Source organism: Capra hircus, chromosome 10 (assembly GCF_001704415.2).
Source record: "Capra hircus breed San Clemente chromosome 10, ASM170441v1, whole genome shotgun sequence".
In the NCBI taxonomy this organism is placed as follows: Eukaryota; Metazoa; Chordata; class Mammalia; order Artiodactyla; family Bovidae; genus Capra; species Capra hircus.
The window spans coordinates 5,662,029-5,734,117 of record NC_030817.1 but is presented as its reverse complement, the minus strand read 5'-3'; positions in this window follow the sequence as shown (position 1 = coordinate 5,734,117).

Genomic DNA, 72,089 nt, shown 5'->3' with positions numbered 1-72,089 from the left:
GGACTCCTAACCTAGGAGATCCCTGGCATCAGAAGACAAAGCACATGAGTGCGGGAAATGCAATGGAAAAATTAGACAGTGCTAAACATTTCACTAAAGAGCACCTACTTGTAAATGAACATTTTGATGACTTTTGACAAATGTATAACAATGTGGAAAACGTGGGTTCATTCCCTGGGTTGGGAAGACCCTCAGGAGAAGGAAATGGCAGCCCACTCTATTATTCTTGTCTGGAGAATTCCATGGACATAGGAGCCTGGTGAGCTACAGTCCATAAGGTCGCAGAGTCAGATACGACTGAGGGACTTCACTTTCAACAATTGTCCAAGCAAAACACAGAGCCTTACAGTCACCTCGAGGAGAAAACCCCTGTGCCTTCTCACAGTTTATTGCTTTTCTAGTTTCATTCCTGGCTCTAGGCCACCACCACCACTCACCATTCTCTGTCACTACAGTTTTTTACTTTTTCCCCAAATTTCACATAAACAAGGATGATAGAGTATGTGTTTTTGTATTTTGCTTCATTAATTCATTCAGCATTTTTTGAAATCTATACACACATGTTGATGAATTGATACTTTTTTCCCTTTTCATTTTGAGTGGTATTCTATGACATGGATAAATCATGATTTGTCCATTCATCTACTGCTGAGAATTTGAGTTTTTTCTTTTTCTTTTTTTTCAGTTTTGAGCTACTGTGAGTACAGCTGTTATAAACAATAAAACCCATGTGTAAACTTAAGTTTCCTTTTGCTGAGTTAATAACTAGGATAGCAATTTCTGAATTATATGCTACGTACATGTATTTAACTTTTAAGAAGTTGTGAAACTATTTTCTAAGTTGTTGTTGTTGTTGTTTAGTTTCTAAGTTGTGTCTGACTCTTTGTGGCCCCATGGACTGCAGCATTCCAGGCTTCCCTGTCCTTCACCATCTCCCAGAGTTAGCTCAAACTCATGCCCATTGAGCCGGTGATGTCCTCCAACCATCTTATTCTCTGTTGCCAAGCTGTACCATTTTGCAAAATGGTACAGCAAATGTCTGAGAGTTCTGCTTACTTGGTGTTGTGTTTGCAAAATTAGCTAATTTAGTAAATGTGCAGTGGCATTTCATGTAGGCTTATTTTCCATGTAGGTGTTATTGTTTTGATGTGATTTTGAGCATTTTTAATGTTTTTATTGCCATCAGTGAATTTTCTTTTGGGAGATGTTCAAACTTTTGCCTTGGGTTATCTTGTTATTGAGTTGGACACAACTTCCCTGATGGATTAGATGGTAAAGAATCCACCTGCAATGTGGGAGACTCAGGTTCGATCCCTGGGTTGGAAAGATTCATTGCAGAAAGGCATGGCAACCCACTACAGGATTCTTGCCTAGAGAATTCCAGGACAGAGGAGCCTAGTGGGCTACACAGTCTGGGGGTCACAAAGAGCCGGGCATGACTGAGTGACTAACACTTTCACTTTTCATCTTATTATTGAGTTGCAAGTTCTAGTATCCAGTTTATATTGGATACAAATCCTTTGTGAGACAGATGTATTGCAAACACTTTATTTTTCCAAGACTGTGGCTTGCCTTTTCATTTTTAAAATCCATATCTTACCTTCCCTCATAGCTCAGTGGGTAAAGAATCTGCCTGCAATGCAGGAGACCTGGGTTCAATCCCTGAATTGGGAAGATCCCCTAGAGAAGGAAATGGCAACTCACGCCAGTACTCTTGCCTGGAGAATACCCTGGACAGAGGAGCCTGGCAGGCTAAACTCTGTGGAGTCGCGAGTCAGACACAACTTAGTAACTAAACTACTATATCCTACAGAAAGAATATTTTAATTTTGTAGAGGCCAAATCATCACATTTTCTTTTCTGTTTCATGTTTTTGGGGTTCCAATTTAAGAAATTTATCCTAAAGTTATAAAAATGTTTTCTTATGATTTCTTCCAGAACTTTTGCAGTTTTACATTTTAGTTAGCTCTATGATCTGTTTCAAATTAATTTCTGTATATGTCAAGAGACAAAATCTTAGTTTTACTTTTTTTTTAAATTAATACCTATGTTGTTCCAAACACATTTGTTAAAAAAAAAAAAAAAAGCTGTCTTTTCCTCACCTGGGTACCACTGTTGTATAAAAATTGGCTATATATGAATGGGTTTATTTATGTACTGTCTGCCTATATACTTACCCTTACAAAGATATCAAAAGGTCTTCATTATGGTAGCAGTATGTAAGTCCTCCTATTTGCTCTGCTTTTTCAAAATTATTTGAGCATCCTAGGTCTTTTGCGTTTCCACATACACCTTAAACAAGATTTCTGTCTTTTCTAAAATATATATATATATATATATATATATATATATATATATTAGAATTTTCATTTGAATTGTGTTGAATGTGTAGATTAGCTTGGGGAGAATTAACATCTTACTAATATTGAACCTTCCAATTGATTGGCCTAGAATATTTCTTAACTGATTTTGATTCATTTAAAAATTTCCCCCACAGCCAATCTCTCCCATCCAGAAGCTTCCATAAGCCTCTTATCCTTATCCATCAGAGGGCAGACAGAATGAAAACCACAATCACAGGAAACTAACCAAACTGACCACAGGTATCACAGCCTCATCTAACTCAATGAAACTATGAGCCATGCCATGTAGGGCCACCCAAGAGGGACGGGTCATAGTGGAGAGTTCTGACAAAACATGGTCCACTGGAGAAGGGAATAGCAAACCACTTCAGTATTCTTGCCCTGAGAACCCAGGAACAGTATAAGAAGGCAAAAGGATATGTAACAGAAAGATGAACTCCCCAGGTCAGTAGGTGCCCAATATGCTACTGGAGAAGAGCAGAAAAATAGTTCCACAGAATGAATAGGCTGAGCCAAAGCAAAAATAATGCCCAGTTGTGGATGTGACAGGTGACGAAAGTAAAGTCCGATGCTGTGAAGAACAATATTCCATAGGAATTTGGAATGTTATGTCCATGAAGGTAAATTGGAAGTGGTCAAACGAGATGGCAAGAGTGAACATCGACATTTTACGAATCAGTGAATTAAAATGCACTGGAATAGGTGAATTTAACTCAGATGACCATTATATCTACTATTGTGGGCAAGAATCCCTTAGAAGAAATGGAGTAGCCCTCATAGTCAACAAAAGAGTCAAAAATGCAGTACTTGAGTGTAATCTTAAAAATGATAAAATAATCTCTGTTTGTCTCCAGGGCAAACCATTCAATATCATAGTAATCCAATTCTATGCCCCAACCACTAATGCTGAAGAAGCTGAAGTTGAATGGTTCTATGAAGACTTACAAGACCCTATAGAACTAACCCCAAATAAAGATGTCCTTTTCATGACAGGGGACGGGAATGCAAAAGTAGGAAGTCAAGAGATTCCTGGAGGAACAGGCAAGCTTGGGTTTGGAGTAAAAAATGAAGCAGGGCAAAGGCTAATAGAGTTTTGCCAAGAGAATGCACTGGTCACAGCAAATACCCACTTCCAGCAACAAAAAAGAAGACTCTACACATGGACATTACCAGATGGTCAATACCAAGATCAGACTGATTATATTATTTGCACCCGAAAATGGAGAAGCTCTATAGAGTCAGCAAAAACAAGACCAGGAGCTGATGTGGCTCATATTATGAATTTCTTATTGTAAATTCAGACTGAAATTGAAGAAAATAGGGAAAACCACTAGAGTATTCAGGTATGCCTTTTAAAAAATCCCTTATGATTATACAGTGGAAGTGACAAATAGATTCAAGGGATTATATCTGATAGACAGAGTGCCTAAAGAAATATGGACAGAGGTTTGTGACATTGTACAGAGGGCAGTGATCAAACCATCCTCAAGAAAAAACAAATGTAGAAAGGCAAAATGGTTGTCTGAGGAGGCATAGTTGAGAAAAGAAGAGAAACTAAAAGCAGAGGAGAAAAGGAAAGATATAAGCATCTGAATGCAGAGTTCCCAAGAAGAGCAAGGAGAGATAAGAAAGCCTTTCTCAGTGATCAATGCAAAGAAATAGAGGAAATCAATAGAATGGGAAAGGCTAGAGATTTCTTCAAGGAAATTAAAGATACCAAGGGAACATTTCATGCAAAGATGGGCACAATAAAGGACAGAAATGGTATGGACCTAACAGAAGCAGAAGATATTAAGAAGAGATCCACAGAAAATTCTGTGGTCCACAGAATCCACAGAAAAACTATACAAAAAAGATCTTCACGTCCCTCACCTAGAGCCAGACAGCCTGGAATGTGCAGTCAAGTGGGCCTTAGGAAGCATCACTACAAACAAAGCTAGTGGAGGTGACGGAATTCCAGTTGAGCTATTTCAAATCCTAAAAATGATTCTGTGAAAGGGCTGCACTTAATATGTCAGCAAATGTGGAAAACTCAGCAGTAGACACAGGACTGGAAAAGATCAGTTTTCATTCAAATCTCAAAGAAAGACAATGCCAAAGAATGCTCAAACTACCACTTTGCACTCATTTCACATGCTAGCAAAGTAATGCTCAAAATTCTCCAAGCTAGGCTTTAACAGTATTTGAACTGAGAACTTCCAGATATTCAAACTCAATTTAGAAAAGTCAGAGGAACCAGAGATCAAATTGCCAACATCTGTTGGATCATCGCAAAAGCAAGCAAGTTCCAGAAAAACGTCTACTTCTGCTTTATTGACTTTCCCAAGCCTTTGACTGTGTGGATCACAATAAATTGTGGAAAATTCTTAAAGAGATGAAAATACCAGACCACCTGACCTGCCTCCTGAGAAATCTGTATGCATTTCAGGTAGCAACAGTTAGAATGGGACATGGAACAAGGTACTGATTTCAATTTGGGAAAGGAGTACATCAAGGATGTATATTGTCACCCTGCTTATTTAACTTATATGCAGAATACATCATGCAAAGTGCTAGGTTGGATGAAGTACAAGCTGGAATCAAGATTGCCGGGAGAAATATCAATAATCTCAGATATGCAGATGACACCACTCTAATGGCAGCAAATGAAGAGGAGCTAAAGAACCTCTTGATGAATGTAAAAGAAGAGAGTGAAAAAGGTGGCTTAAAACTCAACAATTGAAAAACAAACAAACAAACAAACAAAGATTATGGCATCTGATCCCATCACTTCATGGCAAATAGATGGAGAAATAGTGGAAATAGTTAGAGACTTTTATTTCCTTGGGCTCCAAAATCACTGCAGATTTTTACAGTAGCCTTCAAATTAAAAGATGCTTCCTCCTTGGCAGAAAACCTATGACCAACCTAGACAGCATATTTAAAAGCAGAGACATTACTCTGCCAACAAAGGTCCATCTAGTCAAATCAATGCTTTTTCCAGTAGTCATGTATGGATGTGAGAGTTGGACCATAAAGAAAGCTGAGTGCCAGAGAACTGATGCTTTTGAAATGTGGTGGTGAAGACTCCTGAGAGTCTCTTGGAGTGCAAGGAGATCCAACCAGTCCATCCTAAAGGTGATCAGTCCTGAGTGTTCATTGGAAGGATTGATGCTGAAGCTGAAACTCCAATACTTGGCCACCTGATACAAAGAACAGAATCACTGGAAAAGAGCCAGATGCTGGGAAGATTGAAGGTGGGAGGAGAAGGGGATGACAGAGGATGAGATGGTTGGATGGCATCACTGACTCAATGGACATGAGTTTGAGCAAGCTCTGGGAGTTGGTGATGGACAGGGAACACTGGCATGGCTGCAGTCCATGGAGCTGCAAAGAATTTGTCATGACTGAGTGACTGAACTGAACTGAAATCTTTCTCCCTCCAATATTTTACAGTTTTAATTATAACACTTTATACATGTTTTATTAGATTTTATCCTAATAATTTTTTATTTTGAAATTATTATACATGCTAATAACTTTTAAAAGTTGATTTTTAATGTTTACTTGCTAGTTTACAGGAATACAGCTGATTTCTGGTACAGTGACCTTGCTTTCTGTCACCTCAGTAGTTCCAGTTGGAAACTCTTCATGTCGCTAATGTGTAGATAGACCACTCCTTCTTTCTCTCTAACCTCTATCATTTAGTTTTTCTTTTTCTTTTTTTAAAATCTCACTTCACTGGTAGGATCTCTGAATAGAGGTGGTCAGAACATTTGTTTCCTGTATAAAATATTAATAGTCTAATGAGATACCAAGGGAACATTTCATGCAAAGATGAGCTCAATAAAGGACAGAAATGGTATGGACCTAACAGAAGCAGAAGATATTAAGAAGAGGTGGCAAGAATACACAGAAGAACTGTACTAAAAAGATCTTCACTACCCAGATAATCATGATGGTGTGATCACTCATCTAGAGCCAGACATCCTGGAATGTGAAGTCAAGTGGGCCTTGGAAAGCATCGCTACGAACAAAGCTAGTGCAGGTGATGAAATTCCAGTTGAGCTGTTTCAAATCCTGAAAGATGATGCTGTGAAAGTGCTGCACTCAGTAGGCCAGCAAATTTGGAAAACTCAGCAGTGGCCACAGGACTGGAAAAGGTCAGTTTTCATTCCAATCCCAAAGAAAGGCAATGTCAAAGAATGCTCAAACTAACGCACAATTGCAGTCATCTCACATGCTAGTAAAGTAATGTTTAAAATTCCCCAAGCCAGGCTTCAGGAATACGTGAACTATGAACTTCCTGATGTTCAAGCTGGTTTTAGAAAAGGCAGAGGAACCAGAGATCAAGTTGCGAACATCTGTTGGATCATGAAAAAAGCAAGAGAGTCCCAGAAAGCATCTATATCTGCTTTATTGACTATGCCAAAGCCTTTGACTGTATGGATCACAATAAACTGTGGAAAATTCTGAAAGAGATGGGAATACCAGACCACCTGACCTGCCTCTTGAGAAATCTGTATGCAGGTCAGGAAGAAGCAGTTAGAACTGGACATGGAACAACAGACTGGTTCCAAATAGGAAAAGGAGTGCATCAAGGCTGTATATTGTCACCTTGCTTACTTAACTTATATGCAGAGTACATCATGAGAAATGCTGGGCTGGAAGAAACACAAGCTGGAATCAAGATTGCCAAGAGAAATATCAATAACCTCAGATATGCAGATGACACCACCCTTATGGCATAAAGTGAAGAGGAACTAAAAAGCCTCTTGATGAAAGTGAAAGAGGAGAGTGAAAAAGTTGGCTTAAAGCTCAACATTCAGAAAATGAAGATCATGGCATCTGGTCCCATCACTTCATGGGAAATACATGGGGAAACAGTGGAAACAGTGTCAGACTTTATTTTTTTGGGCTCCAAAATCACTGCGGATGGTGATTACAGCCATGAAATTAAAAGACGCTTACTCCTTGGAAGAAAAGTTATGACCAACCTAGATAGTATATTCAAAAGCAGAGACATTACTTTGCCAACTAAGATCTGTCTAGCCAAGGCTATGGTTTTTCCTGTGGTCATGTATGGATGTGAGAGTTGGACTGTGAAGAAGGCTGAGCGCTGTAGAATTGATGTTTGAACTGTGGTGTTAGAGAAGACTCTTGAGAATCCTTTGGACTGCAAGGAGATCCAACCAGTCCATTCTGAAGGAGATCAGCCCTGAGATTTCTTTGGAAGGAATGATGCTGAAGCTGAAGCTCCAGTACTTTGGCCACCTCATGCGAAGAGTTGACTCATTGGAAAAGACTCTGATGCTGGGAGGGCTTGGGGGCAGGAGGAGAAGGGGGCAACAGAGGATGAGATGGCTGAATGGCATCACTGACTCGATGGGCGTGAGTCTGAGTCAACTCCGGGAGTTGGTGATGGACAAGGAGGCCTGACATGCTGTGATTCATTGGATCGCAAAGAGTTGGACAGGACTGAACTGAACTGAGGATTGCCTTTAAAGGTTAAGGCCCTCTCCTTTTCTTCCTCATCATTGAATGTTATTATTATAAATTGATACTGAATTTTCTCAAATGTTTCTTTTGTATCCATTGAGTAATCATAGTGAATTTTATTTTTTATCAACTAATGTGTATTAAATGTATTCTTAAAAGAATCCATTAATTCTTAGGGTAAATCCCATTTGTGCATGATATATTATTCTTTTAAAATAATACTGCATTTAATTATTAATAGCCATTATCTTTTTAAAAATTTTGTTCATAAACTATGTTAATTTCTTATTTGCTTTTCCTGAAATAGTTTTATGATTTGATGCCAGGGTAATACTGGCAGTTCTGTTCAGTTCACTCACTCAGTCTTGTCCAACTCTTTGCAACCCCATGGATTGTAGCATGCTAGGCTTCCTTGTCCATCACCAACTCCTGGAGTTACTCAAACTCATGTCCATTGAGTCAGTGATGCCATCCAACCATCTCATCCCTTGTTCTCCCATTCTCCTCCTGCCTTCAATCTTTCCCAGCATCTGGGTCTTTTCCAATTAGTCTATTCTTCACATCAGGTGGCAACAAATATTGGCGTTTCAGCTTCAGCATCAGTCCTTCTAATGAATATTCAGAACTGATTTCCTTTAGGATTGACTGGGTTGATCTCCTTGCAGTCCAAGGGACTCTCAAGATTCTTTTCCAACACCACAGTTCAAAATCTTCAGTGCTCAGCTTTCTTTATGGTCCAACTCTCACATCCATATATGACTACTCGAAAACCATAGCTTTGACTAGACGGGTCTCTGTGGCAAAGTATTGTCTCTGCTTTTTAATATGCTGTCTAGGTTGGTCATAGCTTTTCTTCCAAGGAACAAGATTCTTTTAATTTTATGGCTGCAGTCATCATCTCCAGTGATTTTGGAGCCCAAGAAAATAAAATCTCCCACTGTTTCCATTGTTTTCCCATCTATTTGCCATGAAGTGATGGGACTAGATGCCATGGTCTTAGTTTTCTGAATTGCGGAGGTCCAGCCTCAACAGAGTCCAGGGATATCCTCAGGATGGACAACATCAGTGAATGAAGATAGAGAAAGAGATAAGAAAAAATGACACAGGGTGACCAAGCTTCAGTGAGCGAGGCCCACTTACTTTATTTTCAGAGAGAGCTTTTATACCCTGACTTGTACATACAGCAAGGTGAAAAATGCAGAGTCAACTCAACATTCATCAGTATTAGCTTTTATCGATATCAGGTTCTTTCCTGCAAGAGTCTTATTTTTTGTACATTATCTTCTGGCCTAGAGGCCTGTTGATATTTTATGACTTCTTTTTGATAAAGGTTGGTCAGCCAGAACAATAATTTTCCCTTAAAGTGTTTCTTCTTAAATTCCTAGCCTGCGTCACCTTTAAAGTACAGAGTTCCATTTTTATGGAGCAAAGATTCAGCGGGTTACAGCAAAGAAAGAATTAACTCAAAGTCTAATGTTGCTAATGCTAAAGCTGCAGCTTGTTATTTCTACATCCTGACTATATGTATTCCCAGGAATACAGTGGATAAGGGATGTGAGAACTTGGCAGCAAGCATTGGCTCAACAATGTTGCAAGAGTCTGGATAAACCTGCCAAGTAAGCTAGAATGCTAAGAGGGGGTTTGAAACACTCCTTTCATGCCCAGGAGATTTATCAACTAAAGCCCTAAGTTAACTCTTTCCAGAGAAAGATGGTGGGGGACAGCCCCCTGCTAATGTCAGAAGTGTTGGTGAAAGAGATAAAATAGTAAGACAGACAGATTCTGGTTTGCGGGTAGATGCTCAAGCAGGTCCAGGAAGTCCCTCGAGTCCTGATCTCTCCTTGCCCATCAGGCCTCTTCCTCATGACCTTTGCCACGGGCAGGATTCTCCACGCTGGCTCCCAGCACTGAATGTTAGAGTTTTTTTTTTTTTTTAATTTATTTATTTTAATTGGAGGCTAATCACTTTACAACATTGTATTGCTTTTACCATACATCAACATGAATCTGCCACGGGTGTACACGTGTTCCCAACCCTGAACCCCTCTCCCACCTCCTCTTTCACTTTCATCAAGAGGCTCTTTAGCTCTTCTTCACTTTCTGCCATAAGGGTGGTGTCATCTGCATATGTGAGGTTATTGATATTTCTTCTGGCAGTCTTGATTCCAGCTTGTACTTTATCAAGCCAGGCATTTCATTACTGGCAGTTAGGAGATTTCATAAAAGAATTGATGTAGGGATGGAAATTTTCTCTTTGTTAAATGTTTCATAGAATTGACAAGAGAGTTATCCAGTACTGGAGCTTATTGATATAGATAGCTGCCAAGTTGCTGCAAAAGGCCAGGGAGAGGATCCAGGCATTATTAATGTGGCCAGGGATGCAGAGGGTGATTTCATTTCTGTAACAAGGCAAGAGGCAGAGAAAATTAGCAACAATGACAAATATCACCCCCACAGGCAGTGCCTGTATGACACGTGGGAAATTCAGAGTAGTTACTTTTTATGGGTAGGATTATGTAGCCTGTAGAGAGGCTTGGGTCAATGTGTGTGTGTCAGTGGGGAGGATCTCCTGGGGGACATGCAACCCTGCAAATCTATAAAGGAGATGTTACGAATTCTTAGGGAGTTGGGAGTGAGATAGCCATCCACACCTCTGAATTTGAAGGCCCTAATTACGCTACATTCACTGTAGGAATGAAAACCATGAAACTCCAGTACACCTTCACCACCAGGTAGGGGGCACCGACATCCATGCTGAATCCAGCCGTGAGACAAGACATTAACGATGTTGTGTAGTCTAGTCTTGATCTGGGGGAAACTGACAAATCCCTGGACTGGTATAGGCTGTGGCAAAGACCTGAGACAGAGAAGCCCCCAAAGCCAGAAGACTATCCTTATTTGCTGTGAAGGGTCCAATAAATGTAATGCAGAGACAAAACTGCCTTAAACTCTTTCTTGCTGAGAGCCCCACCTGAAAAGATAGATTGACAAGAAGTGGTGTGTTGGTCACTTACTAAAAGCCTTAAAGCCTGAACCGCAGTTCAGTCTAATAACCACCTCACCATCCTTGATGTCCCACTGTTCCAGCAGAGGCCTCAGGGTAGTCCTGTTCTAGGTGGATATCTCCCATACCTTGGGGATTGGATGCAGGTCAAGACTGCCCCCAGATGGGAGTCAGTTTGGAGGCCATCTGAGGCCTTCTATTGAGCTCATAATTCACCACTTTCTCAAAAATAAGCAAAAGGTGGCAGCTTTGGTTAATACTGGAGTCAAATGTACTCTGTCTGGTACACTCTTAGAAGTATTTTGGCCCCTGTACCATCAGTGATTACAAAGAGCAAAAGATTGTGGTCAGGAAGGTCCCTTTAATACTGTAGACTGGCTCCTGGTGGATGAGTGTGGAATACCAAGAATAAAGCAAGGTAGTGCCTCCCTTCCTTGTGGCTGGACCCAGCATTGCCACCATTAGTTACCTCGGTCATGGTCCTAGGAGGGTACTGTGCTGTACTCCTTGGCAATCAGGAAGCTAATGCCCTAGGCCGGGAATGAGCCCAGCAACTGACTCTTAGCAGATAAAGCAGACTGACTGCATGAAAAGGGTGGCCACTATAGCACCCAAGTGGACTGACGTGTTGCCGAGGTTGCCAGATTGCCCTCAAAATATAGTGATTTGTTTAATGCAGTAACAGCATCTTATAAATTCTAAACAAGCCAACTACCAAAGGAGTCTGGAGCCATCCAGAGGAGTTTCCAACAGTAGTGGATGGGCAAATTGATTTTCTTGTCCTTCTCTCTCCAAGTGATGTTTTTTTTTTAAGATATAATACTGGTGTATACTTAATAGATTGCATTATAGTGTAAGCATAATGTTTTTACATGTACTGGGAAACCAGAAATTTATGTGACTTTCTTTATTTTGATATGTGCTTTATTGCAGCAATCTGCAACCAAATCCACAATATCTCCAGGGTATTCTTGCACTTTCTTCTGATGTTAGTCTAATGTCATTATAAGAATTACAGTTCTCGAGTTTGCACGCATTATTTTCTCTGTCCTTTTATTCTCTCTGTGTCATTATATTTAAAGTGGATTTCTCATAGGCAGCATACAGTTGGGTTGTGCATTACATACTATTCCAATCTTTGTATTTTGAGAATGTAGGACATTTATACTTAATATACTTATTGATAAGTTTTTATTTAAGAGTATCATGTTGCTAGTTGTTTTCCTTTTGCTCCATTCATCTTTAATTTTTTTTTCCATTTTCCTGTCTTCCTTTGGAATAGGTAAGTATATTTTGCTATTCAGTGTTATTTCCACTTTTTAATTCTTAGCACTATCTCTGTATTTTCTCATGATTGGTCTCGTTTATAATATTATAAATTACATTATTGCAGTCCATTGTATTTTATATCACAATTTCATATAACAAAAATGTCAAGCAGAATACTATAATATTCCCTCTCATTCTCTTTCATTGTCATAACTACAATTCTATGCATATGTGATAACCTCTAAATACATTATTGTTATTATTTTTGCTTTATACAATAAATTGTCTTTGCGAAAAAATTAAAATGAGAGAAAACTTTTCAGTTCTACCACATGCTTGCCATAATGCTCTTCTTCATCCCATTGTGTGCACAGATTCCACCTTGTGATGTTTACCAATCACCCACAGAGCCTCTTTCAAGTTTTTTGTACTGTCAGTCTTTTGGTGATAAATTCTCTGTCTTTGTTTCTCTGAAAAATCATCACATTTATCTTTGTGAATATTTTCACTTAGTAATTTCAGTTTCATAGTATTATATGCTTATCACTCTAAATTTTTCATAGTATTTATTCTAGTTTGCATTGTTTCTGATGAGAAATTTTTATTATTCTTATGTCTTTCTATATGAAGTTATCATTTCTCCTTATTGCCTAATGCTTTTTCAGTTCATTATATATTTTTTGTAATTTGATTTTGATGTACTTTGGAATGTGTTTAATTTGTGTCTGTACATATCTTGCTTTGGGTTCCTTGAGCTTTGATGCGTGAGTCTGTGTGTGTGTATGTTGAAAAATGTTTTTATTTCTTTAGCTTTATTGGGATATTTTGCTGTTATTTGTTTGTTATTGCCACTATTGTGGCTGGTTTTGCCCTTCATCTTTTTTTTTTTTTTTTTAAACTCAAATATACATACTTAGACTATATTTTTCCACTTATCTTTTAGGCTTGGTAAATTTTCTTTGCTTATTTTCCTTACTGTGCCTCATTATTAATCAATTCTATTGCTATATCTTTAATATCTGAAACTTTCCACAGGTATTCTCATCCAGTGAAATTTTAATCTCGAATTGTTTTCTTCCCACGGCTAGAAGTTCTGCCTGATTATTTTTTATATTTTCTACTTCTATCTTCAGTATGTTCATATTTTGCTTTTAATACTCAAATACAGTTAAAATAGCTGTTTTCACATTTTTGTTGGCTAATTCTCTCATCTGTCTCATTTCTGTGTTACCACCAATTTCTATGGTGATGCTCAGCTGTAATGCAGAAGTTGTGGGTTTGAAAGGTCCCCTGAGTAAGGAAATGGCAACCCACTCCAGTATTCTTGCCTGAGAAATCTCATGGACAGAGGATCCTGGAGGGCTACAGTCCGTGGGGGTCACAAGAGAGTTGCACACAACTTAGCAACTAAACAGCAATGATAAATCTAGAGATAGAAAAGGCAAACAAAATGAAAACCTCTGCTGTGGATGTTTCAGGGAAAGAAATTATTAAAAAACAAAAGTAGCTAAAGTCAAATTACAATGTTGAATATGGCTATCAGCTTTATTCTACATTTTGATTTTTAACATTAATCAGTCAGGTTCCACATTAATAAAAGTTAACTACAGTCATTCCCAAGTAAAAGGAAACTAACTTAAAAAGAAGCCCGACATATTTTTCCTGGTCATAGGTAGCATTTTCCTTTCTTTTTGAATGTCTACTAATTTTGGGGCACTTGCTAGACATTTTTGGCATTATGTTGTTGAGAGACTGGATTTTGTTTTCTTTCTTTAAAGATCGCTGAGTTTTGTTTTGGCGCACAGCTGTGTTATTAGCAGATGAGTTTGATCTCTTCAATCCTGTTTTGAAACTCTGCTAGGGCCTGACTAGAAGAGCTTTTTACCCAGAGAGAGACCCTTTTAGTTTTTCTACTCTGGCTTGAAGGAACTAAAATATTTTCCCTTCTGATGTGAGTTCAGGGACTTGCTCAGCTAATGACTCTCTGCTCCTTCTTTGCTTGCCTTTTGAAGTTTCACTTTGCACATCTGTGATCACTTTGTGATGTGCCAAGTTTTCTAGACTAAACAAGATTCCTCAGAATGTCTCAAGTTAGAACGAGCTACAAGGGAGACAGCAGCCATTTTTTGTAGTGTGCACACACCTCCCAGTTTATCAATCAAGTATTCATCTGGGTTTGGCTGTGAGGGACATTTTCTAATGGAATTAAAGTCATAGTCATCTAACTTCGAACTAATCAAAGTGGTTATCCTGAGTGGGCTTGATTTAAGTCGGGCTGTCTCCTTAAAAGGGAGCTGAGGTGCTCCCTGCGGACAGAGACTAAGCCGCAGAAAGACAGCCATGGCTGCCCCTTTCCTCTGGGTCTCCCTCCCTCACCACCTGCCTGTGGAGCCAAGCTTCAACTTCAGCTCAGAAGATTCCGGTCTATCCATGATCTTCTCTTCCTAACTGGTTGCCTTGCTTGAGGGTTAACTTTATCAGCCCTCTTAAATTTTATAAGCCAATTCCTTATAATAATTATGCATAATTTATACATAATAAATGCATGTATAATCTCTTTCTACTGATTCTGCTTCTCTAGTTTCATCCTGACCTAAATAAGGTCTACCGTATAATGTATATCAATACTAAATGCGATCTCCTTGAAAACTTCTTGAGCTTATTTCAAGTGTAGCTTCCTCTTTTCATGGAAGGCTGACACATTCATTTCACCTGCTTTATCATCCTTACCTTCTGACCTTGGTCTCCTGAACTCAGCAGAGCTACAGGAATCTGTCTGGACTCCTCCTTTCTGCTGATAATTGATTCCAGTCAAAACACCAAGACTGTTATAGGTTCACATCACTTTCCCCCTTTCATGAAGCATCATGTCCTGCATAGGTTTTTCTTTAGTGTCTGAAAAACACCTCTAGCGTTTTAATGTTGGAAGACAAATTTATAAATGATTACTGCAACATGACTGAGAAGAGAAATCCTTGGTCTAGACTTTCAAATTTAAAAAAAAAAAAAATTGTGGGGATTCCCTGGCAGTCCAGTGATTAGGACCCAGAACTTTCACTGCCATGGCCTAGGTTCAGTCCCTGGTTGTGGAACTAAGATCCTTCAAGCTTCAAGGCATAGCTAACTTTTCTTAAAAAAAAAAAAAAACTTTACTTTTAGAGCAGCTTTAGGTTTGCAGGAAAATTGAGAGAAATGTACAGAAATTCCCCATATAGTCATGATCCAACACATACATGGCCTTCTCCATCAACTTCCCCTACAAGAGTGGTATATTTATTTATGTGTTATATATATATATATATGTTTATGTCAAGAACAAATCTTGACATACCATTATCTGCCCAAGTTCAAATGTATTTTAGAGTTTTTTTCTTGGTGTTGTATGTTCCGTGGGTTTAGATGGTCTAGACTTTTTAATACCTGAAGCTATACTGTTCTTAGTTCAGTTCAGTTTAGTTCAGTCGCTCAGTCATGTCCGACTCTTTGCGACCCCATGAATCGCAGCACACCAGGCCTCCCTGTCCATCACCAACTCCCGGAGTTCACTCAGATTTGCGTCCATCGAGTCAGTGATACTATCCAGCCATCTCATCCTCTGTCGTCCACTTCTCCTCCTGCCCTCAATCCCTCCCAGCATCAAAATCTTTTCCAATGAGTCAACTCTTCGCATGAGGTGGCCAAAGTACTCTTAGACCTGACATTTACCGTAATCTTCCTTACTGTAACCCAGTGACAGAGTGGAAATATATTTCAGACTGCACTTGAACTCACTAGTGAGGAAATTAATATCTCCTGATTGTGCCTTTTCAAGTCCATCTGACAAATTTTCTAATTGTATATATCACTTGGTATATAATATACTCTGAAAAAATTTTGTTGGACTATTTGGATATATGGAATTGTGGCTCCACTATCTCTTTAACACCGAACTTGATAACATAATTAGTTTAAAGCAGCAGAGATAACTTCTTAGGACCTAGAAAAATGCTGGAATTCCACTTTTTCTTTTACTAATTATATACCTTAAATTCAAGCATATAAATTTCTAGTAGTCTGATTTTCTTCATCTGAAATAGGGGATAGTTATAATTCTAACTTAAGGGGTTTCTATGAGATTAAATAAAATAATATCTGCAAAATTTTTAACCACTGTTGTTGACACACTGTAAGCACTGGTTTATTTTTTGTAATTCTTGATATATATATATATATATATATATTTACTTTGATAAATGTTTAAGTAAAACTAATATGTTAAAAATCTTCTCTACTTTTGAAGACAGAGAGTAGGGGTCCCAAATTGTTTGGAGTTTAGATGAGATATTGTTAAGTCATTCATATGAACCCCTTGTCAGATGTTCAAAAGGAATTTAGCAGATATTTGAGCTCAAACTGAGTTATGCAATACAGATAACTTATCAATTCACATAACTTATACATCCAGAGGTAAACAGGTCTCAAGTGCATGATCAACTCCATTTCTAAGGATTCTCTAAAACCCACTCAACTCATGTTGGTTTCATCTTAGGCTTACCTCATTCAAGGTAACTAAATGGCCGCAGGCAGTCCTAAGCTTTCAATTAACTAAAATAGAGACTTTCTTGCCACTCAAATATGAAACAAATATTTTCTCCTTTCCTCAGATGGTACCACCAGAGATCACATGTCCACCCCTTGTGGACAAAGTAATGGCATATCCTGATAGACTCAGTTCAGTTCAGTTCACTAGCTCAGTTGTGTCTGACTCTGTGACCTCATGGACTGCAGCACGCCAGTCCTTCCTGTCCATCACCAACTCCTGGAGCTTGCTCAAACTCATGACCATTGAGTCAGTGATGCCATCCAACCATCTTATCCTCTGTTGTCCCCTTCCCCTCCTGCCCTCAATCTTTCCCAACATCAGGGTCTTTTCAAATGAGTCAGCTATTTGCATCAGGTGGCCAAAGTATTGGACTTTCAGCTTCAGTATCAGTCCTTCCAATGACTATTCAGGACTGATTTCCTTTAGGACTGACTGGTTGGATCTTTGACCTATTGGGAAACCTTGCACTAATTTGATCTATCTATCTACTCATTAATCTACCACCTATAAAATCTACCTCTTTTTCTAGGAATGCGATGTAGGGCGAAGTATAGTAACCATTCTCAAAAGTTTTTGTCTCTTATATTTAGTATGATGCATATGCACAACATACATTTATGTATTTTCAAGTCATTCACTTGTTTTTATTCACTAAAAGTTTACTATCATTTCATACCTCCTTAGACACTGGACTAGTTTCTTGGAATATAGAGATTTAAGACAATTTTCCTGCTCTTAAGGAGGACAAAGTGCTGCCTCTTAGACCGATTTTTTTTTTGAAATTGTGGATCATGATTCATCAATTAAATTTTTTAAAAAATAATGGAAAAAGTCAAGATCTTTATAAGTGGTAAATGTGTTATATATCTTATGTGTTTATGTGTAAGTATATTCTATGTGTACTGGTTTATGGTATAAACTATGGTTCTTATGTTTCTTATTTTGACCATGTAGGGCATGTTCCAAAATATTCTAGAATGACTGTACTAGAATTTAGTCAAATAAATGTTTACACCTATCCCAAACAGTTCAAAAGCAGTTCAGAAGCATTTGATATCACTTCAATAACTCTTGTTCTCTAACCTTATGAAAAATTTGTTTTGTCAATATTGAGGTAAAATGGCTTTAAATAGTATTGTTAAACCTTAAGCTAAGCAATAGCTTTACCATCGAACTTTATGCTTTGCGGTTATTGCACTTTATGGATTTATTCTCCTGGCTGTTAGCTTAAAAAAGACCAGCTGGGAAAGGCTACACTCACTGAAGACTGCAACATTTTGACCCATGCAGATGACCCAGCTTTATAGATTATGGGTTGGAAATTTCATGCGTGTGGAACAATTTCATTACAGTTCTCCTACTTCTTACCACCTCTTTCTCTTCACCTCTTGAGCTTATGGAGGCACATAAAGATATGGAATGACTTATAACATTTTCTTTGAACTAAAAGCATTCTCTGGCATGAAACGCTTTTAGGAAAATATGGGAAGAAATAATCAAAGCAAATTATTTGTTCTTTGTACATTTAAGGAAATGTGGTAGAACAGCCTTTATAGGAGGTTCAGGGCTTTTCCACAAAGAATGCCTGTGTAACTATTGTTTACCTACTCATTCTTAATATAGTTTTATTTTTTTAAAAAATCTTGTTGATAGTCATCTGGAAAAACAATTCTTTAAAGGTCTTATTCATCTTAGAGAACTCTCCTTAGCTTACTTACACTGGCTTAAAATGGGACTTTACAATTTATCTATCTATCTGTCTACTTGTTTGTCATTTATCTATCTATGTAATCCATTCATTCATTCACTGTTTTGAGCACAGCTAAAGAAAGAAGAAAATCCTAAGATTTTAAAAGATAGTAATAGCACTCCTCTATGCTTAATTAAATATTTGACAAAATATTCTGAGTAGATACTTATATAAGCATTTTTTCCTTGGGAATATTGCATAATTATAAACTGATACCAAAGACAAATCTGCACAAGCATCTTTTCAGGAGAACTATTAGAAATCACCTGAAAACATTAAAAGATAGCTCACAGTGTGGATGTCTTATTGTTATATTTTGAAATAACTTATTAATAAAATAAATTAAGTTAATATTGGAAAAATAATTTGGAAATTCATTACTTTAAGTAAATATTTCTAGGGTTTGGGGGAATTAATTTTGGTCATTAACATTTGTTTTTGATACGTGTATTTATAGTGAGGTATGTAAATGTATCTATAAATATTGCTTTAGATTAGAAGGAATATTCATACTTGTCTTTGTAATATTAGGTTTTGGGAGATTGTGTTCCACTTGTTGACATTATATATCAGGAGCCAAGTTAGACCCAAAGGTATTTAAGGAAATAACCTTCTTGAGCCTTACCTAGACAAACAGTGGAATGTTTTAAATGTGTTTTAGCTTTGGAAAGTATGAAACGCGTTTCAGTTTATGTCTACATTTATCCCAGAATCTGGGTTAGTGCAGCATACTTGCGAGTACTCTCACATGCAAGTTGAGGTTGGATAGTGTATCTAAATCCACTAATCCAGGGTGTTGAACTAAACCCACGGATTAATGCTTGAACCGTCAGGACTGCCACGTCTTTCTGAAGTGACCCTTTATGTATTAATCTAAACTCCACCTTGCTTGATCACAAGATTTTTAGTCTTTTGTCAGTCTTTTCTTGTTTTTTTTTTCTACTGCTCATGGATTTCTGGGTGATTCAGAATAATATTTATACGTTTCATAAATCCAACCTGGTTGTCATTTGTCCCAGTTTTTAATGCCTAAAGGACATGACATCCCTGAAGTAATTTTAGCTAACCATCTGTCTTCTTATGTCCTGGCCTTCCAGCCAAGATGTTGTAGGGACCACCTTATCTTCCATCAGTGGAGGTGCCTCTGAGCTTGCCTTTCCTACCCCAAATCTGTCCATCCTTCTCAATCTTCTTTGAAACCAAACAAGGGTAAGGAAAATGAAACATATCCATTCATCTCTTGCTCCTAATTGTCAGCTCATTTTTCATCAATAATAATAGTTAGCAAAGATATAGCATGATTCTTCATGAAGATATTTTGCATTTTTATTTTGTAAATAGTTAGCATACAATAGTTAGAGTTATGAGATTTAGCAAATTGAAGTGCTTAAATAAAAATAATTCCTTTTTGACCAGAAATTCAAATTTAGCAAGGCGTCCACTATTTTATCTGGCAACTCTAACTAACAGAGAGTCTTTCTGCTAATACAGGTTACTAAAAAAACAAAATAAAGCTATTTTTCATAAGCAAAAATAACCAAATTAAAAATAGACCTAGGAAAAAATAAAAAAAGGAAAAATCTAGCCTAAGGAATTTAAGCCTTTCCCTAAACAAACAGAGAAATTGTTTGACCCTTAAAAATAATGGCAGATTCAAGTCAATGTATGGCAAAACCAACACAATATTGTAAAGTAAAATAAATATAAAACTAAAAAAAAATGATAAATAGCAGCTTCCCATCCTCATTTAGGAATCAGTGATTCAAGGATATTGGAGTCAAGTTTCAAGGCATCCTGCAGACCCTGGTTTCTCTTTGCAACTCATTGTTGTGATGCTTTGTGAGAACACTTTCTTCATGGCAATGCTCTGACTTTGGGGATATTTTCTTCAAGGTTGCTTAACAGGATGACTTCCTCAGATTCTCATTTCCAGAAGTCCAAAGGAGAAAAAGAGGATAAACTCCTCCCCATGTTCCAGTTTTTGCCATTGCCAATCCAATGACTAAGAATATATAAAGTGTTCAGAAAGTTGCATTTGCAGTATCTTCAACACCATCCAAATGGGAGGAGAATGGGGTGGGGAAAATCAGGTTTGCCCCCATTTAAAACTGATTTCTGGTCTAATCTAAAAGAAGGAACTTCCCAAATACTGAAGCTTGTTGTGTGTCCATGCTCAGTCATGTCCAACTCTTTGTAACCCCATGGGCTATAGCCTGCCAAACTCCTCTGGCCTTGGGATTCTCCCAATAAGAATACTGGAGTGGGTTGTCGTTTCCTTCTCCAGGGGATTTTCCCCACCCAGGGATCGAATCCATGTCTCCGGCTTCTCCTGCATTGTCAGGCAGATGCTTTACCACTGAGCCGCCTGGGCATTGCATTGGTGATGCTGGGGAAGGGGAGGAAGGTCACTTTCTGAGGTTCAGCTATAAAATGTTCTGCCATGATTGTTCTTGATGTATTCAGATTAATTCCACATTGATACAACTGGAATTCTGCTCTGACATAGAAGGCAAAAATCTGCTGACTCAGTTAGTGTAACCTATTTATTGTCAGATTTCTATCAGAGTTGAAATGCTTTAGCAATCAAATTAATTCAAATCTGCCTTAGTATCTCTTTACCCCAAGATTAAAAATATTCACGATATGGTGTTACAGAATGTTTTTGCCTGTTTTCCTTACACTCAGCTTACCTAGTTTCAATTCTGTTAATACCACCTTTGATCAGCTAACAACTGAAACATTAGTTTCTGTTATCTGTTGCCTCAAAAACTGGTACCAGAATCTGAATCTTTCACCCCATCCTAGCAAAGTAGTAATTAATGTCAGGTACATTTTGATAACACTATTAAAATCGTTTTCAACACTTGAGCAGCTAATTAGAGAGAGTAGATTCCTGTATTACTTTACCAAGCCTTCTTCCAGGGTGAATATTATCTTTCTGATTAAACACAGTGAACTAGCTAACATTTTATGAAAATAATAAAATAAAGCATATTCTGATATAGAGCGTGTATACAGGGAACATACCTGACAAAACGGTAATTCCTCCTTGCCAGTCATTGAGCGGATGAAACGGTACTTTGACCCAGCACCTTCTTTACATGATGGTGGCACTGCTTGTGTTTTGAGAAGTTACGAAGCTCAGCTAAGGTCTTTGTTGGGTCTTGCAATCTTGTACAAGATTAATTTTTCCAATATATTTTGTGGGTGTAGAAAGAATCAGAGGAGGCTTGTAGGTCATGCTAGTGTCTGATGAAATTCTCCTTTGACACCTGCTGCCCATCCTACAATTTTTTATGAGTAAATGTTGCTTCAGCTTGATGAACCAGAAATATTGTGTCTGTTATTTACTCATGAATAAATAAATACCAGAAACTTCATTATTTCAGGTTTGGTAAATACTAAAGTAAGGATGAAAATTAAGACATATTTTGCTCTCAAAAAAATTTTTTTAAAACATTTTTGTTAATTAAAGTCTAAGATACATTTGGCAAAGCTACTAAATAATTCAAATCCAATACTTTAGACTGTCAACACTTGGTCAAAGTAATCTCTAGACTTAAATAAATCTCATGATTACTTCACACAGTATTATTGGATTTTCTGTCTTTAAAATGGGATGTGGCATGCAGAATTTCTTTTTCTCTCTTATAACTGCAAACAATAAATCAACAACTGAATGAGAAAAACAGGTTGATTTCAGTTTGAAATTTTCAAATGATCATTTTGAATATTTAAAAAAGTATCATGACATAAAATGAATAAGTATATTTTTGAATTTTAAATATTACTAAGGAGAAAGTTTGCAATTTTATGTTGGTAAAGGAATTGGTGATAATTGGCCTCTACTTAAAATTCCTATTGGTTCATCCATATTTCCAAGGTGTGTCGACGTTTTTAGAGTGGATAGATGCTGACATATGCTCTGCTCATCCGGTTCTGTCTTTAACTGTGTGACTCATCTCACCTAATAATTCTTCATATTCCTTATCTACTGCCCAAAGCCTACCACTTTCAGAGAAAAGCCTCTACTGTGAGGACAAGGCTCACCATTCAAACACCCATCAATCTCTCGTTTCTTTTTAACCAGATTCTTCCTAGTCAGTGAAACACTTATTCATTTTTTTCTCCATTATTTAATTATATTCCTTGCTACACTTTAGCATATATGTATCACCTGCAATTTACTAGACATAGTTATATGAATTGATCACTTACTACATGCCTCAGTCAGTTCAGTTTCATCACCCAGTTATGTCCAACTCTGTGATCCCATGGACCACAGCACACAAGCCTTCCCTGTCCATCACGGACTCTCGGAGCTTGCTCAACTCATGTCCATTGAGTCAGTGATGCCATCCAACCATTTCATCCCCTGTTGTCCCCTTCTCCTCCTGCCTTCAATCTTCCCCAGCATAAGGGCTTTTCCAATGAGTCAGTTCTTTGCATCAGGTAGCCAAAGGTTTGGAGTTTCAGCTTCAATAGAAGTCATTTCAGTGAATATTCAGGACTGATCTCCTTTAGGATGGACTGGTTGGATCTCCTCGCAGTCCAAGGGACTCTCAAGAGTCTTCTCCAACACCACAGTTCAAAAGCATCAATTCTTCAGTGCTCAGCTTTCTTTATACTCCAACTCTCACATCCATTCCTGACCACTGGAAAAACCATAGCTTTGACTAGACGGACCTTTGTTGGCAAAGTAATGTCTCTGCTTTTTAATATGTTGTCTAGGTTGGTCATAACTTTCTTTTAATTTCATGGCTGCAGTCACCATCTGCAGTGATTTTGGAACCCCCAAAATAATGTCTTTCACTGTTTCCATTGTTTCCCCATCTATTTGCCATGAAGTGATAGGACCAGATCCCAAGATCTTAGTTTTCTGGATGTTGAGTTTTAATCCAACTTTTCCACTCTCCTCTTTCACCTTCATCAAAAGGCTCTATGTGCCTGAAATGGATTAATTCATTTAATCTTAGGAAGAATCCAAGAAGATGAGGACTGCCATTTTCTCTCTTCCTTAGCAGGGGGATCTTAGCCTCAGAGATGATGAAATTTTTTCTAAAGGTAACAAGTTGTTCTACATTGAAACCAAACTCTTAATACTGTATATCATATGGCTTCATAGTAAAGGTCTAGTCAATACTCCAAAGTCATCAGTCAGTGTAGATTGAGATGAGGAGGGAAATGGTTCCAGAAGGTTTTTGATTTACCTAGGGGAAAGGAGCTTCAAAAACTAGAAAACTGCTCCTTCTGAAACCCACTCACATAGGGCAGCCAAGATGGAAACTGGTGGCATACACCCAGGCACACACATGCATTAGGTTCGCAGTTAGACTTGAGCAATGAGGGGTGGCCAAGCCCAAAAAGATTCAAGTTGATTTCTAAAACCCACTCCAGACACATCCCAGGGTGACCTTGGAGAGCTCACAGATATGCTATAGAATAACCACAGAGACTTTCCCGGCTCTGACACATGCACCCTCAATGAACAGCTGTGTCCTCATGTGACCTTATGCAGTCAGGAGCCTATTAAGGGTTCATAAATATTCTATACATACATACATCTGATTATGACAGACTGAATCATGGGAAAAAGATGCCCAGTATAGCCTGCTGTTATGTAACTTGCAGCTGTCTTATCAAGACTGACTGTCGGTCCACACCGGCCATTGAATAAGTAAAAGCCGTCTTAAAACCTCCCAACCTCATCATTCTGGCACCAGTGCTTCTCTTGGCTTGGCCCACTTCTCCCTGGAGATTTTCTTCTCCTCTCTCTTCAGGAAACTTGTTTTTGCCATGGGTAAGGCCTCAGATGCTTCTTTGTGTCCTTACCAAGAACTGAGGCCCATGAGGAAGGGTCTTCTTTGACTCTCCTTATCAGGTAACAACACACACACACACACACAGAGGCACAGAAACTGATGTTGGGTCCAGTAGAAGAAGAAGCACATTTAACCAATGCCTAATCTGTATACTGAGTGTAGACAGGAAAGCATCCAGATATTTCTGATAGGGCTTTCCGCTTCAGGTTCTAGGCAGTTAGGTTCCTTTCTCCTCTCTCTCCTGCAGAAGCTGAATTTGCTATTCATCATTTCATTTCTTTCAAATTTAAAAGACTCTTACTCCTTGGAAGGAAAGCTATGACCAAACTAGACAGCATATTAAAAAGCAGAGACATTACTTTGTCAACAAAGGTCCGTCTAGTCAAAGCTATGGGTTTTCCAGCAGTCATGAATGGATGTGAGAGTTGGACTATAAAGAAAGCTGAGCACTGAAGAATTGGTGCTTTTTAACTGTGGTGTTGCAGAAGATTCTTGAGCGTGCCTTGAAAAGCCAGGAGATCCAACCAGTCCATCCTAAAGGAAATCAGTCCTCAATATCCACTGGAAGGACTGATGCTGAAGCTGAAACTCCAATACTTTGGCCACCTGATGTGAAGAACTGACTCATTTGAAAAAAGACCCTGATGCTGGGAAAGATTGAAGGCAGGAGGAGAAGGGGACGACAGAGGATGAGATGATTGGATGGCATCACTGACCTTGGACATGAGTTTGAGTAAACTCCGGGTGTTGGTAATGGACAGGGAGGCCTTGTGTGCTGCAGTCCATGGGGTCACAAACAGTTGAACACAACTGAGTGACTGAACTGAACTAAATTTCATTTCTCTCAAGTTTGTTCTTGGATTTACTTATCATTAGCTTATTTATCCTCATATCTGCTAAAAGTGGTTTCTTTTTTTTAATGGACTTGAGGGCTTTTTCTTTTTTTTTAATGTGAGATCATATCTTGGTGAGGAATGAAGAGTTCTTTTCTGCTTTTACTATCTCAGTACTTTCAGCTTAAAAAGAGTCACACTTGCTCTTTCTCACATATTCTAAGGGGAAATCGTCCCCAGGAAATCTACACAGAACTCTTCCATGGAGTTGTAAATGCAGAGCTGGTGATGGCTGCCCCGCGATAAAGGTGAGCTTACGACTAAACTTTTTATCCTGCTCTCAGACTTCATAGTGCCCTGGAGAGGATTAAGACAGGAAGCCTGAGAAACTGCGTGGCCACAAAACAGTAAGGACCCAGATCTAGTCTGAAAACAGCCCTGTGGACTGCCCAGTTCTAAGTTTGCTACTAAGACCTCAGTGGCAGTGGATACTAAATCAGCTCAATTGCCTCTCTGCAAATTTTGAAAACCTTCCTAGAATAGTTAAGATTTCATCTCCATATTAACTCAGTGAAGGAGTTTAGAAAGCATTCTTGCTCCTTGCTAGTATCGCGGATTCACGGCTCCCTCCTGTGATGCTGCTGTAAGGAGACACTAGTTGCTGCCTGCAGAGCTTAAGCTCTGAGACTGCTCGTATGAAATCTAACCATGCACGCATGGTTAATGCACGCATGCTGATTTGCATTCGTCTCTTTGCGGCCCTATGGACTGTGGCTGCCAGGCTCCTCTGTCCAACGGGTTTTTCAGGCTAGAGTACTAGAGTGGGTGGCCATTTCCTCTTCCAGGGGATCTTCCTGACCCAGGGATGGAACCACGTCATCCTGTGTCTCCTGGATTAGCAGGCTGATTCCTTACCTCTGAGGCACCTGGGAAGCCCCACCCACGGTTAGTATCACTGAGCTATTTGGTACTTACATGCTGTAGTTGTTAGGAGTCTCCTGAGAAACAAAACCAGGAGGATATATGTATATTTAGAAAGATCCATTGTATGGAATTGGCTTCCACAGTTGCGGGATCTGGCAAGTTCAGAATCTATAGAGAAGGCTGGCAGTCTGGAAATTTACATGAGTTGACACTGTAGTTTTGAGTTTGAAGTCTACAGGCTGAAAACTCAAGTAAGATTCGTATGCTGTGGTCTTAATCCAGAGTTCCTTTTTACTTGGGAAACCTGTCTTTGTCTTAAGACCTTCAACTGATTCGATGAACCTCCCCTTCACCATTCTGAAAGGTAATTTTCTTTATTCAAATTCTACTGATAGGTCATGTGCAAAAAACATCTTTACAGTAATGTTTAAACAAATGTTAGAGCAAAAAACTGGGCATCATAGGCTAACCAACTTGACAAATAAAATTAACCATCATGTACATTTTGCATGTAGATTTATTTTTTTCCTAATTGTCTCAAATTTTTTGCATGTAGATTTGAATAATATAGAAATTTAAGCATAAAGATAGGAAATATAAACTGTCTAAGAAATGGGGTTAGGATATTTTTCCTGAATTTTTAAGGTTGCCTTTAATCAAAAATATATGAGAAATGAAAACGTTCCTATCCCCACTTAGTAACAGATAAAGTAAAAATGAAAGGATTCATGAATACTATACTGCTTAATTTGATTTATATAAACTAGAAATAAAATATAAGCTAGAGATAGTGGTTTTCAACATTCCTTTGTTTTGGAATAAATTTAAAGCAACCAAAGTACTTTGGTCATGCAAACTTATGATTCATCAACGTTTGTTGGATATCTACATGCCATGCACTTTTTAAAACTCTGGTGACTTAGCAAAGAGAAAAACACATTTTAAATGAACTTCACACTTCAGTAGGACTGTCTGATAATAAAGAAGCAAAGATGGCACATGTTAGAAATTTATAGGGTTGTTTTAGAGAAGTTTATTATGTGAAGTGTCTCTAAGGACACCTAATATCTCTAATATGTGGGCTGAGATCTGAATTAATAATGTGAATTTTGCAGTAAGTTCCCTACATCCAAATGGGTTCCATTTTAAGAGGTCATTTGTTAAGTCCAATTTTTTGTTAAGTCCAGAAATGTTACCCTATATACCCAACTAACACAAGCAGCTATATAGTACCGTACTGTAATAGGTTTATAATACTTTTTGCACAAACAATACATGAAAACAAACACAAAAATAAAGACAACATTTTAAATCTTACAGTACAGTACCTTGAAAGATACAGTAGTATAGTACCATAGCTGGCATACAGGGGCACATTCCATTTGCACGTTTGCAACTTGCAGTTCTGATGCAGGGGACTTACTGTACTGATATCTGGGAAAAGAGTGGGAATTAGGATATCCATGCCTCTGTGGGTCACGATAAGGGTTTTGATGATGAAGATTTCCACTAGGAGGCCAGGCAGTGGTATTTTAAATCAGTCAATGAACTAGGGTAGCAGCTGCAGAGAGAGTGAGAGGTGGTTGGAATGTGCATATATTCAGTTCAGTTTAGTCGCTGAGTCATGTCCAACTCTTTGTGACCCATGGACTGCAGCACCCCAGGCCTCCCTGTCCATCACCAACTCCCGGAGTTCACTCAAACTCATGTCCATTGTTTCGGTGATGCCATCCAACCATCTCATCCTCTGTCATCCCCTTCTCCTCATGCCTTCAATCTTTTCCAGCATCAGGGTCTTTTCCAGTGAGTCAGTTCTTTGCATCAGGTGGCCAGCGTATTGGAACTTGGCTTTAGCATCTGTCCTTCCAATGAATATTCAGGACTGATTTCCTTTAGGATTGACTGGTTTGATCTCCTTGCAGTCCAAGAGACTCTCAAGAGTGTTCTCCAATACCACATTATAAATATTTATCCAAATAGTTTGAATGGTGCAGTGTTACAATTTGTATAAGGATAACACCCAAAGGGCAAAAAGTGAACATAGAATCTCTGGCAAAATGCATTTTCTTTAGATAAATGTGTGAAACATCTGTTGGAGTTAGGAGGATATACAGGAGAGGGCTTGAGGTCTAGAGATGAGGTGAAATTGCATTGCTGTGGCTCTTACCAGGCAGATGCAACAAGGAATGAGATGCAGGGATCATCTTCCTGCCTTATCCTCCTGCTTAAGCAAAGAAAGAGAGAGAGAGGGAGATTAAGTGTGAGAGAGAGTGGGAGATGGGGCAGGAGGCCTGGCTCATCTGGACATCTCAAACACCATGTCCGCTCACAGGGCAAAGCCCTCTCGACTTCCCAAGTGGCTTTGGTGTTCACAGGTGGGGTTCTCATCTTTTTTCAACATTTTTGCCTCTGTGGCTCCTTCACTGCATCCACTTCCATCATTTTTCTCAGGAAAGGAAAGGAACCACAAACAGCTAGTCTGATTTGCAAAAGGAATGAAAAATCCAAGAGCAACTTACTTTCCACAAGAGTGTGCTAGGCGGAGACGGTATGACTCTTCAGTTTAAGTGAGGGCTGTGGCATCAAGTCCAGCAGCTTGCAGTACTGGCCCTGGGAGGTGATAGGCAGTGATACATGGGAACAGAACTTTGAGAGTTCCTTGAGGGAGAGAGGGTTAAGTCCATTCCAGGGCTCATTTGTACACACAAATGATATGAGTTATAATAAAAGTTTTATAAATCAAATTCAAAATAGTAAGCCTACCACACACATCTTGGTGTAATTGTTTTTTTAAACATTTAATTTATTTTTTAATATAAATTTATTTATTTTAATTGGAGGTTAATTACTTTACAATATTGTATTGGTTTTGCCATACATCAACATGAATCTGCCACAGGTATACACATGTTCCCCATCCTGAAACCTCCTCCCTCCCAGTACCATCCCTCTGGGTCATCCCAGTGCAATAGCCCCAAGCATCCAGTATCATGCATCGAACCTGGACTGGCAATTTGTTTCATATATGATATTATACATGTTTCAATGCCATTCTCCCAAATCATCCCACCCTCTCCCTCTCCCACAGAGTCCAAAAGACTGTTCTATACATCTGTGTCTCTTTTGCTGTCTCGCTTACAGGGTTATCGTTACCATCTTTTTAAATTCCATATATATGTGTTAGTATACTATATTGTTTTTCTTTCTGGCTTACTTCACTCTGTATAATCGGCTCCAATTTCATCCACCTCATTAGAACTGATTCAAATGTATTTTTTTTAAAGACTGAGGAGAAGGCAATGGCACCCTACTCAAGTACTCTTGCCTGGAAAATCCCATGGACAGAAGAGCCTGGTGGGCTGCAATCCATGGGGTCGCTAAGAGTCAGACATGACTGAGCGACTTCACTTTCACTTTTCACTTTCATGCATTGGAGAAGGAAATGGCAACCCACTCCAGTGTTCTTGCCTGGAGAATCCCAGGGATGGGGGAGCCTGGTGGGCTGCCGTCTATGGGGTCGCACAGAGTCGGACACGACTGAAGTGACTTAGCAGTAGCAGCAGCAATACTCCATTGTGTATATGCACCACAGCTCTCTTATCCATTCATCTGCTGATGGACATCTAGGTTGCTTCCATGTCCTGGCTATTATAAACAGTGCTACAATGAACATTGGGGTACATGTGTCTCTTTCAATTCTGGTTTCCTCAGTGTGTATGCCCAGAGTGGGATTGCTGAGTCATAAGGTAGTTCTATTTCCAGTTTTTTAAGAAATCTCCACACTGTTCTCCATAGTGGCTGTACTAGTTTGCATTCCCACCAACAGTGTAAGAGGGTTCCCTTTTCTTCACACCCTCTCCAGCATTTATTGCTTGTAGACTTTTGGGTCACAGCCATTCTGACTGCCATGAAATGGTAACTCATTGTGGTTTTGATTTGCATTTCTCTGATAATGAGTGAGGAGAAGGCAATGGCACCCCACTCCAGTACTCTTGCTGGAAAATCCCATGGACGGAGGAGCCTGGTGTGCTATAGTCCATGGGGTAACTAAGAGTCAGAAATGACTGAGTGACTTCACTTTCCACTTTCATGCACTGGAGAAGGAAATGGCAACCCACTCCAGTGTTCTTGCCTGGAAAATCCCAGGGACGGTGGAGCTTGGTGGGCTGACATCTATGGGGTCGCACAGAGTCGAACACGACTGAAGTGACTTAGCAAGATAGTGAGTGATGTTGAGCATCTTTTCATGTGTTTGTTAGCCATCTGTATGTCTGGTGTAATTGTTGAGGGAGATGAGAGTACAATTTAAATGTCCTGTCTGGACCATAGCTTTTTAAAAGACATATGGTTGGTCCCCATTATTCTCAGTACTTACAGTCTATACATTTGCTGAGAACATCAAATTGGCAAATACTGGACCATTTCTTCTAGATGCCTACCTCTGGCTAGAGTATTTTCATTAAAAAATCATTACATGATCTTGTAGTATGGGTGTCTATATTTAAAGACACTTTATATATAAATGAATAGATATATAAATATATATTAATATATAGTTGATTCATTAACCATTGAAATCATGGAGCACAGTACCGTATCTCAGCTCTGCAGGAATTTTTCTAATACATGTATTTTTCTGTGAGGCTCATCTCAGCTGTCTTGCTCTGAGGAACTGTCATTGAGCAATATGACTGGGGGGGCATTTTAAACAGCAAAATCACCTCCTGAAACACAGAAATTGAAAACATGGTACTAAACAGACCATGAAAAGGACACTTGTCTGTTTATAATATGAAAACTGAAGCAAGAAGTCAGAGCCTCCTTGGGTCCATCCGTGATAGCTCAGTTGGTAAAGAATCCATCTGCAATGCAGGAGGCCGTGGTTTGATTCCTGTGTCAGGAAGATCCGCTGAAGGCATAGGCTACCCACTCCAGTATTCTTGGCCTTCCCTCATGGCTCAGCTGGTAAAGAATCCGCCTGCAATGCGGAGACCTGGGTTTGATTCTTGGGTTGGAAAGATCCCTTGGAGAAGGGAAAGGTTACCCACTCCAGCATTCTTGGGCTTCCCTTGTGGCTCTCCTCCTGCCCTCAATCTTTCCCAGCATCAGGGTCATTTCGAATGAGTCAGCTCTTCGCATCAGGTGGCCAAAGTATTGGAGCTTCAGCTTCAGCATCAGTCCTTCCAGTGTATATTCAGGACTGATTTCCTTAAGGCTGGACTGGTTGGATCTCCTGGCAGTCCAAGGGACTCTCAAGAGTCTTCTCCAACACCACAGTTCAAAATCATCAGTTCTTCGGTGCTCAGCTTTCTTTATGGTTCAGCTCTCATATCCACACTCGACTACTGGAAAAACCATAGCTTTGACTAGATGGACCTTAGTCGGCAAAGTAATGTCTCTGCTTTTTAATACACTGTCTAGGTTGGTCATAAATTTTCTTCCAAGGAGCAAACTTCTTTTAATTTCATGGCTGTAGCCACCATCTGCAGTGATTTTGGAGCCCAAGAAAATAAAGTCTGTTACTGTTTCCACTGTTTCCCCATCTATTTGCCATGAAGTGATGAGGTGGCTGGATGGCATCACTGACTTGATGGACGTGAGTTTAAGTGAACTCTGGGAGATGGTGATGGACAGGGAGGCCTGGAATGCTGTGATTCATGGAGTCACCAAGAGTCGGACACGACTGAGGGACTGAACTGAAACGAACTGAACTGATGGGATCAGATGCCATGATTTTAGTTTTCTGAATGTATGTGGCTATTAATACCAATTAAACAGTTCTAAAATGGGCACCTCCCGGCTGCCACCCCTGTCCTAGGGCGTGGGTGGGGTAGCTCCTCTCTGCTGCTCCTGTGCTGTCATAGCCTGGCATTCGGCCACCGCCCCTGATCCTGGACGTGGGGTAGCTCTTCTCAGCCGTTCCTGCCCCATTGCAGCCTGGCATGGTGCTATGAAAGTGCTGAATTTAATATGCCAGCAAATTTGGAAAACTCAGCAGTGGCCACAGGACCGGAAAAAGTCACTTTTCATTCCAGTCCCAAAGAAAGGCAATGCCAAATAATGTTCAAACTACCACACAATTGCATTCATCTCACACACTAGTAAAGTAATGCTCAAAATTCTCCAAGCCAGGCTTCAACAATACATGAACTGTGAACTTCCAGATGTTCAAGCTGGTTTTAGAAAAGGCAGAGGAACCAGAGATCAAATTGCCAATATCTGGTGGATCACTGAAAAAGCAAGAGAGTTCCAGAAAAAACATCTATTTCTGCTTTATTGACTATGCCGAAGCCTTTGACTGTGTGGATCACAATAAACTGTGGAAAATTCTGAAAGTGATGGGAATACCAGACCACCTGACCTGCTCTTGAGAAACCTATATGCAGGTCAGGAAGCAACAGTTAGAACTGGGTATGGAACAACAAACTGGTTCCAAATAGGAAAAGGAGTACTTCAAGGCTGTATATTGTCACCCTGCTCATTTAACTTCTATGCAGAGTACATCATGAGAAACCCTGGGCTGGAAGAAGCACAAGCTGGAATCAAGATTGCCGGCAGACATAGCAATAACCTCAGATATGCAGCTGACACCACCTTTATGGCAGAAAGTGAAGAGGAACTAAAAAGCCTGTTGTTGAAAGTGAAAGAGGAGAGTGAAAAAGTTGGCTTAAAGCTCAACATTCAGAAAACTAAGATCATGGCATCTAGTCCCATCACTTCATGGCAAATATATGGGCAAATAGTGGAAACAGTGTCAGACTTTATTTTTCTGGGCTCCAAAATCACTGCAGCTGGTGATTGCAGCCATGAAGTTAAAAGACACTTACTCCTTGTAAGAAAAGTTATGACCGACCTAAATAGCATACTGAAAAGCAGAGACATTATTTTTGCCAACAAAGGTCCATCTAGTCAGTTCAGTTCAGTTCAGTTCAGTCTCTCAGTCATGTCCGACTCTTTGCAACCCCATGAATCGCAGCACGCCAGGCCTCCCTGTCCATCACCAACTCCAGGAGTACACTCAGAATCACATCCATCGAGTCAGTGATGCCATCCAGCCATCTCATCCTCTGTTGTCCCCTTCTCCTCCTACCCCAATCCCTCCCAGCATCAGAGTCTTTTCCAATTAGTCAACTCTTCTCATGAGGTGGCCAAAGTACTGGAGTTCCAGCTTCAGCATCATTCCCTAAAAAGAAATCCCTGGGCTGATCTCCTTCAGAATGGACTGGTTGGATCTCCTTGCAGTCCAAGGGACTCTCAAGAGTCTTCTCCAACATCACAGTTCAAAAGTGTCAATTCTTTGGCACTCAGTTTTCTTCACAGTCCAACTCTCACATCCATACATGACCACTGGAAAAACCAAAGCTTTGACTAGACAGACCTTTGTCAGCAATAATGTCTCTGCTTTTTAATATGCTGTCTAGGTTGGTCATAGCTTTTCTTCCAGGGAGCAAGTGTCTTTCAGTGTCATGGCTGAACCATCTGCAGTGATTTTGGAGCCCAAGAAAATAAAGTCTGCCACTGTTTCCGCTGTTTCCCCATCTATTTGCCATAAAGTGATGGGAACAGATGCCATGATCTTAGTTTTTTGAATGTTAAGCTTTAAGCCAATTTATTCACTCTCCTCTTTCACTTTCAAGAGGCTCTTTAGTTCTTCACTTTCTGCCATAAGGGTGGTGTCATCTGCATATCTAAGGTTACTGATATTTCTCCCAGCAATCTTGATGCCAGCTAGTACTTCTTCCAGCATAGAAGTTAAGTAAGCAGGGTGACAATATACAGCCTTGACATCCTCCTTTCCCTATTTGGAACCAGTCTGTTGTTCCATGTCCAGTTCTAACTGTTGTTTCCTGACCTGCATACAGATTTCTCAAGAGCCAGGTCAGGTGGTCTGGTATTCCCATCTCTTTAAGAATTTTCCACTTTTTGTTGTGATCAACACAGTCAAAGGCTTTGGTAGACTCAATAAAGTGGAAATAAATGTTTTTCTGGAACTCTCTTGCCTTTGCAATAATCCAACGAATGCTGGAAAATAGATCTCTGGTTTCTCTGCCTTTTCTAAAAACAGGTTGAACATCTGAAAGTTCACAGTTCATGTATTGTTGAAGCCTGACTTAGAGAATTTTGAGCATTACTTTACTAGTGTGTGAGATGAGAGCAATTGTGCAGTAGTTTGAGCATTCTTTGGGATTACCTTTCTTTGGGATTGTAATGAAAACTGACCTTTTCCAGTTCTGTGGCCACTGCTGAGTTTTCCAAATTTGTTGGCATGTTGAGGGTAGCACTTTCACAGCATCATCTCTTAGGATTTGAAATAGCTCAACTGGAATTCCATCACCTTCATTAGCTTTGTTTTTAGTGATACTTCCTAAGGCCCACTTGACTGCAGATTCCAGGATGTCTGGCACTAGGTGAGTGATCACACCATTGTGATTATCTGGGTCATGAAGATCTGTTTTGTATAGTTCTGTGTATTCTTTCCACCTCTTCTTTTTTTTTTTTTTTCACCTCTTCTTAATATCGTCTGCTTTTGTTAGGTCCAGACCATTTCTGTCCTTATTGAGCCCATCTTTGCATGAAATATTCCCTTGATATCTCCAATTTTCTTGAAGAGATCTCTAGCCTTTCCCATTCTATTGTTTTTGTCTATTTCATTGCACTGATCACTGAGGAAGGCTTTCTTATCTCTGCTTGCTATTCTTTGGAACTCTGCTTTCAAATGTGTATATCTTTCCTTTTCTCCTTTGCTTTTCATTTCTTTTCACAGCTATTTGTAAGGCCTCCTCAGACAACCATTTTGCTTTGTTGCATTTCTTTTTATTTGGGATTTTCTCTATCCTTGTCTCCTGTACAACATTACAAACTTCCATCCATAGTTCACCAGGCGCTTTGTCAGATTTCATCCCTTGAATCTATTTGCCAAAACAAACAAAAACAACACCCATTTGTGGATGTGACTGGTGATAGAAGCAAAATATGATGCTGTAAAAAGCTGTAAAAAGCAGTATTGCATAGAAATCTGGGATATTAGGTCCATGAATCAAGGCAAATTGAAAGTGGCAAACAGGAGATGGCAAGAGTAAACCATTGATATAAAAATCCGCAAACTAAAATGGCTTGGAATGTGTGAATTTAACTCAGATGGCCATTATATCTACTACTGCATGCAAGAATACCTTAGAAGAAATGGAATAGCCATTATAGTCAACAGAAGAGTCCAAAATGCAGTACTTGGATGCAATCTCAAAAATGACAGAATGATCTCTGTTTGTTTCCAAAGCAAACCATTCAATATCACAGTAATCCAAGTCTATGTCCTGACCAGTAATATTGAAATGCTGAAGGCGAATGGTTCTATGAAGACCTACAAAACCGTCTAGAAATAACACCTGAAAACAATTTATTTTTCATTATAGGGACTGGAAGGCTAAAGTAGGAAGTCAAGAAATACCTGGAGTTACAGGCAAATTTGGCCTTGGAGTACAGAACGAAGCAGGGCAAAGGCCAATAGAGTTTTGCCAAGAGAATGCACTGGTCATAGCAAACACCCTCTTCCAACAACGCAAGAGAAGACTCTACATATGGACATCACCTGATGGTCAACACTGAATTAAGGATCAAAACCCACAAATAGATCCTTGCTTATTCCTGCGAACGTATGCTGCGCTGCGCTGTGCTTAGTATCTCTGTCATGTCTGACTCTTTGCGACCCCATGGACTGTAGCCCACCACACTCTTCTGTCATTAGGGGATTCTCTAGGCAAGAAAACTGGAGTGGGTGGCCATGCCCTCCTCTAGGCACAAGGATCGAACCCAGGTCTCTTACACTGCAGGCGGATTCTTTACCTCTAAGAGAAAAGGGAAGCCCAAGAATACTGGAGTAGGTAGCCTATCTCTTCTCCAGGGGATCTTCTTGACTGAGGAATCACACCAGTGTCTTCTGAATTACAGGCAGATTCTTGACCAGCTGAGCTACCAGGAAAGCTCCTGCGAACCTGTATGAAGAAGCCTTTAGAGTTTACAGAGAATAGTGAACTTCTGGCTGCAGCCTCTGAAACCACGCCTTTTTTCTACATTTAAAGTCTCAGTGTTGTGAGGTGATGAAGGCCATCAGATGACTATTTGAATAGTGCAGTCATAATAGCAATAATGGCATGAGTCTATTTTGAGCACTCGTTGTTTATTGGACATTCTGCTGAAAATGTGCATCGTGTTACTGATTTCTCATTACTCTCTTGTGATGTAGAAACATTTTCTGTCTCTATTTTAGATAAAGAAGTCAACTTAGAAAAGTTATGGAAATAATCTATGGTCACAGTGCTCATAAATAATGGGGCTGCGATTGGAACTCAGGTCCATCTCTAGGCTTTGATTTATCTTCTTTAAACTTTCATTTATCTTCAGTAACTATTTGAATCACCAATGAATGTTATGAAACATTCTCATAAAATTGGTAAATTTGTAAGATCAGGATTCCAAATCTTCTAAAATGAATCTCAAACCCTCATTTTAAATTATTTTCTTGACAAATAAATCTACGTCAAATATGGGGGTTCTTTATCTGGGAAAATCAAAGTACAAAGGGACAACCCAAACCAAGCAGAGAATAATTGCTACTGCTAGAATGATCATCAACATAGAAATTTTGTTAGAGAGAGCAGCATAAAATTTAGAAGGTATAACTAGATTTAGATAGGAAAGAATGAAATTTATTAAACTTAGAAAACATTTCATTTAAATAGAATAAAGCTCTTTTTCTTACTTCCAGGTTTTCCATCCTGACCTACAAAGTATGGTTTACGTTGGAAAATGTTTTCATCTGACTTATTTTGGTTTCAGGGATAGGTATAATATTAAAACTCATCTCTATCCTGAATGGTTTCTTTTTCAATCAACCTCAGCTTTCAGTGAGTAAAAAGTAACAGAATGTCTGTGTGAGAATGTAGAAAACAAGGAGATAAAGCTCTGAGATTTTTTTTCTCCCCTCTATAAAGAGGCTTATACAATGATTGGAGCAGACATCAGGAAATTAGACCAAATGGTAGTGTTAAATCCATTAGCCAACCTACATTCTCCAGTGAAAAATGACATAACTTTTAACAGTTTGGTTGAAAAAATTAAATATGTGGCTAGGATCCTTAATTCCTTTGTGGGTTACTCCCTTAGTAAGTATTTGCTAAAGTTTCACCATATGTACGTTCCTTGGCTTGCAATTCATATCACATGTAAAATATATTTAACAGGCGTATTCTCAAAACAGCTTAAGCCATGAGAGGTCCTTTTCCATTTCCTCCGTAGGTTTTTACTCCTAGTTATTTGTTTAGGGTTTAGAGAAATATGGTTGTATGTGTATGTGTGGGTATGTATTTGTGTAAATGAGTTTGAAGAGGTTTTTGGCTTATTTAGAAAGCATAAAACATTCAATGATCTGGTCCTTCATTCCTTGGATTGAGATCTTCTTTTAAAGTTAAAATAATACCGGTTACTGAAATCAAAGGAAAACGTGTAGAAGAGAAGTGTTTCGTGTTGTCAACCAAATGAATTTGGACTTTCAATTTTACTTCTAGTTAAGTGATGCTTTGCAAGTCAATATCACCAAATAAAAAGCCATACAAGGCCAAACATCAGATATTCCACCCCCTCCTACCCCGCCACACACACACACCAGGATGTAAACACTTCAGCAGGTTTCTTGAAACTGATGGTCAGAACAAAATATTAGTCTTATATGTTAAGAAGGTACTTATAACATAAATTGGGAAAACCCAGGCTTTCACTCCTTTGCTGGGTCTTGTTTCTAAGGAGAATATAAGCAGAATAGGGAAGGCCAGAATAGGTGACTCCCCAGAGGATGTGATACAAAGAATATTCCACAACACCGCCCCCTGCCCCACCCTGTCCCACCCCATCCAGATTCTTGCTTGAGGAGCCTGCCATAATGTCATCATGAAAGAGATTCTTCAATGTCTTATTTGGGTTGGTTTGCTAGCCAGCTGAGAGCAAGTCCCTTCTAGAATATGACTTGATGGGGTCAGGGAAGTTATCTAAAGGGCTCACCAAGGGAACAACTGAGACCAGAAGAAAAACACCGAGGGAATTTGGGCTTCCTGACAATCTGGCTCATCTTGGTTACAATAGTGAGTCATTCCAATGTGGATTCTCAATGGAACCCATAACTGACACAGAGAGACCAAAGTTGCCTTTCTTTCATTTCCTAGGCAGAGAGCACACACTTAGCTTTGAGGAAGCAAAACAAAACAAAACAAAACAAACAACAACAACAAAAAATAGCAGGATAGATTCTTTGAAGCCATTCCATTAAAAGATTTTGTAATTTCAACAGCATGTCTCTAAGCCATGTCTATCAGCATTTGGAAGAGAGTCAGTGGCCCACAGACTGGGATGAGCCAAGCCCAACTCATGAGTATATCATCACTCTGCTTTATTTGAGAAGAAAATGAGAATGTCTTGTGATACAATTCACCTAAATTTAAACAATAGAAGTACATTGATTGGCTCTCGAAATTGGGAAGTCCAAGGAGGTGGGGCTGATTTTATGCTTGTCTCAATCTCAATGTTCAAGTAAGCTCATCAGATTTGATCTACTGGTTTCTCCCCTCCATTTTATTTGATCTAGCTCCTTTTGGTTGGTTCCAGAAACGGCCATCTGAAGCTGGAGTTTGTAGTATCCCTGTATCTGCAATTCCAGAGAACAAAGGGAGATTTTTCTCTGCTTCAGTGTTCACATGATTCTCCTCCAAGAGGACGTAATATTGACATTTCTTGTTTGATCTTAATCTCGTTTAAAGCTTTTGTCCACACAGTGATGGCTGTGCAGGTGCAGGAAAGGCCTCAGTTTACTTCCATGCTCAGAAAAACCATGCGCTGGGGAGACACGGCTGAAAATGATTTTTGGAAAATATTCAAGGCTTTACTTCAATCACAGTGAAAAAAAAAATGGCTGCATGCGGATAACTGCCATTTTATCAGAGTTTCAACTGATATGCCAAGTTCTTACTGATAGACACATGCTCTCAGAAATGTCTTACCTGTTACTTTGAAAAAATTCCTTCCCTGTCAGTCTCTGGAGCTATTGCTAATAAAATAATAATGTTCATTGAAAATTAAGAGGACATTGAAAAAAATATGGTAAGTTGTACAACAACTGTTTTTTTTCTTTTTCTTCCTACTGGTCATAAAAGGGGATCTAAACTTTATAAATTCATGAATGATTTGAGCTAATTTACTGTTCTTCTTGCCTTTCCCAACATTTTTGACAAACAAGAAATCATTGAGAGAGGGAAAGAGGTGGTGAAAACTGAATCCAGGGGAAAAAAAAAAAAAAAAGTTTGACTAAAGTTTTTATCACTACATCTGTGCTTTAAGAAAATGCAGATAAATCAGCAGCAAGCAGGTAAATCAGCAAAGAAACCATTGTGAAATATTTACTACCAGACTTATAAAATAAAGTTTCTGGAATGCATTTAATCATTTGATCATGAATTAAAAAATAACGTTGAAGGCAGGGCAGAAAAATTTTAAATTTGGACTTAGAGTTTACTGAGAGGAGAAAAAGAAAAAAGAATACAAAAAATCTGAAATATAAACCTAGTGTAAGTCAATGAGGGAAAAGCAGGATTTAATCCACAAAGAGAGGTACAAACATACAAATCCCCACACCTTTCCAGGAGTAAGTCTGTCACATAAAGGGAACATCCTGTCTGTGATATGTTTGCTCTAAATTATGGAGACAGGGACTTTCCTGGTAGTGCAGTGGTTAAGAATCCTCCTTGCAATGCAGCAGACAAGGGTCGATCCCTGGTCAGGGAACTAAAATCCCACATATCCCGGAGCAACTAAACTCACAATGCAACTAGAGAGTCCGTGCATGGCAATGAAAAGATCCTGAGTGCCACAACTAAAACCTGATGCAGCCAAATAAAGAAATAAAAGCAAACGAAAAAGACAACAACCTCTTTATCTCTATGAGGTGATCAGGTTTTTGTTCTTTTAAGAAAGGAAAAAAAAATATGGAGGCAGTAATTTACTAGGCATCCAATGAAGTGCACCCCCTGTGAATGGTGTTATTTTGCCATTCACCCTTCAGCTCCACAGAACACTGAATATGCATCAACAGTGCTTCCAAAGAGCTTATGTGTCACTGGAATTATGTTTTATTTATAATAGTTGACTCTATTTGGCTTGTGTTTCAGTTTTTAAGAGACCACATTAGAGGGATCTTGATCCACACGAACACTATCACCCGTGATGCGTCTAATTATGCTGTATTTTGCAATGGTGAGTAACTTTTAATCTGAAACCATGACCCTTTTCAACGCATAATGATAGCTAATAGTGTAACATAATATAAGGAGGCTATGAACCAACAGAACACAAACACCAGGTAACTTACACACAGTTGTACACAGATATAATACATAGTGATTTCTTAAGCATATTCTCTCTATCCCTACAGAGGTGCCAAAGGGAAATTAGCTATGAAAGCATCAATCAAACAATATTTATAAAGGACTTACTCGGTTCACAAGACTGTGATAGCTTCTTTTAACAAAACAAGAGAAGCATACATTGTGCCAGCTTTAAGCCAGTTCAATTTCATGACACCATCATCAGATGCAAAGTCCATTCACCAGAGTTACGGTGCATCATGGCCTGGAACAAAGGGAATTTAAGCTGGACCTTGAGGGACCTGTCAAATTTACAGGATATATAACGATGTGTTATAAACATGTGTTTTGTAGATGTAAAGGCAAAATATACAAAGTTAAAGTGGTTGAAGTGGGAACGCATATTCAAGGAAGAGGTATGGGATGAGAAGAGAGATGGAAATGCATTGTTGGGATACAGCAAACTCGTTTGGGTAAAAAAGGCATAGCTTATGGGAGATTTTCAAATTCACTCACTGAATTAGAAATTTAGATCTCATTAATAATGAGTGATATAAAAACATTTATCTTTCTGGGTAGGAGAATAACATTTGCTCAATCATAATAGGCAATGATATTTGTTAAACTGATACAAGGTAAAATGCATGTATCAGAAGGAAAAATAGAGGGTTTAAATATAGAAGGAAATTTAGACATTATTGTGTGTACTCTTGGGGAATTAAGTCACATGGAAGTCAGATTTCAACTGAACACAGGTTTAAACCTCTACTCTTCAGCAGTTTAACTTAGTACCATCACCGATCACAAAAAACATTTTAAAATAAGCTTGTAACGAAGGAGATTCCTATAGAAAATTATATTTATGATTACATTTAATACAAATATTAGAAATGTTATTTAAAGAAAAAATATCTTCCCATGAGTTTGTCTGAAATATTGGAGGAAAAGGAGGTGAAACTATTTTTTTCAGGTTTGTCAGTGGGAAGCTGTCTGTATTGATTTTACTCATATGGAGCTTAGTCACATGCTAAACCAAGCCAAGAACTGAGATTTAAATCAGGCATTTGCATGAAAAATTTTGTTAGGCTCAAACCACTAATTTGTGGGATCTGCTGTATTTTACTCTTTGCACCACTAACTACTGGGCTTTCTGGAGGCTTTCAATCTACCTCTCTTAAAAACTGTGATTTTTATTTTAGCTTTTCCAGTCTTATTTGCTTCCAACTTTTTTTGGGTACTAGAGTCCCCTGCTTTCAACATTGGAGACAACTTGTTTCAATACCTTGACTTTCCTGGTGATTAATTTCAAACTGTATGCCACAGGAGGAGAGAGCATGACCAGGAATTGTAAAGAACTTTATAATAATACTTGTGAGAGTAAAAATGATAATCAACTTCATGGTGAACCCAAGGACAAGTTACATATCCCTCCTTTCATTTTTCTAATTCCAAGCACATTGCATTCAAACAACAACACAACAAAGCCCAGATGAGATTTACAAAAATTTTAAAACTTTAGTCTGTCTGTGCTCTTTGGGATATTGCAGATAATTTAGTGTTGCTGTGTAGTCTCTAAGTTGTGTCCTATTCTTCGTGACCCCATGGACTGCAGCACGCCAGGTTTCCAGGCCCTTCACTGTCTCCCTGAGTTTGCTCAAACTCATATCCATTGAGTCGATGAAGCCATCCAACCATCTCATCCTCTGCTTCCCTCTTCTCCTTTTGCCTTCAATCTTTCCCAGCATCAGAGTCTTTTCCAATAAGTTAGTTCTTCACATAATGTGTCCAAAATATTGGAGCCTCAAGTTCAGCACCAGTCCTTCTAATGAATATGCAGGACTGATTTCCTTTATGATTGACTAGTTTTATCTCCTTGTAGTTCAAGGGACTCTCCAGAACCACAATTCAAAGGCATCAATTCTTTGGAGCTCAGTCTTCTTGACGGGTCAACTCTCATATCTGTACATGACTACTGGAAAAAGTATAGCTTTGACTCTATGGATATTTGTAGGCAAAGTGATGTCTTTGCTTTTTTGATCTTTTTTTAAAATTGTTTTTAGTGTTATCTGGTTGCATTTGTACAGCCAAATGGAAACAGAAAGAAAACTCTTCTGAGTTGTTTTGGGGAAACTTTTGCAGTGATTATCCCAACTGGTTATTGCCTGAAATCTTCTCAATAAACTGGGAAAGAATGATCAGGTAATTATGTAATAATAAGTGTTTATGACTGGAGGAAGGCACAGCAACCTACTATAATATTCTTGCCTGGAGTATGCTGTGGACAGAGGAGCCTTGAGGGCTACAGACCATAGGGTTCCAAGCAGTGGGACCCAACTGAAGCAACTTAGCACAACGCAGCACAGCACACACAAGTGTTAATGGAAGAAATACTCTCAAGCACTCTACCCTGATTTGCATACAATGCAAAATAGATTTTTAATATAGATGTTCTTTGGGGGTATTTGATTCTTGAATAATTAGGAGTCACTATAGATATCCAAATTAAATTCATAAAAATAATATTTTCTTGAAGATTTCCAGCACTAGCAATTGTTAGCATTATGATTGTAACACTCCAACACGATGCTATTATAAACAACCCACTTAGAAAACAAACAAACAAAAATTCTGGAAAATGTAATTTTTGCTACAACACGGACCCAGTCCTATTCTCTGCTACTTCTTCCTACTATTCAACTATGTTATCTCTTCAGGGTCATATACTAGATGACCTCTGAACTGAGCCCAAGCTTTCAAGCCATGGTATTTGCTGTTAGCATTTGTCCTACCAAGGAAATATCATTCCCATGTTAGCCTCTCAACTTATATCCATTCTCAAAGCACCATCTTTCCTAGGATGATTTTTTAATGCTCCCATTAGAGTTTACCGAGCTTATCTGAAATTATTTTACCTGTCTTATGTTTGCTATAAAATTATTAATAATGATGGTGGTGGCAAATATTTGTCTTACTTCTTTTTTCTAATTTCTTGCATTTCTCATACCTTAAGAAATAGTCCTTGGAAATACAGGTGTTAAATAAGTATCTCCCAACCAGAGATCAACTTACCTGTAGATTGTTAACAAAAATATGAGCAGTTCTGGAGTGCTGCCTACTCTGTTGCGCATCTGTGTTCTTTTCTGTTCGTACTTCAGTCTAACAACCTAAAAATGAAGTACCGGCCAAATATAGCTGTTGCTTTGAAAAGATCAGCTCCCTCCCATTGTCTCTCACTCATGGTATGCTAGTGAAATGATAGATTTAGGGGCCAAACCAACCTGTTCCCCCATGCCTGCTTCACTGGTTGCTAACTGAAATTAATTAATCACCCTAAGACCAATTTTTCTCATGATTAAAATGGGACTGGAAAGTATTTCCAAGGCTGTTGAGGGATAGATAAATACTTTAATTCTTCTCTGCCTTATCCATTTTTTTTAACCCTTCCCATTTCTTAATTTTAGGTATATTTTTTCCTTGAAATCTGAGCAGATAACAGATTTCCAAGCTACCAAGCCTTTCTACCATGTGTATCTAAGAATAGCGACATCTTTTATTGATTTTAAATTTTGGCCTGTAATTTTTTTCAGTTGTTTTTAATTAAATAGTGTACAAAGATTACCTTTGCTCCACATCCTCACCAACATTCGTTAGGGTTGTGGTCTTTCTGATGATAACAATTCTGACAGCTTAAGGTAATATCTTATTGTGGTTTTTATTTGTGTTTTTTTTTTGATAACTAGCAAATGAGTATCTTTTCATATGCCTGTTGGCCATCTGTATGTTTTTGAAAAATGCCCGTTCAGGTCTTCTACCCATGTTTCAGTTGGGTTGTTTGATTTTTTGATATCGAGTTTCATGAAATGCTTATATATTTTGCATCTTAACCCTTTATCAGTCAATTAATTTGCAGGGATTTTCTGCCATTCAGTAATTTATATTTTTTCATTTTGTCCATGGTTCCCTTCATGGTGCTACTGGTGAAGAACCCACCTGCCAGTGCAGAAGACAAAAGAGATGCAAGTTCCATCCCTAAGTCAGGAAGATCCCCTGGAGAAGGAAATGGCAACCCACTCCAGTATTCTTGCCTGGAGAGCCCTGTGGACACAAGAGGCTGGTGGGCTACAGTCCCCGGGGCCACAAAGAGTTGGAAGCGACTAAGCACAAATACATGGTCCCCGCTTCTGTTAAAAAAGCTTTTAGGGTTAATTAGACTTCATTTGTTTATGTTTGCTTTTGTTTCCTTTGCCTTAGGGACAGATCTGAAAAATATATTCCTAAGATTTATGTCCAAAAGTGTTCTGTCTGTTTTTTCTTCTAGGGGTTTCATGGTTTCCATTTTTAAATTTAGGTCTTTAATCCATTTTGAGTTTATTTTTGTACAGGATGAGAGAAAATGTTCTAATTTCATTTAGAACATATAGCTGTGTAATCTCCTAAGACTAACCAGTCAGAAACAGAAGATTAAACACACCAGTTACCAGTGATGAAATGGAATCAGTAAGGAAAACAACAACAAATTCCAACAAACAAAAGTCTAGGACCTCATAGCTTCACAGGTGAATGGTACCAAAAATTTAGAGAAAAGCTAACACCTATCCATCTCAAACTATTCCAAAATCTTGCAGAAGAAGGGTGGCTTCCAAATGCATTCAATTAGACCAGTACCACATGACAGCAAAATCAGACAAATATACGCAAAAAAATTATATATATATATATAGATAGATAGATAGATAGTCCAATATCACTGATGAGCATAGATGCAAAATGCTTCAAGAAAATACCAGCCCACCTAACCCAATACAGTAATCATGTATCATGACCAAGTAGGACTTATTCCAGGGGTGCAAGAATAGGGATATCCTATTCAAGTTTATTAATTCTTATTCTCTCATAGACGCATTCCTCATCCCAGCTCTAAAGACACTGGGAAGTGCTGACTATGTTTGAAGGAATGGCAGATTAGGTCAACAAGGAGTTGGGGATAGATGATATGTTGGAAATTTACGTTGATTCAAGATTAGTTGACTTTTGTTTAAATCTAATATTTTTCTCCTCAAATGATTACATATTTTCCTACTTAATAATGACCAGAGCGGAAAGGCTGAGAGACCTTTGAAGTTCAATTGATAAATTATCCCCAGACCTTGTAAAACTATCATCATCCAGCTGGCTTACTGTATATTCAAATTCAATTTGGGACAATAAGAAAATTGTAGCCATGTGTTGAATTTAGCTCACTGTGTGTGTGTGTGTGCATGAACACATGAGCAAGTGTGTGCTTGTGTGCACACATGGATTGCATATGCATGTGTGATTGTTAGTAGTGTGTGTATCTGCTTATAAATAGGGCCATTTGAAAAACAGCATAAATGATGAATGCTCAACAGGGGTTTCTATGACCCAGGAACCCATCTGACTTGAAGCTGTTAATTTTCCTCTGGTATGTTCCAATATACTGCCAGGGACATATTGGGTTTCTCCCTGGTGAGTGCCATTATGTTATTTATTTCTTATTCTACTGCACAATTCGAGGCAAAGACCACAGGATCTTTGAGAATAATTATTTCTTAGCCATATCAGAAACGAGACTGTACTTTTTCTGTATACAGATAAGTTTCTCTTTCATCCCTGCAGCCTTCTTTCAAAGCCCTGAGAATTTCAGCAAGTGGTCTGTCCAGCTTGCCAGCTAGTAAGCACAGACATAATGATGTGTTTTTGTTATTATGTTCTTTTATGGTCTTTTTAGCACTCTCTCTCTGTTTATATATATGCACACACAATGAAATTACTGTCTACCTTTCCTGGTAAAACTCACAGTTTGTCTTTCACTTTTCAGTTAAAAACACTTCTTTTCCTTCCCCTTATCACTTTCATTCTTCTGGAAATTGAAAATTTACTTCTCTGCTAAACTGCTAGGCAGGCCAAACCCCAAATAACTCAGGGATCATAATTCAGAAGCCACTGGTTTCATCTCTTGTATGAAAAGTCTGTAGAAGCAACCCTGGGCCCTGGGATAAATTTCTCAAGATAGTCAGGAAATCCAGCAGGAAAATACTGAACTTGCCTGGGGAAAAAACAAACAAACAAACAAACAAAAAAATCTCTCCAAAAAGAATTGTCAGGGTGACTGCTGGATATTTTAAAATAGATGGTAACAGAGACTGTGTCTTTTTCAGGTAGGCAAAACCTTTGGCAAGTAGATAAGTGATTTCTTGGGAAATAGCACTTGTTTCCCACCTTTTCTTAGGATTTAAGAAGACTGGACTGGAACTTAATAGACTCAAGTTCCAGTCCCTGATGAAAAGTTAACTAACTGTGACCTTGGGAAAATGGCACACTCCCTGGTCTGTTTCCTGATTTGTAATTTGAGGAGTCTGGAAAGAAGGATCTCTCTGGCCTCTTCCCTTTCTGAAACCCCTGATTCCAGGCTAGAATTCCTTTCCTACACACTTTCTCTCCAACAAAAACGTCAGAAAGTGTTTGTGTTTATTCTGCTTTGTGTCCTTCCTTTTATTATTTCCCCCTTTACAAAGCAAAAAGGAATCCCCCTGTGCTCTGTAAGAAGGTTTCATATTGAGTGCTGTGTATAACAGCCAGTTTTCCATTTTAATCCTCTAAAAATACCTGCTGGTATAAAACAAGTGTAGATTGTTACAAAGGTGCTCACTGAGTTGTTATATTGCCAATGGGCTGCCCTCTATTCTCACAATTTTCGATTCTCAGAAGAGATGAAGCTTAAATACAGCATGGCAGCCAGGGTCTGGAACTGGGATGGCATTTTGTGACCTCTTGATGTGTTTTCCTATGGTGGTTGGAGTTGGAGTGAGAAGAAGCTGTGATGAATAACTTGATCTCCAATCCTATGTGAATTATCCCTCCTCTCAATTATTTCTCTTTGTGAGATAGAATTAGCTCATGCATTTTAAGGATTAATATGTACATATGGACACTCCTACAAGTGAATTAGCACCAGCAGCAGCACAAATGAGTTTGCAACATTGACTGGTGGAATATGAAACAAGGAAAAGCCAAGTGTGTTGGGAAGAGTAGAAGGAAAGGAAAATCAGAACAAAAATGGTGATTACAGGGCTTATAGGTAGGAACAAACTCTGAGAACTTGGCAAATGACAGGACATGAGAAAAGACGGAAGTGGAAGGCATCAGGGATTTTGAATGTGGATAATAGCAAGGGGATGTCATTAGCTGAGATCAGTGGGAATATCTGTTAAAAGGAAGTTTCAGATCAGGACTTGGGGAGTCTGAGAACTTGTGAGGAAGTCCAAAGGGAGATGTTCAGCAAACAATAAACATGAGGGGCTTGAAGCCTCTGTCATCTGTAATACACTTGAATCCACAAGAATAAAAAAAAAAAAAAAAAGAAAATGTAGTTAATTCCGTATTACAATATTTTAAATGATGCTTATGTTAAAAGAGTATAAATCTTACTCTGTGTTTTCAGTGAAGCTAGATGGCTCTATTTGAATTCAAAGTAAAGACCTATACATTCAGGACTGCATTTATTAGTGACTGATCTTTATTTTATAAATTATTTTACTTTTTAATATTTCAGTTGACTAATACCCTAATAAGGCCTTTCCTACACAAGAACTATTTCCTAGTGTAAACAATTCAATTTAGGCATCTATTTATCATATGTACCTACTTAGCCAACACTATGCTCAGTGTACTGTGAAATAAGAAAGAAAGATGATTTTGACTTAGGTATGGGGCAATTTAAGTCTAGTTGGAGGAATCAGATACACTGGGGAAAATGGCCTCATATTTACTGAAAACTTAAATATATTTATTTTCAACAGTCATCATCCAGTGATCTTCAGCACATTGGATGCATTTATCTGGAGGCTGGGCCTGGATTTCAAACTCAGGAGGAAACCAAACTCATTATTGCTCTGCTCTCCTCTGACCCTTCTTTTGTAATTTTTCTTTCAACAAGTATCCGTACAAACCTCCGTATCACCAAGCCGGAAACCTGGAAGTCTGGGGAACTCCTTTCCTGCCTACTTATCTTTCTCCTGTTGGCCCTTCCCACCTCTGCTACCAGTCAGTTTAATTGCATCCCTTTATTTTATGGTCTTCCCAGGTGGCGCTCGTGGTAAAGAATCTGCCTGCCAATGCAGGAGACTCCAGGGACATGGGTTCAATCTCTGGGTCAGGGAGATCCTCTAGAGGAGGGCATGGCAGCCCACTCCAGCATTCTTGCCTGAAGAATCCCACAGACAGAGGAGCCTGGCTGGCTACAGTCCATGGGGTCTCAAAGAGTCGGGCTCGGATGTGACTGAGCACACGCGCACCTTGTATTTTTCAGTAGCTACCTTTCTTTAATAAAGTCCAAAATGAAAGCTCTCTTAGTCCTCATCTCCTGACTCACCACTCCTTTGATCTCAGTGTTAGGCTCCTTCTCATATGAGGTCCTTGGAACTTTCAATAATACCTTTCTTCAAGTCTACTTGGTTCTGCTTGTTCTGAGACCAGCCTTTCAATTTTACTTTAATAGACAAAAACTTAAGTTTTTCTTTATGACCCCAGTTAAGAGCTGCCTCCTCAGTAAAACCTCCTCTGATTCTCTCTGGCCCAAGTCTCCCGTTGCCTGAGCTCCCAAATGCCCCATGCTTGCCCTTAACAGGGAGCTTCTAGATTGGTTTTCTTACCTGCCCCCTTACTATACTCTGATCTCCTGCAGGTGAGTACCATCTCATCTCATTATTGTGATTATTACAACATTCATGCAAATGTAGTGTCTTATTCAGCATTTATTGCACAGTAGTCATTTGTAGACGAGAATTGAGAATATTCCCATTCGTTTCCCCTATGAACATGTTTCTCTTTGCTGCTTTCCCAGCATCATTGTTTTCACATTGGGTATTTGTTTTTCTCTCAGTAATTTTGTTTAAATCTATTTTTCTCTCTTCCTGCTTTCACTCTTCACAACCCCACCCATCTCTCAATATTTGTTTGCTGAGTAAACTCAGAAACTTTCCCTCTTCCCCATCCTTTTCCAGCAAGCTAACCTTTTCAAAGTTTCAACTATGCATCAGAAATAGAGCCAGGCATTTTCACGGACTGTCTCTTAGGTGTCATAGCAGCTCTAAGGAGTAAGTTCTGTCCTTCGTTTCATTTTACAGATGAAGAAAGTGAAGCCCTCAGAGACATTAAGTAATTTGTGCAAGGTCATATATGTACTGCTAACTGCAAGATGGGCCAATACATTGAGAGATGAGGTTTGGGACAAGTATAGTGTCTTTATTAGGAAAGCCAGCATCAGAGAAGATGGTGGACTAGAGTCCCAAAGAACCCTCTTACCCAAGTTAGAATTCAGGCTTCTTTTACACTAAAAGGGGAAGGGGTGGGGCTGGTTGTTGCAAACTTTTTTTGTGCAGGAATCCTTTGTTCTTGCAGCTGTCCATGTAGGTCTTATCACAATTTTCCTGTAAATACCCAGTAAGACAAATATTGTTCTCCATTCTATATTTTTTTATATCTCTATCTGAATGGAAACATGTGATACCAAAGTTGTGGTATCAACTTAAAAGTTGATATTAAAAGTTGTGGATACTCGTTCAGTCGTATCCAATTTTTTGTGACTCTCTGGACTGTAGACTGCCAGCCTTCTCTGTCCATGGAATTCTCTAGGCAAGAATACTGGAGTGGGCTGCCAATTCCCTTTCCTTCCCTTTAAAGGTTAGAGCCTTGAAAGTGTGCTGTCATATCTATTTCAGGTTATAGGCAACGTTCTTTTACAAAAGCTGCAGAGCCAGCAGGACTAAGCACAGGAAGCAGAGCACAAGGGTTAGAACTAAAGGGACAGATTCAATATGCAGGCAGGGTTGTTTTCTATTAAGTCACACAACAAAAAAGTGATAAGAAACCAAGTCAATCCAGGTCCAGAATGAGTCTTAACAACTGCGCTTTGTTACAGTACGTAGAATTACACTACTTAATTTTGCTTAGAATGATTTATTCTCTCTATCAAATCATAAGGGGATAATGCTGTGGGTTGGTCCCAACATGAAATGGAAAAAGAATACAGAGAGGGAAACTGGGTGGAATTTGAGGAGATTCTGTAAAAGCAATTTGTATCTATCTGAGTTCTGATCTAGTTAGCAAGGAAATCTATATCAAGAACTTCTGACTTAGGTGTTGTTCACCATGTTAACCTACAGACAGTTGTATTTTGTGACTTGAAGTTCTGCAATAAACACTTCTCATCTCAAGGCCTCTCATGTGCCCAGTGTGCACCTCTCCTGTGGTTAGGTTTGCACACAAGCAACACAAGCAGCAAGCACGCATAAAACATCACACACACAAAGACCGCACGTTACGCAAAGCAGATCCCCCCTCAGATTTCTGGAGCTTGTTGAGCAACTCACAATGCATTGCGCTGTGTTGGATTTCTTCAGCATTCAATTGAGTTACGCCGAAGTATGATACAGCATGTTATTCATAAGCATTGATTAAAGATACCAGCCCCGAGATCTTCACTGCGTCAGCCATGAGTGATTCAAGTCAAATATACTCAAGGATTTCATATTGGGTTTTTGCTGGCAAGCTGACATCCCAGATATGTAAGTGCCATGTTAAACATAAAATTCACATATCATTGTATGGAATTTGCAGGAAGCACTCCTGAACGGAAGGAACCTCATTTTGACATCAAAAATCAAATCAAGGCTAAGCTGCAAATACAGGTTTCATGAATGAGTTTCTTAGAGTAAGAAAAAGGCTGCGTTACAGTATTTTGAGTCTTATTACGCTACGATTGATGAAGTCTTTAAGCATAGGGATATTCTTCTCCACTTCTGAATCTTTCTGTGTATCATTGCCAATAGAAAATGGAATACTAAAACTAGAGAAAAGTTTTCTTTTTGAGAATTTATTTTTAATTGAAGGGCAATTGCTTTACAATATTGTGTTGGTTTCTGCCATATAGCAATATGAAGAGATATAAGTACACATATGTCCCCTCCCTCCAAAGCCTTCCCCCCATTCCCCCCGCCTCCTGCCCTTCCAGGCTGCCACAGAGCACAGTGTTGAATTCCCTGTGTTAGGCAGCAGCTTCCCACTAGCTAGCTATTTTGCATCTGGTAATGTATATGTTTCAACACTCCTTTCTCAATTCATTCCACTCTCTTCTTCCCTCGCTGTGTTCAAAATGTTCTCTGTGTCTGCATCTCCATTCCTGCCCTGCAAATAGGTTCATTAGCACCATTTTTTTTTCTCAATTCCATGTGTGTTCCTTAACATACAATACTTGTTCTACTCTTTCTGACTTACTTCACTGTGTATAATAGTCTCTAGGCTCATCTGCTTCACTAGAACTGACTCACATGTGTTGCTTTTTATGACTGAGTAATATTCCATTGTATATATGTACTGCAACTTCTTTATACATTCATCTGTTGATGGACATCTAGTTTCTTCCATGTCCTGGCTGTTGTAAATAGTGCTGAAATAAACACTGGGGTATATGTGTCTTTTAGAATTTTGGTTTTCTCAGGGTATATGCCCAGTCGTGGAATTGCTCGGCTGTTTGGTAGTTTTAGGGGCTTCCCAGGTGGCACTAGTGATAAAGCATCCTCCCACCAATGCAAGAGACTAAGAGACCTGGCAGCCCACGCCAGTGCTCTTGTCTGGAGAATGCCAGGACTGAGGAGCCTGGCGAGCTGCAGTCCATGGGGTCGCAGAGTCAGGCATGACTGAAGTGGTCTGGCGGGCATGGCATGCTTGGTAGTTTTAATCCTACCTTTGTAAGGAATAGAAGTTGTTTCTCTTATGTGTTTCAAATGCCAGGCAAATTATGCTCATTGTCAGTGGGAACATAAGGAAACATAGTTAACCCTCTGTCCTTAAGTACACATCCTCTTCAGTAGAAAAATGTTCATTTCTGTCCATTCTGGCTGCAGCCTAAGATATGGTGACTCTGATGTTGTCTATGTCTCCAGCAATCAAAACGTCACAGCATAGAGGGTTGGGACCTGATCCCACTTTTCAGTCTTCCAATTTCAGCTCACAAATAAACAGTTAAGAAATCAGCAGATGAATGAAACTTTATGGATTAATAAACAAAGAAGTTGGCGCTGTGTTTTTCTATCTTCCTACCATGTGTGTGTTAATCGCTCAACAGTGTCTGACTCTTTGGAACCCCATGGACTGCAGCCCACCAGGCTCCTCTGTTCATGTAATTCTCCAGGCAAAAATACTGAAGTGGGTTGCCATTTCCTCCTCCAGGACATCTTCCTGACCCAGGGATTGAACCAAATTGCCATAAATATTTTAATACAGAAAATTGCAAACCTACAGAAGAAGAGAAAAGAATATAAGAAATCCTAACATTTTCACCAACAACAAGCTTTACCCATTATCAACTCAGGAACATGCTTATTGCATCTTTATTTCTATCCACTTCCTTCAGCCCCTTAGCATTCTTCTGAAATTTGTTACCCAGAATATTTCATCTGTAAATATTGCAATTTGTGTCACTAAAAGGTATAGTTCTGAGGTTGGAAGCATTGTTAGTATTTCTATAGTTTTAAATATACAATCAGGTTTTCAAATATTCCTTATTATCCCGTAAAATTTTTGCAGTTAGTTTGTTCAAATCTTGAACAGTGAAACTTATTTAAAGATACTTTTTAATCTACAAATTGCTTCTTTGCTTTATTTGTTGAAGACATTGGATCATTTGTAATGTAGAATTCCCCACATTCTGGATTCTGTGAAGAATGAGTTGAACACTATTTTCAATATATTGTTTTCATTAAAAAAAAAAAAAACACTTTAAAGTAAAAATTATTTCCTTTCATAAGATCCACCATTTCAAACAACAAAAATTAGGAAAGTGTTTACCTCAGACTGGGTTTATGTATTATTTTTCTCTATTGAAAACATTTCCCTTTATGTTTGTGTCTATAACAAAAGAATATTAAGGACAAGAAATGATGTATCATGTTGTATGAGGTCAGAACAATCTTGTTTCCACTGATTATTGCAGATGTGAAAGAATTTAGGGAGGAGTCTGTTCAGTTGCTTTTGACTGTTGGGAAAACAGCAGCAACAACAGCAGAACTCAGTCTCGATACTTCTTTTCTTATTTTGCTTTGTGGAGTCCATGATTTCCTCAGAGATGCAGCTCCTCAGAGATGCTCCACTTCACAGTATCAGGCTTGGAGAGTGGCGTGTATGTGGCACACAGAGCATAGGAGAACTTGCCTCTGGCTCTTCACTGGCAAGATCGACCCTCCTCGGGGTCTCCTCAGCGCCACTGCTAGCTTCCTAAGCAATGCAGTTCAGTGTAGGCTAATGAACGCCAGGGCCTGAGCCCTGACTTTGAGCTAAATTCCACACTCTGGCCAGTTACCACCTGCTAAGTCGCTTCAGTCGTGTCCAACTCTGTGCGACCCCATAGACTGCAGTCCACCAGGCTCCCCTGTCCCTGGGATTCTCCAGGCAAGAACACTGAAGTGGGTTGCCATTTCCTTCTCCAATGCATGAAAGTGGAAAGTGAAAGTGAAGTCGCTCAGTCGTGTCTCACTCTTAGCGACCCCGTGGACTGTAGCCCACCTGGCTCCTCCATCCATGGGATTTTCCAGGCAAGAGTACTGGAGTGGGTTGCCATTGCCTTCTCCACCTACTCTCTCTGAATTCCATTTCCTCATCTACGTAATATAGGTTTTGTAGTGACTTCACTTTCACTTTCCCTTTTCACTTTCATGCATTGAAGAAGGAAATGGCAACCCACTCCAGTGTTCTTGCCTTAAGAATCCCAGGGACAGGGGAGCCTGGTGGGCTGCCGTCTATGGGGTCGCACAGAGTCGAACACAACTGAAGTGACTTAGCAGCAGCAGTCAACTGTATTCTATGCAGCAGTCAACTGTATTCTATTTCAAAGTAACCCTAAGGGAGAATTTTGTCTCCCACTGACACTGACATTAGGCTTGGCCTTGGGACTTGCTGTGCCCAAACATGGGAAGGAGAATGTATCTCACTCAGAAGGCAAGGATTTGACTGGTTGAATGAATATGGCAGAATTGAGCTGTGCCGTTTCTAGGATGCAGCGCTTTACCGCGGCTCTCGTTTCTCTTTTCCTGAGAGCTGTCGCCTCCCACATAGAGACTAGAGAGTCACAGCTGATTTGCAGGACACACAGAGCGAACAAGAAAGCAATGCTGGTTGTGGAAAGTCTGGGTTTAAGGATTCTTTGTTACTGTAGCATAGCTATACATCCTGCCTGAAAAAGATGGTAAGGCATGCTCTATTACCTTTACAGGGTTGTAGTGAAAAATCAAATACAGGCATGTAATTGGAAGCTTTTAGTCAATGTGAAACATCTAGCTTCTTCTCTGTACCTAATTTCTTGAACATGTATTTTATATCCTTAATCATAGTATAGTGAAAGTGAAAGTGAAATTGAAGCCGCTCAGTCGTGTCTGACTCTTTGCCACCCCATGGACTGTAGCCTACCAGGATCCTCCATTCATGGGATTTTCCAGGCAAGAGGACTGCAGTGGGTTGCCATTTCCTTCTCCACGGGATCCTCCTGATCCAGGAATTGAACACAGGTTTCCCCCATTGTAGGCAGACGCTTTACAGTCTGAGCCACCAGGGAAGTACCTCAAGTAAACATCAAATTATGCAGCATTTTGATATTTAAAAATAAAAGCCTGAGCAATATTTGTTTGGCCAGTGTTTAAAGTTAAAATTGTGTTAAGGGTGTGACTCTGACAAGTATAAGCTCTATGAAAATAGGCAATTCACTTAACTTCTTTGGTCTTAGTAAAATTGCTGCCCCATCCTGCTTTTGGCAGCGAAGGCTACAACTATGTATTTATTAACATCTTAGAACCATATTGGTTTCTTTTCAGTTATAGCGGTTTCATTGAATTTCTTTTCATGTCTGAGGTTCTTTTAGTTTTAATATTAAAACATTTTATTTTTTTATCACTGTTATTTTTTGCTTTCAAAAATCCTCAACCAAATGTAGCCAGAAAATTAAAACATTAAAAAATTGAGGGTGAAGAGCAAGTAAATTAAAAAAAATGAAAATGTATATTACTGTGTATAAAGAAATACATAGTACTCTAAATTTTTGATGAGACAAGTATTAAAATACATAGAATCTTAAATACTTTCATAACACTAAGATAAAATCTTCTAGAAGCAGAGAATTCCTGTTCTTACCAACAAAGTCACATCTATTTTACTTTCCGTTTGAGCTTCTGACGTTTGAATAAATATCTTAACATGTGACCTCATGCGTCTGCTGCGTCCCTCCATCCAACAAGAGATCATTATTCACAGCGGTAGGCCAAGCTGTTATTATAAGCACAATATTATTATTGAGCACACATTTGTTTCTTCAGTCAGACTATAAATATCTCTAATTACATATAGAATATTTTTGACCATCCAGACTGAACACATATATGCTGTGCCAGTTTGATATAAACTTGTCTGCCTCTGGAAAGTTATCACATATCTTGAAGTCACAGAAGCACAACATGACAGACCATCCTTCTGATGAAACTGTAGGCAGATTAAGGCAACGTGATTCGGGATAATTTGGTCGACGGGTATTTCAAGCTATGAAGCTTCCTGCCCTTTATGCTTCCCTTTTGCGCATTTTCCTGTAAGATCCAATTAGAAGTCAGTCTTGGTCTGTGATTGAGAAAGACCGTGATGATGGTCTTGGTCATTATTATAATAGAGCAGATGGAACAGTGTGTTACAAGACTACAGAAGTACCTGCGTCCCAGAAGTAGCTGCAAACTCTGAATTTTGCAGAGAAAGTCCTTTCCTTTAGGGAAAAAGTTATTTAAAGAGCACTTTGAATGTGAACGTGTCAGCGCTCCAATCATGCTCCAGACCTTGTCCCTCAGCAACCGTTTTCCTATTTGCTTGGAGCATGAATCTCCCAGACATGGGTTTTTCCTTCTGGTCACTGCTCAGTGACACCTCCCTGTAGAGTCCTTTCTTGATCATTTATACAAAATGGTAACTAACGCTGCTCCCTTAATCCCCTGTGTTCCCTACATTATTATTCTCAACAGTGGTTATTAACACCTGTTGTTATACACTTGTTATGTGTGTTTTATCTTTTTCCCTTCCTATATCAAATCCTTTGGGGCTGGATTTTCATCTGGTTTATGTATTGCTATATAACCAGACACCTGAAAAGTGTTGATGTTTAAATATTCACTGAACGAAGAGCTGAGTGAAAAGCAAGTTTCAGGCTGGGAAAGTTGACCAGAAATGGGTAAACTGATTTCGAAGAAAATAGGGTCCACTGTTTTCTGTTTGTTTTTGTTTGTTGGCTTGTTTTTATTCTTTTGTTGTTGGTTGAGGAAGTCTATGTTCAGAGTCTCTGAAAGTGATTTGAATGTAACTGATTGAGTGCCTTCCTGGAACAGCATCGACTTGGTTTCAACTGCCTTTGGGACTGGTGGCAGCAAGAAGGGTTTCCTACCTTGTAGTGCTGGCTTCTAAGACAGATAAGGAACTATGCATCTTAGAAACGTTTGTCTTATCTCTTACACTTGCTGCCACTAAGGTCACCTGACGTTTCAGTGGTTCTCTGGTAGCCAAGAAGCTCTTGAACTTGAAGTCTCCATACTCACTCAGGTTTATTCCCTTTGTGATATCATTGTTTCCTTTGTTAAGTCTTAGCAAAGTTTCCTGAGGACCTTCCGCCAAGGTGGAGTTGGATGGCTGTATGCATCTCCGTCTTGAACGCCTGTGTTAGCTAACAGTATAGAGCAATGGAGTCCAAGAAAGAATTGTCACTGTTTCCACTGTTTCCCCATCTATTTGCCATGACTCATTTGAAAAGACCCTGATGCTGGGAGGGATTGAGGGCAGGAGGAGAAGGGGATGACAGAGGATGAGATGGTTGGATGGCATCACCGACTCAATGGACATGGGTTTGGGTGGAGTCTGGGAGTTGGTGATGGACAGGGAGCCCTGGCGTGCTGCATTTCATGGGATTGCAGAGAGTCAGACATGACTGAGTGATTCAACTGAACTGATGGGACCAGATGCCATGATCTTAGTGTTTTGAATGTTGAGTTTTAAGCCAGTTTTTTCACTTTCCTCTTTCACCTTCACCAAGAGGGTTTTTAGTTCCTCTTTGCTTTCTGACATTAGGTTGGTGTCATTTGCATATCTGAGTTTATTGATATTTCTCCTGGCAACCTTGTTTCCAGCTTGTGCTCCATCCAGCCCAGCATTTCTCATGATATACTCTGCATTATAAGTTAAATAAGATGGTGACAATATACAGCCTTGATGTATGCCTTTCCCGATTTGGAACCAGTCCGTTGTTCCATGTCCAGTTTTTACTGTTGCCTCTTGACCTGCATACAGATTTCTCAGGAGGCAGATAGGGTGGTCCAGTGTTCCCATCTCTGGAAGAATTTTCCACAGTTTGTCGTGATCCACACAGTCAAAGGCTTTAGTATAGTTAATGAAGCAGAAGTAAATGTTTTTCTGGAATTCCCTTGCTTTTTATATGATCCAGTGATTTTACTACACGTTCTATTACCATGAGTTCTTACACATTTCTCCAGGAAAGGCTACTCACTCCAGTATTCTGGCCTGGAGAATTCCATGAACTGTATAGTCCATGGGGTCTCAAAGAGTCTGGCATGACTGAGCAACTTTCACTTTCACTTTCTCCTCCAGTTAAGTTCTCTTAGTCTGATACTCTTTAACAAGACTGGTTGCAAGCAACAGGGAGCCAGGCCCAGATATCAGGAAGCTTATTAGTACATATAGTTGTAGACAACCATTGTTTTTCATGTGATTCCCTATAGCAAAATGTAATATTTGTTGACTACTACTGGTCTGCGTACCAGGAAATGAAGGGGGAGCTCGTTGTCCCCTGCTTTGGAGCAAACTAGACTAGTTAGAGCAGCAGTTACATGAAGAACAGTGACAAGTGAGACAGGGGTCATCCCAGTGATGCAAAGAGAAGTCTATGCTCAGATAAGGGTGTGGGGCAGAAATCACGGCAATATATGCATTGGCTAGGATCCTCAAATGTATTTACTGGAGGGCTCCAAACTCTTGATCCACAGAAATTAGGGGACTGGGCTATGGAGAAGGGGAAAGCTAAGATACACTCAGGTTGTAAGTATAATAAAGAAATCAGCTATTGCTCTGTTTATTACTCTATGCCAGATGCTGCACTAAATACATTTCATGGCTTCTTTAATTTTCACTGTAACACTGTGGAATAAATACCCTATTCAATGCTGCCATCTCCATGTTAACTATGGCAGGCTTGATAAAAATCTGAAATTTTTTTTTCTCTATTTAGGTGTTCGGTTATCATTTCCTTGAGCTGTCCAAAACTGGACATGGTCTTTAGGAAGAAGGAACTATCCTTATCAGCTTTCTCAATAGCCAGAACCAAGTTACTTTCTCAGCGAGAAAGCATTGTTGCCTTGACACAAGACAAATGCGTCTGTCTTTATTCCTGTGGAATCTCATCTGTGCAGCTTCTTTTTTCATATATGCCAAATGTCTCATTGATGTGAAAGTTGAGAGCAGATCAGTTTGGAGTTTCTGGTGGATTTTTAACAATTAAGGATATGTAAAGGGCAAAGCCAAAAAAAAAAAAAAAAAAAGAAAAAGTTTTTACCAGTTAAATATACTTTCAAATTTTCACAATGGATGTTGTATACAATCCAAGAAAGCATTTAAAACAATGAATATTCAACTGCATTAGCTTGATTGGACAGAAAACCAATACAAATTAAATAGAACTGAGACATTTGGGTCTAGAATTTGATCCCTGCTCCCATTTATTTACATGATTTGGCCCATTTCCTTTACTTTCTCCTCAACCATCCCTCAACTTTTATTTTTCCATTTTAGGATGTTTTGGTACAATTTGTATTGGTTGTTCTCCTTTGCTCTTCCACTCTTGATTTATTTTCCCTCAATTAAGTATGTTACCTTAAATCACTTCAGGCCACATGAGACTGAGGAGACTACAAATAAAATTCTTCTTCGTTCATTAGCCTCTGCCCCTATTCAATCAGGAGAAAAGTAGGCTCCACACTCTATCCCTCTCTTTATTCCATATTTCTTTCTCTAGTTCTGATCCATGTATAAATTTTGAGGGTCTATGAAATCAGCTAGCTGAGTGGAGGAAAGGTCAATGAATTTACCAGACTTGGTGCGTCAGCTTTGCAAAGATATATTTCTTAGTTGCATTCTCTTTTCCCCAAACCCTAATAAGCCCTCTAATGGAGTAATATATTGAACAGTGCTTGTGTAGGGGTTGATTAAATGCCTTCTACCTTTCTTTTAGCATTAACTTTCTAGACTTTAAGGTTCTATGATGCTTGGTGATTCCTTGCTGTACAGCAAAAGAAGATGGTTTTTAACTTACAAAAGAGTTCCACAAGGGAATCCGGCACTCAGTCTTTGATGCGGTGATAGGAGGTTCTAGGTTCTTTCCATCCTGTTACTCCAGCATCCTTTAGGGTATTCAACTGCTCTGCATTTAGGTGGAAAGGCAGGGGGAGGTGTAGAGACGGTGCGCATTATTCCCATCCAAAGTCCACTATCAAGAACTAATCACAAGATACTTCAATTCAGTTATTACTGATAAACACAGCCCCTGGATAGGTAGCTGCTTCCTATGGACAATTCTAAACTATATCTTAGTGTAGAAGAGGGGTCACATTTTTTGTACAGTTTCTTTCTGTGCCACATGTGAATTATGATTTGGAGATATAAAATATCAAAATTGATTTTCATAGTGTATAAAGCAGTTAAGGATCAATGAAAAATTAAAATCTAGTCAAATTTTAGTGACCTAAATTCATAGTAAAACCTTTCCTTAGGAAAAAAAAAATAAAGGAAAACATCAAGGATTAATATACAATGCTTTCTATAAAGGGGGTTCCCTGGTGGCTCAGATGGTAAAGAATCTGCCTGCAATGCAGGAGTCCCAGGTTCAGTCCCTGCGTTGGGAAGATCCCCTGCAGAAGGAAATGGCGACCCACTCCAGTATTCTTTCCTAGAGAATTCCATGGACAGAGAAGCCTGGCAGACTACAGTCCATGCGATCAAAAGAAGTTGGACACAACTGAGCAGCTAACACTTTCACATTTCACTTTCTATAAGATGGAGAAATAGATTTAAACCAGGGAAACATCCTCAAACGTTGTCACAGATTTTTAGGGTAAGTTAGTTCTGACTATTTATATTCTTTGACAAGGGCTCCCCTCATATCTCAGTGGTAAAGAATCTGCAGGCCAAAGTCAGAGCTGCAGGATCCACAGTTTTGATCCTTGGGCCGGGAGGACCCCCTGGAGGATGAAATGGCAACCCACTCCAGTATTCTTGCCAGGATAGTCCCATGGACAGAGGAGCCTGGCAGCCTACAGCCCGTGGGGTCACCGAGATTTGGCCATGACTGAGCACGCATTCTTTGACGTATTCTTTTAAATGAAAAAGGAAATCTCGTAACTTCAAGTTCAAATAAAAAATAGTCCAGAAATGAATTAGAGAAAGTTTATTGAAAAAAATATTTCAAATTTTATGTAAATGACCAAGGTGGAATATCTCATAGGCTGATAGAAAAAGACATCAGAGTAGAGCTCTCAGGAAGGGCCTTCGCAAAATACAAATGAAGAAAAAGATCCATCGGTGTTTAAAGTGTCAGTGATAAAGACCTTAATAGCAGTGCACTCTGCAATTCGTAATCAATTTATTAACTGGTCAAATTAATGAATGACATTTTCATGTATGCTTTCTAGAAGATCATTTACTTGCTTCCCTCAAGCTTATTAAAATTCCTTTGTATTACTGAAGTGGCTTAAATATTAGATTTCCTTTTTTTAAGTTTTAGAAGAATCTTAATGATCTCTTAATACTTGACCCAAATGGGAAAAAAAAAAAAGAAAAAGTTTAAAAATTTCAATTAGATAGATCAAGACAGTTAATAGCAAACATTGCAAACTTTAATCCCTATTCCATTTTAAGCTTTACTCAGATGCTCACTCTTTGTGACTTTATAGACTGTAGCCCACTGGGTTCCTCTGTCCATGTGATTTCCCAGGTAAGAATACTGGAGTGGGTTGCCATTTCCTCCTCCAGGGGACCTTCCGGACCCAACGATCAAACCCACATCTCCTGCATTGCCTGCATTGGCAGGTGGATTCTTTATCACCAGCACCACCTTGGAAGCCTATTTTAGTCTTTAGAAAAATAAAAATTCCCTCTAGGAATTACTGACCAACAAACATGTTCATGAATATAATTTGCAGATTATGTAAATGTAGATAGAGGCAAAAGCTATAAATTTTGCCCACTTTGGTTCATAAATACATTTTTTCTTGACAGTTACCTCATTTGGTTCAAGTAGACCAAATGTTTTAGCAATAATCTTGCTAATTTTTAGCAAGACTATTATTTTAGCAAAAACATTCTTGTAGAGGCCCTTGAAGCATTGTAATAGAAGCGTCCCTTCTGAGTTATAACAGGGTTTGTTTACAGACACCTCTAGCTGTCAGTCCCTGTGGTTTAGGGACTATTCTGGATGCCAAAGCCTGAGTTCATGACACAGAAAGTCCAGGCAACCACTGTGTACATTATACAAAGCCTGCTCTGAGCTGGGAGCACTCACGTCACTGGCGAATGTGTGCCCCAGACAGAGTACAGCCCTGCGCCCCAATCCAATTATCCTTATCATTAGTGGGAATCCAGCTTGCTCTAACTTTTCATCACTCTTAGTCATCTAGGAGACCCACACAGGTTCCTTTGCCAAGAATGTCAAAGTTTTTATTGTCACGCTGATGGAAATCAAACACAGTCTCTCTTCATTCCATCAAAAACACTGGTGAGGCCAGTATGAGAACACTGGCGGTTAGGATATCTCGTGTCTCTAATTTCCACAACCTGCAGTTTAAAACTCCATTCTATGTAGGGAATGTACATGTGGTCTGACTACACAGTAAACAGGGGGATGCAACTTTGGTTGAGTGCAAAGAATCCTGGCTCTTTCTTGTATTGTCTATAAAACTAGCTGCATGTTGATTTTGGTTCTCAAAGTTGACACCATCAAGAATCGCGGTGTTTCTTTCCCTTCAGATTTGAGTGAACTTGGCTATCAGAATTTGATAAGAAGAAGTTTCAGAAGTTGAGGGTTGGGAAAATCATATTTATCATTTGCCGTACTAGACACAGTACACATTCACAGCTGCTTTTATTTCCATGGCTATCCAGTGAAGTAGGTAGACTTATCATCATTTATGGAAAAGAAAAGCATTTCAGAGGTAATAAGTAGTCCCGAGATTTCACAATTCTGAAGTAGTATTTTTTTCACATTACAAATCTGAAAATGAACTATTAAGAAATTTTATAATAATTCTATAGTTCATGATCAAAGATAGGGGTTATCATGATTTAGAATTTCTGCTCAGCATGTGATAATGAAGTGTGTAGTGAACACGAAGCCTAAATGATTCTGCATATTATAAAGCAACCTTGGTAGGTCTAGAATCACTGATAAATGACTGAAGGGAAGGAGGGTGTTGCCAAGGGTAAGGCTGGTCAAGGGTATGCCTATTTAAAATGGAGACATTTTAAGTTTCCAATGTGAAGAACATCAATAACATAATCTGATTTGTGTTTTAGGGAAGATACTGGAAACCAGAAGACCAATACTTAGCTTTCCAAAATTCAGAGCAAGAGAAGAATAAAATTCTCAATGAATGACTTATCTGGGGGGACATTTACTCATTTAGTTAAGTATTTGAAGTACTAAAGTAGCTATCAGTTGGAGCAGTTGGCTAACACTCCCTTTAAAAAAATCTTTTATTTTTAGATAGTTATAGGTTCATAGGTAGTTAAAAAAAATCTATAGGAAATATTGTGAATCCTTCACCTTGCTGCTCCTAAGGCTCAGACATTGTGAAACTTTTAGTAATACCCTTCTGGAAGAAAAGTATGTTTATTCATGCTTTACCCTGTATATTAAAATATTTTGGCTCTTTTTTTTTTTTTTTGGCCTGTGGTACACCACTTGTGGGAACTTAGTTCCCTGACCAGGGATGGAACCTGGGCCCTACACAGTGAAAACGTGGAGTTTTGACCACGGGACCACCAGGGAATTCCCTGTATACCAAATTAATCACAATTCCAAAGTGATTATAATTTTAAAATAAGCAACAATATTGTAAAACTACTAAGGGAAAATAAGTATATAGTTACAGCCTCTTGAATAAACTGTTGAAGGCGACACAAAAAGTGAATGCCTAAAGGAAGAAAAGATTATGTGTTTTACATATACTTTCGTAAAGTTCTTTATGTTAAAACACACACATCTTGTAGCTGAAGGGGAAGCAATAGCATATGATCAGAAAGGGTAGATAATGAATGCCGCAGCCTTTCTCAGTAGATAAAAAATGAAGAGTGATTCAGAGTGATGACTTGAGATCTTGAGATCATTAAAGGGTAAAGCAATCAGATCTACCTGCTTTGTTCACAGTGTATTGCAGATTCTTCTTGCTCTGGATCTCAAATCTGGTTAATTTTCTGTATAATCAAATTTTGAGGTGTAGTTATGCATACCAGCCTGTGCCGCTTTCTTGCAGAGAATCAATGACCGATTTCTCAAAAATTTCAGAGTCAAACTTTACTTTTATTTTTTGCTTAGTGTGTATGGCCCTAACAATTTGACCTCTGTGCATTGCTCTTGAATCATCTGCTAACCTCTCTTGACTCCGCATGTACGAAAAATGTGATGTTTTTGGAATGCTTTCCAGTACCCTTGCCTGGAAAATCCCATGGACAGAGGAGCCCGGTAGGCTACAGTCCATGGGGTCACAAAGAGTTGGACACGACTGAGCGACTTCACTACTTTTCACTAATATTCCAGCCTTTCTTTTAGGCAGGGGACTGAGCTTTTATTCAGGTGCTTTTCATCTATTTCCCCTCTCTCCTCCTAAGAAATATTAATACTTGACCACCCTTCAGCTTAAGGAAATCTACTCTTAGAAACCTTCCTATAATTTCCTTTTCACCTTGATATCAAAGCTATACTCTTATTTTCTTTTTTCACTCATTGCCTCTTAATCATTAAAAAAAAAATCACAAAATTCTCTTTCCTCAAATCTGTGAGTAAAAGTATACATATATATATTTATATATATATTTATATTTATTTCAGTATCCATGCTTAACATGATGAGTGTCACATTATTTTAAAGGAATGAAGGCATCTGTGCATATATTAAAATTTTTTTTCCTCCTAATTATCAGTTCAATAAATTCCTGTTTTGGTACAAGAAGTAGAGAAGTTCTAATTGATGTACTATGGATTATTTTTGAATGACTGCATCTGAGTCTATTATAGTCATTTTATTCTTCAACTAGTATGGAGATTGTGATTTTATATGTATGGTCAGATTTAAGCTTCTGGAGGAAAAGACTGTTTGCCTGGTCTCTGTATTCCCAGGTAGCACCAACCATAGATTATCACATAGCATTGACACTCTTCAATTGTGTATTTGTTTTGAACTCACAAAGGCAGAGATGTAAGTGTCAGGTTTTTTATTTATTTATTTATTTATTTCCCGCATCTGATCTTTCACCAAATTCTTCTCATATCTCTTGCATATGGGGGTTCAGGCTACAAATAAGAACATTTTCTTCTATTTACTACAACGAAACTGAAATGGAAATTTAACTCAGATTGTGCTCTTGACATCCCTACTTAGGCTGTTCTTAATCAATGCAGTTGTTATTTCTAAGCCAGTTGTTGTAATTATATTTTTGTTGGCTTTCTTCATTATATTTCTTCTCCAGATGGTCCACAATTCAGGTTTTTTGGCTTCCTTCCTAATATCAAACTATAGGAATATTACACCATCTTCTCTTAAAAACAAAATCTCAATTGGTTTCTTATTTGCCAATGGCTAGAGCTTTGAAAGTCCTCCTCCTGGGGCCCTTCGTATTTCAATGATTTCATTATGAAAGAGAACTCCCTTGGGAGATCCTGTTTTTCATTTCAGTCTGAACAACGTTCTGGCAAAACTCTGATACCATGGATTAGATTTTGACATCCTTACTTTTATCTAAAACATTATAAAAGCATTCTTCTCTGGAAAATCTGCTGAATTGAAACTCATGAACTAACTGACTAATGGCAACATTAACTGGAAAACAAGGCCATTTTTCACAAAACAAGCAAAACTAGTAATCTGCAGTGAGAGGTTTTGAAGAGTTTGTAGCTCAAATACAAGGGCATTTTGAAAGTGTATCTAAATTTTAAAGAATGTCAGCTCCTGTTCATTTATTTAACAGTAGGAAGACCCACACCAGTGTATAAATTCTCTGTGCTCAGTTCTCCTTTTGTTTTAAAATATTACACAGAGTCTCATTTTTGTTTCCCACTGAAAATGAAATAAGTTAATTCAGGTAATGAAAAAATGCCTGATTAAAAAAAGAAAACACCTCAATAAATGTAACTGTCATTATTATTATTATTATTATTGCTAGTAGTAGTAGTAGTATCTACTGTTTTAGCAATAAATATTTGTCTAACACAAAATTATTGTGCTTATATGCAATCAGTAGGATTTGCCTTTGGTGATATCTTCTTACCTGTCTTTAAAAAAAATGAATAGTAAGAACCAAATCACATATAATTTTTTACATGATCAGCTAATTTAGCTTAGTCTGTGGACCAAAATTTTTGAAGCGCTGTTTAATCCTAACATTTCAAAGTTTAGCACTTTAACAGTGAGAGAATAATTGGGAAATAAATGAAAGTTTCTGTCAGGAGAAAGAAAGAAGGAATTGAGAAGGGAAAGTTAGAGAAGCGTAGTTGGCTTTTAGAAAGAAAGCTCAAGAAAAATCTGAGAGAGCGATCCCTTGTCATTGTTAATGACATGCTGGCATCCATGATGTTACTTCAGAAGCAGCTGTCTTCATTGCTGGAGGCGACTTCCAGTCATTCAAAGAGATGATTCTGAATTGTCACACAGGTAGATGACACCGTCATTTTGTGTAATAGAATCTACTATAGTCACTATAGTGGATGGCGATAATGCTGAACATGATGGGTCCATGTTATTACCACCTTATTTACCAGCATATTCCCTGCAGCTATCATGATGCCCAGCCACTTTACTGGGCTGGTTTTCAGTCAAAGCTTGTGGACTGAAAGAGTAAATGAATGAATTGAAAAAAGAAAAAAACATCATGTAGTTGACATATTTATACCTTTCACAGTTAAAAATAATAAATATATAGATAGTGGCTCTGAACTTTAATTAAATCACCTAGGAACTTAAAGATTCTAATTCTCAAGCTGTGTTCCAGACCACTTAAATCAGAATCTCTAGAAGTGGGATCAAGGCCTCAACATTATTTTAAATAATGTTTTCAGGTATTTCCACCAGGCAACCCATGTTGATAATGACTGGTCTAGACCCAAACCAATAAATGGATGGGTAAATCTGTGTTCAGTCATGTCCAGCTCGTTTTGGCCCCATGGACTCTAGTCTGCAAGACTTCTCTGTCCTTTGAATTTTTTTTAGGCAGGCGTACTGGTGTGGGTTGCCATTTCCTCCTCTAGGGGATCTTCCGCACCCCAGAATCAAACTTGAGTCTCTTGTGTCTCCAGCATTAGCAGGCAGGTTCTTTACCAACTGCACCACCTGGAAAAACCAATGGAACACGGCACATGGAATCCAAAACAAAGCCTGATGCAAAGCAATCACAACTGTCTCGTGAATCATCACTATTGAAAATGAATTTGATTTCAAGTTACTTCACCAAATGTTTTTATGTCTGAATGTTCAAATCCTCAATGTCCACATTTTAGGATCGTGATTACTCAAAGTCATATGTTGAATGAAAAGAAAAAAAAAAAAGTGAGTACAGTCTAGAGACCTCTGAGACAACATTAAATGCACCATATTAAGGAGCCACGTTGGGTTAACTAAGGGATGGTTAAAGGAGGGCTTTAAGAGGTGAATGACATAATCAGAATTACACTTAAATAGATGATCCTGTCAGTGATATACAAGAAGATTTGACAGGAACAACCAGTTAGGACACACATGTATGTGCCTAGAGAAGAAAGGTAATAATGACACAGAGGCTAACAGCTTTGAGAAAAACTGAAATAAGGACCTTGCCAACTGATGTTGAGGAGTGCTTAGTCATGGAGAGAGAGCACCCAGACTCCTTACACCCATAGCTTGGGCAAGTGTATAGGTTCAAGGGTCTAACTCAGAAACAGGTTATAGATAAAAGTGTAATGTCAGGAAGAAATTAATAAATGCAGTGTTGGGCATGTTGGATTCAAGACGTTGGATGAAGAATGCTGAAGTCTAGCAGATATTCAGATATACATGCTTGAAACCAAAGCTCATGGTCTGTCTAAAGAGAGTGATTTAGGAATCTTTAGTGCAGGTCTGTTTCAAAAATCATCCGAGTGACTTGAAAGAGTCTGCAGAATCAGAAGAGCAAAGGGCTAAAGATAGAAATGGAAGGAAGCACAAGGGTGGGCAAGGGAGGAGGCATCTGCAAAGGCAGAGTGACAGCTGTGGGTGGGAGGCGAGAAGTACACGGAGCATTTTAAAGGGTTGAAGGTACCGACAAATGAAGCAGAGAATAGATTCATGAATGCCAACAAATAGCTGCTGGATTTGACAGCTGGGAAGTTACTGCTGACTTTAGCAATCATACTTTTGCTTGGGTTGTGGGGGCAGAAACCACCTTCCAGGTTGAAAGAGAGAAAATGATTGTGTGGAATAAAGTCACGTCTGCCCTTTCAAAGAGTTTGTGTGAGAGTCGGAGGAGAGTGGGGGTGTGATGAGAAGGAGCTATGGGATCAAGACAAGATTGCTTAGTTATTCTTCATCTTTTTCTGTAGATTTAGGATGGGGCACAGGGGGGTGCTTTAACAAAAGAAGATATCAATCATAATTACCTGAGAAACTAAAAATACAGAAAAGATGGTCGGAAGGTTGAAAGGATAGTCATCAAAAGGAATCTGGGACAGTATTGCTCTCACTACCCAGATCTTTCCTTTTATGATGGTCTCCATCAATCTCACTTGTAGGAAAGGTCAACTTCACTCTTGCACATTACCTGTCCTCAGGCCCACATTACATCATATAAAGATAATGATGTTGACAACAAATAAAATTGATTGAATATACCCTGTGACCTAGGCACTGTGTTACGTTTTACACATAATGAGTAACTGAGAAAAAACCATTAAAGTCAACAGTATTTATCCAACTTATAGATGGAAAACTAAGGCTCAGAGCGCTATGAACAAATTTCTGAAGGCAACAGTGAGTGAATAGCTACTGGGATTTAAATCCAGATCTATCTGGATCCGAAGGCGGCACTGTTTCCACTGAATCCAGCTAACTTGACTCCTGTAATTGTTGTTACTGTGTGTTAGTCGATCCGTCGTGTTTGACTCTTTGCAACCGCATGGACTGGAGTCTGCCAGTCTCCTCTGTCCATGGAATTCTCTAGGCAAGAATCCTGGAATGCATAGTCATTCCATTATCCAGGGGATTTTCCTGACCCAGGGATCAAACTGGGGTCTCCTGCATTGCAGGAGGCTTCTTTACCATCTGAGCCACCAGGGAAACCCAGATTGACTCCTGTAATATTTGTGTTTAAATGTGTGTGTCATCTTGATAAGTATCTGGCAGTGACCAGTCCTTTTCTTAGCTGTTCAAGGAGGTAAAGTTTGTATCCAGTCCCTCTGCTTTTACGTCCTGAGAATAAAGACTGAGCAATCTGTAATGCTAATTGTCCCTCAATGCACTAAAGCAGATTCAAGTTCAATAAATCAGAGTTCCTCTGCCCCTTCCAAGTGCTCATAGCAAAGCATTTGATGCATGCCTTTCCTAAGCTTTCCTTATTACTAGTTACTAGAGAGAAAGGCAGAAAGATTGGCTATTTGGAGTGGCTTTCTAATAAAGGACACTACAAGCCTTAAGACATAATCAAGCATTGTATTACTTTTATGGCCTTAGTTTATTTGAGTTTGGCTTGGCTGAATTTTAGCTAATATACTTTGCAAACAATCTGTATTTTAAGTAAGTACCTTTTAAATTTCACTGCTGCTTCTTTATAGAGGCATTTGGAAGAGCGAAGGAAGGACCGTGTATTCATGAATCATGCCATTAGAGAGATTGTTCTCTGACACAGGCACTTCGTACACACTGCAATGAATGACCGTCCATTGAGGGCTACAGACGTGTTTTACCAAAGATGCCCACGGGAAAATTCATGGGGCCAAAGGCACTCTCTCTGGAAAATGAAATAATGTTTGGGAGATCCAAGCTAGATATAAATATTGACTGTTCTCCTTGAGTAGCAGATATAGAAACCCTCGTAACCTCAAGGCGTGACAGGGTGCGTGGGTGGACATACATGCCCTTATGTCTCTAATGACAGCTTGATGGCATGCATTTCAGCTGCAACCTTTCTAATTCACTTTTGGAGCATGTTTATTGATTTTAAAAGAATGAAGACTGTCGAGTGAGATATTGCTCAGCTGTGGTTATGACAGTCTATAAAAAACAGAAGCATAACCCTCTATCACAACTTGATACTTTAGGTGAAAGAATTCACCAAAAATTCTTGCTTGCTCTTGCACTTATCTGATATTCAGTTTGTATGAACACTTTCTTTTCTTTTTTTAAAAATTTATTCATTTAACAAGTGTTTGGTGCTTATTCTGTGCTAGGTCTTGGATGTACAGTACTGAATCATGTTGACTGAGATCTTTTTTCCTGTGACTTTGGCTTTCTTGTTGGGAATAAACTTTAAGCAAATAACTGTAAGGGTGTTCAGTTCAGTTCAGTCGCTCAGTCGTGTCCAACTCTTTGTGAATCCTGAATTGCAGCACACCAGGCCTCCCTGTCCATCACCAACTCCTGGATTTTACTTAAACTCATGTCCATTGAGTCGGTGATGCCATCCAGTCATCTCATCCTCGGTTGTCCCCTTCTCCTCCTGCCCTCAATCCCTCCCAGCATCAGGGTCTTTTCCAATGAGTCAACTCTTTGCATGAGGTGGCCAAAGTACTGGAGTTTCAGCTTTAGCATCATTCCCTCCAAAGAAATCCCAGGGCTGATCTCCTTCAGAATGGACTGGTTGGATCTCCTTGCGGTCCAAGGGACTCTCAAGAGTCTTCTCCGAAACCACAGTTCAAAAGCATCAATTCTTCAGTGCTCAGCTTTCTTCACAGTCCAACTCTCACATCCATACATGACCACAGGAAAAACCATAGCCTTGACTAGACGGGCCTTTGTTTGCAAAGTAATGTCTCTGCTTTTTAATATGCTATCCAGGTTGTTCATAACTTTCCTTCCAAAGAGTAAGAGTCTTTTAATTTCATGGCTGCAGTCACCATCTGCAGTGATTTTTGGATCCCCAAAAATAAAGTCTGACACTGTTTTCCCATCTATTTCCCATGAAATGATGGACCAGATGCCATGATCTTCATTTTCTGAATGTTGAGCTTTAAGCCAACCTTTTCACTGTTCTCTTTCACTTTCATCAAGAGGCTTTTTAGTTCCTCTTCACTTTCTGCCATAAGGGTGGTGTCATCTGCATATCTGAGGTTATTGATATCTGAGGTTATTGATAATTATATATGACATTTAAAATTTTGATCAATATTGTGAAGCACAAGAGGTCAGGAGAAAATAAATGGGGATGTTATTTTTATTAATAAAGTCCTCCTTGAGGAAACTAGCATTTAGAATAACAACTGAAGTGGAGTTAACCAGGTCTGCAGAACAGGTAGAATTCCCTGTGCCAGATGGACACATGAGAGAATCACAGTTTTAGTGAATCAATGCTACTTATTTGAGATAGGCACGAGTGGTAGAGAACTTGCCTGATAACACAGGAGGCATAAGAGATGCAGCTCCAACCCCTGGGTCTGGAAGATCTCCTGGAGGAGGGCATAGCAACCTGCTCCAATATTCTTGCCTGGAGAATCCCATGGACAGAGGAGCCTGGTGGGCTACAGTCCATGAGGTCACAAAGAGTCAGAGATGACAAGTGACTTACACGCATAAACACACACACACACACACACACACACACACATCTGGAAAGAAGCTGATGCAAGATGGAAATCAGTAGGTATTGAAGATGCTAATACGTGCCAAAATTGTTCCATATTCTTCTCATTATAATGTTGGTGTGGTTGTTCTCATTTTACATACAACAGCAACAACAATAAAAATGACAACAAAAGCTGAGGTTTCGACCGAGGAGATTATCTACGGTGGTATCTTCAGCACTGATTGAAGGTATCGACAATTACTATTTTTTCTTTCTATCACCAGCGTGATCCACAACATATTCTGGTAAGCCGTGTTTCGTAAGTGTTAGTTTCAGATATGAAAGTGAACATGAAGTCACCCAGTCGTGTCCGACTCTTTGCAACCCCGTGGACTGTAGCCCACCAGGCTCCTCTGTTCGTGGGATTTTCCAAGCAAGAGTACTGGAGTAGGTCGCCATTTCCTTCTCCAGAGGATCTTCTCGACCCAGGGATCGAACCCGGGTCTCCCGCATTGTAAGCAAGACACTTTACCTCTGAGCCACCAGGGAAGTCCAGTTTTAGACATA